Source organism: Juglans microcarpa x Juglans regia, chromosome 5S (assembly GCF_004785595.1).
Source record: "Juglans microcarpa x Juglans regia isolate MS1-56 chromosome 5S, Jm3101_v1.0, whole genome shotgun sequence".
Classification (NCBI taxonomy): Eukaryota; Viridiplantae; Streptophyta; class Magnoliopsida; order Fagales; family Juglandaceae; genus Juglans; species Juglans microcarpa x Juglans regia.
Genome location: NC_054603.1, coordinates 15,555,938 through 15,628,026, shown reverse-complemented (window position 1 = coordinate 15,628,026; position 72,089 = coordinate 15,555,938). Strand labels below are relative to the sequence as shown.

The 72,089-nt window shown below is 39.9% G+C and overlaps 2 protein-coding genes, 1 non-coding gene and 1 pseudogene across 3 annotated transcripts; all 4 read left to right on the top strand.

The window, feature by feature from the left end:
• The first annotated feature begins 20,142 nt into the window (after positions 1-20,142).
• LOC121266916 (putative germin-like protein 2-1) lies at positions 20,143-21,240 on the top strand. Its single transcript, XM_041170765.1, has 2 exons — positions 20,143-20,340; positions 20,544-21,240. Exons 1-2 carry the CDS (start codon positions 20,223-20,225, stop codon positions 21,077-21,079), a joined length of 654 nt encoding a protein of 217 aa, XP_041026699.1. The 5' UTR covers positions 20,143-20,222; the 3' UTR covers positions 21,080-21,240.
• Positions 21,241-34,930: 13,690 nt separating this feature from the next.
• Positions 34,931-35,792, top strand: LOC121266915 (putative germin-like protein 2-1). Its single transcript, XM_041170764.1, has 2 exons — positions 34,931-35,042; positions 35,257-35,792. Exons 1-2 carry the CDS (start codon positions 34,931-34,933, stop codon positions 35,790-35,792), a joined length of 648 nt encoding a protein of 215 aa, XP_041026698.1.
• A 384-nt stretch (positions 35,793-36,176) lies between these two features.
• Positions 36,177-66,617, top strand: LOC121267134 (annotated as a pseudogene).
• Positions 61,076-61,182, top strand: LOC121268733. The gene has a single exon (XR_005941244.1). It is a non-coding gene; the product is annotated as a small nucleolar RNA R71 (small nucleolar RNA).
• Positions 66,618-72,089: the final 5,472 nt, after the last annotated feature.

Here is a 72,089-nt window from a genome sequence, read left to right as displayed (position 1 = left end):
CCGGGCGGTGTCGACCACCGCCGGCTCACGGCGGCGGGCTGGGGAAGAGACCAACGCACGGCGAGAGAGAGAGAGAGAGAAGAACTCGCGCGCGAGAAGGAAAACCAGGAGGAGAAAAAGAAAAGAAAAAAAAAAAAGAAAAGAAGAAAAGAAAAATAGAGGGAAAAGAAATTAGGTCCAATCCTCATAACTTGGGTCACGAAAATGATCCAACGGAAACGATTTTAAAACCACAAGTTAAATAAAATAATTTAAACGTAATGGTAAATTCAAATTGAAATAATTAAATCCCACAGTAATTAATTAAATATGAAAAACAATTTAAATGCACAACAATAAATAAATATTAAGAAAGCACATAAAAATTAATTTTCACCAATTAAAATCATAGAAATAAACTCATTAAAAATCCAACCAATTTTAAAATATGAGAATAAAATTTAAATAAATAAAAATAATCCTTTAGTAAAAATACACTAAAATGCGGGGTGTTACATCCTCCCCCCCTTAAATAAAATTTCGTCCTCGAAATTGGCAAGGTCAACATTAAGATTAAGACAGGAATAAGATTCAACTAAGAGCAGACTAAGAACATACCGCCAAAATAGTCCGGCAAGGCCACTCTATAAGCAACAAGCCCAACCTTCTCTACGATCTGAAAATGGCCAACATATCTTGGACTAAGCTTTCCTTTCTTACCAAAGCGCTTAACGCCTTTCATAGGAGAGATTTTAAGATAAACCCAATCTCCTTCTTCAAAGGATAAGTTTCTTCTTCTTGTATCTGCGTAACTTTTCTGGCGACTTTGCGCTTCAGCCATCTTCTTCCTGATAACTGAACTTGATCCTTCATTTCTTGAATTATCTCAGGCCCAAGCAATTTGTTCTCACCAACTTCATCCCAACATAAAGGCAATCTGCACTTCCTTCCATACAAAACTTCATACAGGGCCATCTGAATGGAGGAATGAAAATTGTTATTATAAGAGAACTCGATAAGCGGCAGATGATTCTCCCAACTTCCTTGAAATTCCATGACACAAGACCGCAACATATCCTCCAGAGTCTGAATAGTACGCTCTGATTGACCATCTGTTTAAGGGTGATATGTAGTACTAAACTTCAACTTAGTGCCTAAAGCTGCTTGCAAGCTCTTCCAAAATGGGAGGTGAACCGCGGGTCCTGATCTGACACGATACTCTTGGGTACTCCAGGCAAACGCACTATCTCCTTGACATATATTCGAGTCAACTTACCCAAAGAGTCAGTATTATTAACAGGCAAGAAATGGGCACTCTTGGTCAGCCGATCCGCAATCACCCAAATTGAGTTCTTCCCACTAGGAGTCCTCGGCAACCCTACCACAAAATCCATAGAAATATCATCCCACTTCCACTCTGGAATAGGGAGAGGTTGAAGTCTACCTTGATGCTCAACCTTAACTAGACGGCACGTGGTACATTTCTCAATGAACATGGCAATATCCAATATACTCGTTTTAGTCCCCCAATGACACATCACGACCAGTATTCCTAGAGTGACTGCTATTCAAAAATCTCATTTCCTTGAGAACCTTAATACAACATCCAATAAATTCCAATGATCAATGGATCCATACAATAATATGTGCCAACCTCAATCAATTCCTATGCTCCAACTTCTAAACCTTCATGGAATTCTACTATTGGAAACCTAATAGCCACTTCCAATGTTAACCATCAATAACAAATTGCACAACCAAATGATTAATCTCCAATTACAAGTATCTTCTCAAAATTCAAGTCACCATTAATTCTTCAAATCAGCACAATTTGAACTCCTGACTACAACAAAAATACCACGCTTCTGCTGCGCACTCTGATATTCGCCACATGCATAAAACTTACGTCCTCATGAAACTAACACCAAGAGTACAAGGTGGCTCCATTCCTACTAACCAAAACCCTTATCACAATTTGGTAGAAAAACACTCTCTCTCCCAAAACCACGAGTTATAACTCAAATTCTTCAATTAACTTCTGCTGCCTTGATCAAAATCAAATTCTATAAAATACAACCATGATCAAAGACAGAAACCCAATATCAAACAACCTCAGCATCCCAAATTGAAAATAAACAACCTCAACCCAAAATACACTCATCTCCTCTAAGATAAGAAACATACTTTAAAAGACTCAATTCCAACCTAGCGAATCAAAAAGAGTGCCTAGAGACTTCTACCTAACAACCTAAACCCGAAAGCTCACCATCTACATTCTAAACATCATCTAATCTAACGGTGACTAAACTCACAACGAACCACCATTGACTTCACCAAAACATTAACAAAACCTCCTTGGTAACTCGCCCACCTATTTCTACTCCAATAAGCTAGTATTAACACAACTAGTTCCTTCAATAGCACATCACTATTAAACCTCAGAGCAAACCATACTGATCAAATCTTCAATCTACCAAAAGCCATTGCAAAGCACCCAAGGATCCTAATGCTTTATTACCCCACATACTTGATCATATTATCCACTGTTGATGCCTAAGCTTCAACTTCGAAGATCTTTTCATACACCATACATGACATCTCATCAATCTCTCTTCAAGTTAAATAACAATGTCCTTCATTCAACCAACTAGATGCTCAAACTCCAAAAGAAAGTATAGCCTCAAAAATTTAAATTCCTAGGTGACCTCAAGTCACAATTAATTCCTGAAGATAATCACAATAACTATTCCCAACCATGATTCATTGAGTAACCCACTTCAATTGCACACTTCGATCAACTCCCCAAAAACTCCAAGCCAAAGTCTCTTGAATTACTACTATTGTGTCGACTCCTCTTCCACACCTACCAAAACCACTTCTTTCAAACCAAAATGAGACTAGGACCTGAACTCTTCGAAATATGCATAAATACTCACCACTACCATGCATCGATCACATGCACCCTTAGCCAAAACCAAAAATGCTCCAAATGTGCAAGTGATCATCATTACCATTTCCATCACTAAACCTATATCCTCGAAATCAATAAGAATCATTTCTTAAATCGTCACCATCTATTATCCTTAAAATTGATATAAATTAAATCCTCAACCTGACACTGTAACCTCATGCTAAAAACAATTATTAACCGAACTAGATCAATATCTTCCATCTCCAAAGAAATTCTCCCCTAAAAATTCTCATATCAGTAACTTAACTCAGATCAATCCTATTTTAATTCAGCCATTCAACTCTGCAATTCTAAAACCTTAACCCAGATATAAATCATTTCCTGAAATCCTCAAGATCGATGAACTCAAATCTAAAACATTCTCCTTATAAAACTTGTAAATTCTAAAACCCCAAATATTATCAAATTGCTTATCGAGGTTGGCAAAATCAAAAACTTCTAGTCTAAGTAATCTCTTAATTGCTTGTTGAACCTACCAGCTTAAATCCCATTAACTTATTTTCTAAAAAACTATGGGGCCACAAACCTTAGATGAACTTCTCATAAATCTAACATTGACATTCGTTGAACTTACAACCTCCTACCCCAAAGACTCATTACCTAAATTCTACGGAACCTAAATCCTCAATTATCCTAAGCAATTAAAAACTATTCCCCTCCTTAGCAGCAACTTGAGTACCTAATCCAAAGAGTTCACCCAGACCCTGATGTTCAAGCCTTGATATTAAAACAACCAATCACCAAGAGTTCAGGCCTACTATACCAATGTTTAAGCCTAACAATGGCCTTCTCAGTCGTACCATCTTCCTGTCATAACATAACCCTTAACCCGCCTTTCAATTTCGAACAAAACAAAATAAAATAAAATTCCATAAATAAAATAACATACGACAAAATGCATAAAACCAATGAAGTAGTTCACCATAAAATAAATATAACAATAAAATAATCTGCCATAAAATAAAACAATTAAATTAAAATGACATACAAATAAATAAATAAACAACAAAATTATTATACAATAAAATAAATAAACACCAAAATTATTATACATTAAAATAAATAAACAACAGAATTATTATACAATAAAATAAATAAAGCCAATAAAACCATACTCAACCAAAGGTAAACACTAATTAAAACAATAAAATCAAATAAATCAAATAACATCAATTAACATAAAATAAAATAGTAATAAACTCATAATATAAAATAAATAACTTAACTTACACCACTTAAACAAAAATTTTATTATTTTAAAATAATAAAAATAATTTTCTGGTACTATCCTAAGGGACATGTGGTTTTACCCAGAGCCGAACTGCTCTGATACAACCTGTGGCGCCCCCAATCCCCCTTATATAAATACACAGGGATCGAGATGTCAGGATGGTGACAACACGGTCACACATCCCAACGAAGTGCCAGTGTGTGTACATGCAACAGTGTACAAATAAAATAACGCAGCGGATAGTCAACTAAGTACCAGAATTTATTTACAATCAAACATCAATAAAAATTTAAATAGCAGTTATACAGTCATCCATAAAATAATTTTACAATAGTTTTGAAATAAACAAACGAGTGATCCCAGATCACTCCTCAGGCGGAGCCGTCTCCTCAGGCTCGCCCTCCTCCTCCTCATCTGCATCAAAATCTGCGTTACCACAAAATGGTATCGCAGGTAAGTATGACCTCAAATAACAACGTAATATAAAATGTATTAAATGCAACTAACATGCATGCACATGATGAAATATGCATTTTTCCACAAAACATCATTTTCTCCGAAAATGATAATTTTCCAACACACGCCAAAATCCCATTTTAGCCCAAAATATCCGTAAAACATTTTCCCAGAAAATGATTTACCCAAAAACCAACTCGCACTATTTTCCCAGAAAATAGTGCATTAATTCCAAATGCACCATGCATTATTTCCATATGCACCATGGTCTCCCCTATGGACAATCCGCACGTCCTGGCTTCGTAGCGGTGCTCAGTTCCACGCCCAGCGCATACATGGCCAAGCACCCACACTACGCAACGAGCGATGCCCAGTTCCGCGCCCAGCGCGTACGTGGCCAGACATCCTCTAGTCCCCGCCAGCAGAAGGACCACGGAGTCGGCACGAGACCATCTCGTCCGATCCCATTGTCGCCCGACGACAATCCAGGGGACGTTACTCAGCATATTCCGCTCCCGAGTAACCAGAGGAGCTCCACCGAGTTAATGCCCCATCTCGGCTTGGGGTGGTGATACACACGCACCAAAAATCCAATCTCACATGAAAACCCAGTTTTCATAAACACATGAACATGAATGCAATACACGAAAACCCAGTTTTCTTTTACAAACATGATCATGCATGAAATAATGAAATGCACATGTACCAACACAATATCCAAACCAACAATTACCAATCCAATCAAATCCAACCAAACAACTCCAATCACAAATCCATCCGACCCCCGAACTCCTCGGACTCAGTCCGGCATGCCAAAAATACAGTGAAATGGGTTAGTGCAAAAATATATTTAAATTACGAAAGTTCTTTGGAGAAATACTTACAGTGCAATATAACAATTTTCGAAGGATCACGAAGTTGAAAAAGGCGACGTTTGAGCAACACCACAGTGTAAAATACACTGTGGCCGTGGGTCACAATACCAACTTTCAAACGGAGGCAAACGAAGACCCAAGATTGATAGGGTAGGGCCTAGGGAGGTCGGTGAAGCTAGTGGTGGTGAAGGTTGGCCGTGGGTGGCGGCATGGGCGGCGGTAGAAGACCAAAAAGCCCAAAACGGATATGGAGTTGGATGTGCTTCACCGGTGACAGATCGGAGGTGGGGTTGGGTCCAATGGGTTGCTAAGAGGTTGAGGATGATGTGGTAGGAAGATGGTGGCCAATGATGGTGCGACGGCGGCGCAGCGGTGGAAAGAGTGTCGCGGCTTCCAGCCGTGCGTAGAGGCTCACGGCGGCTCGAGGGAAGCTGGAATTGATGGGGGTTGGTCGCCGGCGGTAGGGGGAGCGAAGGAGCCGGGTGGTGTCGACCACCGCCGGCGCACGGCGGCGGGCTGGGGAAGAGACCAACGCACGGCGAGAGAGAGAGAGAGAAGAACTCGCGCGTGAGAAGGAAAACCAGGAGGAGAAAAAGAAAAGAAAAGAAAAAAAAAAGAAAAGAAGAAAAGAAAAATAGAGGGAAAAGAAATGAGGTTCAATCCTCATAACTTGGGTCACGAAAATGATCCAACGGAAACGATTTTAAAACCACAAGTTAAATAAAATAATTTAAACATAATGGTAAATTCAAATTGAAATAATTAAATCCCACAGTAATTAATTAAATATGAAAAACAATTTAAATGCACAACAATAAATAAATATTAAGAAAGCACATAAAAATTAATTTTCACCAATTAAAATCATAGAAATAAACTCATTAAAAATCCAACCAATTTTAAAATACAAGAATAAAATTTAAATAAATAAAAATAATCCTTTAGTAAAAATACACTAAAATGCGGGGTGTTACATGAATGGTGTTTGAATGAGTCTAGGGTTGTTCTTAGAGTTTAGGGATTTGGAGATGGAATTTGAATATGGTAAGATAAGATTGGGATACGGCAAGATGATGTTATTCTTTGATTGACTTGAGTGATTCTAGGAATGGAGTGATTCTAGGGAAGTTCCTAGAATTAAGGGATTGGCTAGGATAAGATAAGGAAGATGAGATTTGAATATGGTAAGAGGTTGGAAGTCTTTGGTTGATTAGATGGATTGGAAGAATGGAGAGATTTTAGGGATGAAGTGATTCTAGGGAAGTTTCTAGAATTAAGGGATTGGCTAAGGTAATGGATGTATTTCGAATTTGGAGGACTTGGAAGATGGAAGATGAGCTGCTAACTTGTAGGAGATGATTTAGGGATTGGTAGGATTTTGGAAAGATAGAAATGATTGAGGGAAGATTCCTAAGTGGTAGGAATCTATCAAGGAAAGATAGGGTTTTGGTTTTGGTCAGTGAAGAAGGTCTTAGTTGACTAGAGTAATTTTAGGGGATGAGTGATTTGTGGGATTGATTGAGTGATTAGATGGATGGAGAGATTTAAGGGATAAGAGATGAAATGGAATTTCCTAGGATCAAGGGATTGGGTGATTTGAATGAATGAATGATTTTAGGGATGAGTCAACTTTCCTAAGATTAAGGAAATTGCCAAGTTGGACTCTTGAGGGATGGCTAGGGTTTATGGAGATGATGGAGGCTAGGTATGGTAAGTGACTAATATGGAAAGATAGTGGCAAGGGAATTTCGGCTAGGTCAATGGATTGGATGAAGGGTGGCTAGGGTTAGGATTCCTAGAGTTTAGGAAATCCTTATGGAAGGCTAGGGTTACCAAATAAGGCAAGATTTGTGTATGACAAGATGGAGGTTAAGTGGATTTTGGCTAGGGCTAATGGCTATGATGGATGAAGGGTAAATATGAGATATGGACAACTAGGGCAAACACTACAGTGGTCGAATTATAGTGTATGGATGGATTGAATGGGGCAATGGAAATATATGGATGAACACGCATGAACAAGATGGATGGACAATATGGGTGAACAAGATGGATGAAGAATATGGAAGAGTATGATCAAAGGATGAATAGACTCAACAAATGAATATGAAGACTCTTTTTTTGGTTTATATGGATATTTTGATATGCAAGAAAAGATATGAACATCAAGGACAAATGAAGAACACAATGAACAAGTGATAAATACTCAAGAACAAAGTGAACAAAAGATAGCCAATTTAACTATGATTCACGAATTGCACATAGATGAAATAAACCTCTTTATTGATAAACTTGAAAGTAACAAAGATAACAACAACTTGGATTCACGAATTGCACCAAGTTGCAAGAACAAGATAAGTTGAATCACACCTATTCATGAATTGTAAGGTGATGATCTTCTAATAGGGATTCACGAATTGCACCCAAGTAGACTAAGTGCTAAGCACCGAAAGATGATCTTAAGAACAAGTCTACCCACTTAAGGAATTTGCCAAAGGTTCAAAAGATGTAAACTAAATGTCTAAAGGTCCTATTTATAGAGAATACAAAGTGGAAATCCTAATAGGTCACTTGATAAATAAAAATAAATAATTAAATAAATAAATAAATAAACAAGTGACAGTGGTATGGAACCCATGCGGGCCCATGACATTGGCCCTTGGTGGCCTTGGCTGGCCCATGCATGCCTAGGACCATGTCCTAGTGCGGTTTTTTATGGGGTCTTGACAGCCCCACCCGTGGGGCCGTACCTAGTATTTGGGTCATGCACAACGGTGCACGATAGTGTGTGCCTAGATGAGCCATAGCCCCACCATGGCATAGCAAGGGGACTATGCCGGCAGTCACCATACGAACCGCTGGCACCTTCTATCTTCTCGGAGACGGTCCACGACCACTTGGCCATGGCTAGCACCTTGCTGCATGGCCATGCACATGAGAATGCATGTGGCTGATATCTCTTCAGCCCAATCGCGTCGTGGCACAATAAGGGTACCGGTGGCCACCATGTGGACCGCCGACATGTTCTGTCTACGCCTAAACGTCACCGTCGTGCCCCAAAACATGGTTGGCAATGGTAGCTTGAAGCCATAAACCCAATGCACAAAACGTGCACTGGACTTCTCGGCCAGCTCACGGCCGAGATCACCTCGCCATTGGAGGATCGCCATTCCTCGGCCATGCACCATAGCTAAAGGTTACCACTCTTTGGCCATGCACTGTGGCTAGTGGTCTCCTCGCCCACAGCCATGCACCACGGCTAGTGGTCTCCTCGCCTATGGCCACGCATCTCGATCAGAGGTCTCTCCTCGCCCACAAACATGTGACTCCATGGCCATGCGACCATAGTTTTAAATTTCGTTCTGTTCTGGCTGTACCGGTGTAGTATTCGGTACACTATACCCCTCGTTTCGTTTCGCTCCAAATTCCGGCCCTTTCTGGCCATTCTAGTCAAATTTCAACCATTCCGACCAGAATTGGCATTTTGGTCCCTATTTTGTTTTAGACTGTTTTTGTAATTTTCTTGTACTTGAATGTCATTTTTATAAATATTAAATCCAGATGGTATTTAATTAATTCTAGAATATAAAATTTATTTATATAATTTTGATTTTTTTGTAACTTAAATATTTTTTTTCATTATTTTTTAATAATTTCTCCACTATTTTATTTTTGTTTCTCAACTGAAGTTGTTTTTTTTTCAACGTATATTCATTTTATAAATCTTCAATTCGTCCATATATATACACATATACATGAGACACACTAACATATATATGTATTTATTCTATTAGTTGTTAGTTTATATATATATATATAAATATTTATATATAATATATAATTAATCTTGAAACGGTACACTGAAATATATCGGTACCAAAATATTTCATTCTAATATTTAAACAGGAATGATCACTAGAACAGAATTTAAAACATTCCATGCGACCCCTAGCCCACGGCCATGCACCATGGCCCATCACTCTTCGGCCAGCACACTCATCACCAAGGAACTCTTCGGCCACACCATCCAAGGGCATGGACTCGTCAGCTAGCACCTCCACCGCCACGAACTCATAGGCCACACCAACCATGGGCAGGAATCATAGGCCAGGGACCCTCCTCGACCACCACATACATCTTGGACAAGTTGCTTGGCGTCACTTCCTCGCCAACCTTGCTCGAGATCACCCTCCTTGGTCACTCGGCCTTCGTCAGCTGCTCGCCACATCCTGTGATATGTTGCTCGACCATCCAGTGGCTGGCACCCCTTTGCTCGGCCACCCATTAGCGCACATCTCGGCCACATGCAAAGGCACACAGGCAACCGCTCGACCTGAGCATGTAGTTGGCTTAAGCAAACGCTTGGCCGGCACACTTGCGGCTCGAGTAGAAGCTTAACCTGAGCAACTACTTGCCCTCACGCACAATTGAAGTCGCTTGGAAGCACCTTGGCCACAAGCCTCATGGACGAACAAGAACATCCTGACCCCCACTCGGCTCAACACGTTGCATGGTCCATGCCAAGTGCTTCACCAGCCCCTCCTCAAATAGAAGCTGCTCGTCCAAAGCCTCCTCGCCCAATATACTTGTGCAATAAGCTCGCCCAAGCCTGCTTGGGCATGAAGTCCCTTGCCCCAACTACTCAAGCAACAAACCACAAGCCATAAAGCCCCCGCTCTAAAAATGAAGCTAGTCGGCCACGTTTAGCACAATGAAATTCACTCAACGGTAATAAAAAAAAAAAAAAAGAAGAAGAAGAGAGAGGGGAAGGCAAAGAAATTGCAACCAGCTGCGGGGAATTTTTAGTCAAACAAAAATTGACTACAACAACTAAAACTCACTAGTTTGTCTCTCTCAAAATTTGTGTGAATTTATTTCTACTGACAAAACTGCTTCATGTGGTGTGGAACACCGGCCACAAAGTCTCGCTCGGGCATGACCCAAACATCCCAATATAACTCTGTCGGGACAAATTGTTTGGCACTAATGTGCATGCGGGCACAGTCACCTCACTTGATAGGCAACTTTCTCGATAGCTAACAACTAGTGTTTAAGCGTGTGTTATGCATGTGGAACATGCACCATGCATGAGCCATGCACGGTACACGTAATGGAGAACAAGGAACAACCTTACCTCCAGCGCATGTTGCATGACCCATGCAATGTGCTCTACCAAGTTGCATGCTCCACCAACTTGCTCACCCAACTCTACTCGACCGATTTTAGCCAAGCAATAATCAACTACCGCAACCAAAACTCTCCGAATGAATTGCCTGGCATCGCAAGCACCCAAATCTTATTCATCGTCAAAACATGACAACCAACAGGCCTCATCGGCACATCTCCAACCTTCACCGCACTCCGGCAGAGCAATTTAGCACGGACAAGCATCTCCGTCGGCCAAGCCGAGTCCCTTGACTCGCTTCGACATAATGGTCGGGCACAAGTCCCTCGACTTGTCGACCCTCGTGCCAGCAAAGCAAAGTCCCTTGACTTGTCGCGACACAACGATCGAACACAAGTCCCTTGACTAGCCATGAAATAACGGTCGGACACAAGTCCCTTGACTTTTTGACCCTTGCGCCAGCTAAGCCAAGTCCCTTCACAACCAGTCGAACACAAGTCCCTTGACTTATCGACTCTCTTGCCACCTCGCCATGATGCATTGGTAGGGTTAGAGTGCTAGGGCTCGCCCACACGACTAGTCAGACACAAGTTATTTGACTTGCCGACCTCCATGTTGCCAAGTCGAGTTCCTAGACTCGCCGCAAAGTTTAGGCAGAGCACTAGTCCTAAGACTTGCCCAGACGGCCACTGGGACACAAGTCCCTTGACTTGCCGACCTTTACGCTACAAGCTGAGTCCCTTGATTCACCATGAAGTCGAGCAGGGCACCAGTCCCAAGACTTGCCCAGACAGCCCCTCAGACACAAGTCCTTTGACTTGCTGACCTTCTTGCCACCAAGCTGAGTTCTTAGAATCACTGCAAAGTTTAGGCCGGGCACTAGTCCTAAGACTTGCCCAGACAGACACCTAAACACAAGACCCTTGACTTGTTGACCTTCGAGTTACAAGCTGAGTCCTTTGATTCGCAACGAAGTTAGGCCAGGCACCAGTCCCAGGACTTGCCCAGATGGCCCCTCAGACACAAGTCCCTTGACTTGCCGACCTTCGTGCTATAAGCCGATCCCCTTGATTCGTCGTGAAGTTTAGGCCGGGCACTAGTTCTAGGACTTGCCCAGACGGCCATTAGAACACAAGTTTCTTGACATGCTGACCTTCGCGCTGATACGAGTCCCTAGACTCATGCCGAGTGTCACACTCGAGCCATAACCGTTGCCAGCAGGTTACATCAGAGAATGAGCATTCGGAATTAACAAGCCTCCGAACTCCACAACCGCCTTGCCCGGGTTACCTTTGGGAATGAGCCTTCAAAGTTAACTGGAGCTCCACAACTGCCTTGCACGGGTTGCCTTGAGAACCAGTCGATGGGCTCGGCAACTGCCTAAGGTGGACCCAAGGGGTTGACGGGCCCTCTGACCACTTTGCGTTGGTTACTTCACACAAACTCTAACACTAACAGTAAATTGAAAACAAAAATGTCAGACGAACATGCACTTTTCAATAACGACAGACATACATGTAGACACTCCTTTGGACTACGCATCATAAGCGGTCAAGTAAGTTGATAAGTGTTATTTTTGTGTGATTTTTATCACTCTTTTATTTATGAAAGATATCATTTTCCCTTCAATACTATTGATTTTATTTTATTTTTACATATTTTTATTTATTTTCTTGAATTTGAAGGAATGAGAAGATTTAGTACAAAAGGAAAGCATTTTGGTACAAAAGAAGAGACTACGGATCCAGACCGATGAGAGGTAGTGATATCTAAAGAGAGCTGATGAGATTTGGATGAGGAGCCTTGTCCTGTGGGCAGCAAAGAGACATTTCTCGCCCAAAGGCGAGAAGACTTACCTCTCGGTAGGCGAGGAGACTCACAACCAGAAGGCGCGACCATAAGGCACGAAGATTTGGCGACAAGACTCTAGGCTATTAGATTGGGCGACTAGTCTAAACGACCAACTTAAAAGATAAATCTAAATGACATCATGGGCAACAACTAGAAAAGGTGAGAGTCTTTCATCTCGGTCAGAAGTCTTTCCACTTGGTAGGCGAGGAGAGGGCCGTGTGGTCTTTGAGTTTGTGACCTTCATGCCTGCTAGTTATATTCAACGCACACGACATATACCTGGTGGAATCCTTCCGAGTTCTGCAATCAATCTATTGACGATCAAATCCTCCCGAACTCCACAATTCAAGCCGCATATCACTAATTTTCCATTTTAAATAATTTCGATATTCTTGGGATAATTTCCTTTTATGTTAACATCTATCTTTAGAAACTATTTTCCATATTTTTAGGCTAGATTGTAGCTGTATTTATTTTATTTTCGAATTTGAGTTTTGACATTTATTTAATCTCGTTTTGTGGGATGAATAGGGAGTTTAGGTTCTTAATCTTAATTTTAGTTTGAGTCTGGGTTCTTAATCTTAGTTTTAGTTTGAGTCTTGGTTCTTAATCTTAGTTTTAGTTTTGAGTTTTAGGGAGTCTGAGTTTAGGTTTTGATAGTTCAGAATTTATGCTTGAAGTGTTCTTTCAAGGAGGCAGATCTGGGGGAGTAAAGGCAAGGGCCGCATGCTTCATCAACTAACTCCAACGAAGAACACCAGTTTTATTCTTTTTCGTTTTAATTTTATTATCAACTAATTTTATTTTCTAGAGTTTTGATGTAGCCTAACATTGAACACATAACTTATATTTGAAGTTATTTTATTTTCAATATTTTCATGATTGAGTGTTTATTCCTTATTCTTAATGCTTATGATTTTCTAGCTAACTACTGTTCAATCTTTTAGATTGTAATGAGACCGAGAGGTGATTTGTGATTAAAGCTCTAGGATTGAATACCATTAGTTGAGTGAAAGTAGAGATGCTTTACTGTGACTAGTAAGATTTTCAAGAAAAATCTAAAAAACTTAATGAGTCTCTAATTAGTTAAATTCACATAGAGATATGGAGTTATTAGTTAGAGATATTTTTTATATTGTTCGAGAGAAAATATTGAATAGGTAAGAGATTTTTATTATCAACTTGGGATAATTGAGATTCTATAACAATGAAGAATAAATTGTGTGAGATTTGCTAGGTGAAGTCAAATGCTCTAAATCTATTCTTATTAATTTAAAAATCTTAATTCTAATGTTCTTTCCTTCAATTTAATTTAGATAATCCACTCTTCAAAATTCAGTTTTCCAAATAGTAATTAATTTAGTCAATTTCAATGCTCAATAGCATAATTATTCCATGTGGGTTCCATAACCGTTTTCTTTAAAACACTTTACTACTTGTCATGATTCTGTGTACTTGTAGATATATTTTTATTCAAACATAAGCCTCCCGCCACATCTGAGCTCCTCGCTCGCATCAAACTGAGCTTGCAATTCAGCTTGCACATGGAAACTTGGACAGCAACTCAGCTTGTGGAAACTTGTTCACAGCTTCATAAGTCCAATCTTGGATCCCCCACCTTCAAGGGTGGTCGACCCCTCTTGCACAATTGTCCAACTTCGGATCCCCCACCTTCAAGGGTGGTCGATCCCTTCATGTAACACTACTCCGTCCTCTACCTCAACCCTTGAACTTCGTTTCATAAACAATAAACAAAATAACAATGGAATCCAGGAAGGATTCCCCAACCAATTCACAAAGTTCAAGTTAAAGCGTCATTTACTTCGAGGAGAAGTGAGAACTTCTCAAAAATACCAAGCAAGAAAGCTCTCAATGAAAGCACCAATTAATGTTAGGGACCTCAGTCTAGTCCCTAAACACTATGTTGCCCTCGCCTTGGTTCTCCTTGTGATGACCGGAATGACTAACCTTCTTACTTGACCTTGAGCAAAACGTGGCAATGATGGGACCCTAGGTTAATGGAGGTTTAATGTTTAGTCGTGGAATGATGTATGATGATGATGAAAAGGGTGATCTAGAGATCCTTGGAGTTGGCGCCACTTGGAGTGCAATTAGGGTTTGGATGTTGAGTGAGGCTAGGGTTTGGATGGAAGAAGGGTTTCCAAAATTGTAGGAGGTAATTTGAGAGTGATGTATTTCAGTTATGGCAAGAGGGAATGAATTGATATGAAGAATGAGTGATTCTAGGAGGACTCCTAGAATCAAGGGATCAAATATGGTAAGAATGACTAGTTGGCCAAATATGGATATATTCAGTTATGGAAGGGAATTAAGATTCCTAATGTTTAGGACACCTTATATGGCAAGTAGGACTTTCTGTTAGGGTAAATTAAGGATGGAAGAAGATAGGATTTCTAAAGTTTAGGAATCCCAATAGGGTAAGTAGGGTTTCGTCTAGGTCAATAGATGATGGAATAAGAGTAAATATGGGATGTGGCCGAATATGGTAAGTAGGGTTGGCAATATGGTGGTCGAATGATGTATTTGGGGAGATGGAATGGATGCAAGAAAATATATGAACACAATGGAAAATGTATGAACACTCAAGAACTTTGAATGAACACAAAGATAAACAAATCAACTTCGATTCACGAATTGCACAAAGTTGAAAAGAAACCTTATATATTGATAAAATGAATCACACCTATTCATGAATTATAAGGTGTGATTCTCTCTTTAGGGATTCACGAATTGCACCCAAAAGAGCCTAAGTGCAAATGCATCGAAAATGTGATCTCAAGAACAATAGCCGTCATTTAGGAAAATTGTCAAAAGATGTAAATGAAATGACTAAGGGTCCTATTTATAGAGATTACAAAGTGAAAACTTTCAAAAGGTCCATTGGAAAATAATTAAATAAAAATAAATGAAAGCAATAAAATAGTCTTGCAAGGGCCATGGTGGCCCGTGGCATGGAATGGCCCATGGATGGGCTAGTGTGGTTCATGGCCCACAGCTAGGTTGGTCTGGCTCATGGTCGTTGGGGCATGGCATGATGCCGTGCATGACCTGCTGATGGGCATGGCATGGTGCCATGCATGGGCCTGCTGGTTGGCACAGCATGGTGTCGTGCGTTGATGCTACATAACCCAGGTAGGTGGTTTGGGCATTGGCTTCGCATGGCCCAGGCAGGTGGCATGGGCCTTGATGCTGCAAGGCTGGTGCTGTGCGTTGGATGGCATGCCTGCGGAGGCATGCCACTAACCTCGCTGAGCTACTGTTGGCATGCCGTGCACATGGGACGTGCACTGGAGTGCGCGCAGGAGCGCCCACGTATGGGCATGCACATGGGTGTGAGCATGTTGGGCCATGCGTGACCAATAGCTTCACTGGGCACCTCATGTGTGTCAAGGCATGGGCCATGGCACGCATGTAGGCTGGCTGTGGGGCTGTCTTGGCATGTCAAGAGCATTGTCGAGGCGTGGCCTGGGGCCACTTTCCTAGGGGTTCTGAAATGGTTGTCAGACACATAAAGTGAAGCATGCCTCACCATTACAGGGGCACGCGGAAAGAGGTATCAAACAAAGGGGGACAACCAGACAACTGGAGGAGGGTTCAACTTTGACTTCTTTTCCAGCTTCTTCAACCTGTTGAAGGGGAGTTCCAATGAGGGGGTTTTCTCCAGCAAATGTATTCAAAATCTCCATTGTACAGTGAGAAATGAGAGGCTATGAGAGATTGTAAACAAATCAAATTATAGTGAATTTCTCCTCCCCAAATGCCCGTGTACGTACGCATTATGTCAGACTATGCAAATCTCTATATCTCAATCTTTTTACTTTCCTTACATTTGTTTTCTATACATCGCCATAGATGTATGTACTGACACCGTACGGCAGTACTGGACCACTATTGGGGGCAGTAGACCACACCAATCGAGGCTCGAATCTCTTTTCCCCCCTTCCGGCTTGTTGTGCGATTTTTTAAGCATCAACATACTTTACAATAAAAGTAACATTGGAATCTGACGTACCACATCAAACCGCATCAACTTGTGAGTTTACTTTTTTGTAATTTCTTTGTATCTAATGTATTTCCCTATATTTAAGGAGAAACGATACTTGCAGTCGTGAGTGTGCAAGCACTGTACAGTTATTTTGAAAAAAATTAAATAAATACAGGATTCACATGAAAAGAAATTAATTTTTAATAGTAAACCTCACTCTTTTTCAAAGCGACTGCATGACAATTGTGCACTCTACGAATGTATATAACATTACTCATATTTAAGTGTCATGTGGGGGTAATGGGGATTTAGTACTCATTCAAGCAGGGTATGAGACGCGTTGCGTTAAATAAATCAACTAGCTTGGTTTGCTTTACTAAATGTGGCGCCCACGACCCCATGTAAGGAGACACGAGAATCGAGACGCCGGGATGATGACAACAGGGTCACACATCCCAACGTTAGTGCCAATTGTGTGTACATGCAACAGTGTACAAAAACAACACAGCGGATAATTAATATAACTAAGTACCAGAATTGTTAATACAATTTAAACAGTCTAGTAAAAATGTTTAAATATTATACAATCATCCAAAATAAATATTTTACAAGTCTCAAACCAAAATGCGAGTGATCCAATCACTCCTCGGGCGGAGCCGACTCCTCAGGCTCATACTCATCCTCCTCTGCATCAAAATCTGCGTTACCATAAGACGGTACCGCAGGTAAGTATAATCCAAATAACCACGAGATAAAAATACATTAATGCGACTAACATGCATGCATATGATGAAATATGCATTAAATCCAAAAATACTATTTTTTCCGAAAATAGATATTTTCCAACACATGCCAAAATCTCATTTTGGCCCAAAAAGAATACTACGTCATTTTTCCAGAAAATGACCCAAATCAATAAAATCTCATTTTCCCAGAAAATGAATCACATAAAATCATTTTAATCAACACACGCTATTTTCCCAGAAAACAGCTCATTATTCCATTAACCAATGCACCATGATCTCCCATAGGGATCATCTGCACGTCCTGGTTTCGTAGCGATGCTCAGTTCCGCGCCCAGCGTGTTCGTGGCCAAGCACCCACTACGCAACGAGCGATACCCAGTTCCGCGCGCAGCGCGTACGTGGCCAAGCATCCTCTAGCCCCCACCAGCAGAGGGGCCACGAAGTCGGCACGAGACCATCTCGTTCGATCCCGTTGTCGCCCAGCGACAACCCAGGGGATGTCACTCAGTATATTCCGCTCCCGAGTGACCAGAGGAGCTCCATCGAGATAATACCCCATCTCGGCCTGGGGTCGTGATACACACGCACCAAAAAATCCTTTAACACATGAAAACCCAGTTTTCATGAAACGCATGAACATGAATGCATGTACACGAAAACTCAGTTTCCTTTACAAACATGATCATGCGTGCAATATGCCATGTACATGAACAATACCATACTAACAACCAATATTTCACAATACCAACCAAATACACAACTTCGTCCACAATCCATCCGACCCCTGAACTCCTCGGACTCAGTCCGGCATGTCCAACCAAATCACAATAATATGGGTTAGTGTAAAAATATATTTAAATCACAATAGTTCTTTGGAAAAATACTTATAGAACTATAATATGATTTTCGAAGGATCCCGGAGGTGCAAGAAGTGGTGACTCAGCAACGTAACAGTGTAAAATACACTGTTGCCGTGGGTCTCAAAAATCCACTTTTCAACGGAGACAAACTAAGACCTGAAATTGATAGGGTAAGGCCTAGAGAGGTCGGTGAAGCCAATGGTAGTGGTGGTTTGCCGTGGGTGGCGGTGCAAATGGTGGTTTTAAGGCCAAAAAGTCTGAAACGAAGATGGAGTTGAATGTGCTTCACCGGTGGCGGATTGGAGCTGGGGTTGGGTCCATTGGGTTGCTCGGAGATCGAGGATGAAGTGGTGAAGAGATGGTGGCCGGAAGTGGCGCGATGGCGGCGCTGGAGTGAAGAGAGCGCCGCGGCTGGGTGTGGTGCGTAGGGGCTATCGGCGGCGATGGAGGAGCTGGAAATGGAGGGAGGTGGTCGCCGGCCGATGGGGAAGCTGATGGGAGGGGCGGTGTTGCGCACGGCGGCGCAACGACGGTGGGTTGGGTGAGGCAACACGGACGCACGGTGAAGGGAGGGGAAGGCTGTCGCGCGGGGGTGGGGGGGAGGGGAAACTGAGGAAAGAAAAAGAAAAAAAAAGAAAGGAAAGAAAAGAAAAAGGGAAAAAGAAAAATGAAGAGAAAGAAATGAGGTCCAATCCTCAAATCTTGGGTCATAGAAAATGATCCAACGAAAATGATTTTAAAACAACAAATCTATTAAAATAAATTAAACGTAATGATACAATGAAAATAAAATAATTAAATCTCACAATCAATTAATTTAAAAGAAGAACAATTTAAATGTACAAAAATAAATAAATATTAAGAAAACATAACAATTTAATTTTCACAATTTAAAGATCATAAAATAACCTATTTAAAATATCCGATAATCATAAAATAAGAGAATAAATTTTTGAATTATTAAAATAATCATTCAATAAAAATATACTAAAATACGGGATGTTACACTAAAACCCAAAACTTTGAAAATTTTGAAAATCTTCCATCTTATCATTACAACTTTCCTAAATTCCTACACAAAATAAAATAAATAATTCAACTTTTTCAAATCTCAAAATAAAAATAATATTAAAAAGTATATTTTAACAATATTTTATTCATCTTTTTAATTTTAATTCTAACTCATCTCATCTCATCTTATAAAATAAACGAAGTCTTATAATCTTGTGTTCTTCATCTATTTTCAGACGATGATAAATTGTTTGCATACGCAGCTCCATTTCAAGGTGATTGATGAGGAGCTCTGGTATAGTAAAAAAAGGAAAGCTATGAGCCGCAACGAGCGAATTTACGTTTGTATTTTCATTTATTTTAATCCTAATGTAGGTCCTTTTTCAGAAGAAACCGATAGTATGATTATTAAATATATCTACTCTGTTCATATATTTTTATTTTATTTTTTTAATAATTAAAGAAGTGATTATTAATAAATTTATATCTTTTTTATATTTTTTCTTAATAGTTAACAATTTTTAAAAAATAATTAAAAAAAAAAAAACTCATTTGTACTGATTAGTGTGCACGTTTAGTATGCATATTTGATAGTCACCTAGGATTGTCATTTTACGTAAATTCAAATAATTTATTTTCTTATCCAAATTATTTTTACCCAAAAGATTTATTAAAATTATTATCCAGTCTTTCCACTGTTTTGATTTTTATTTTTTGACCGCCCTTCCACTTGGACTTGTTGAATTTGGTCAAGGATTACATACGTAGATAACGTGTAACTCTTTCCTTGTCCGGCATATCTATCTGACACCCGGCCGGCCTAATATTTTGAACACTAGCCTGCAACCCAAGATCAGACACTACGCGTATCTGCTAGCTAGCTCCCTGTTTTCAATCACTGTGCATTTAATACGACCATTTTTCCCAGGGAACAGGTCTTTCTGGATGACTCTTTCTTAATTTGCTTGTACCATATTTTATATTATTGTCTCTCACCCTCTTCCTATATGGAAGCTGCGAACACAACAAGCCTTTCACAGCTAAAAACTCAAGCACTTTCATCTCTTTATAGAACCCATCTTCCATAGCTTCTTGCTCATACAATTTTCCAATGGCCTTCCGCTTTATTCTCCTGTCTGCTGGACTTCTCGCTTTGGCTTTCACTGCTGCATTGGCATCTGATAGTAGTCCTCTCCAAGATTTCTGCGTCGCAGATGCAAGCAGTCAAGGTATTAAATGAACCTAACAATATGTCTGCTTTATTGTAATTAATTTGCAAATTTCAACTAGCTAGGCATTTCACCTTTGATCTAGATCGAGAAGTTGAAGTTTCATGAATCTTTGTTTCTCTACCACGAATTAAGTTCCTATATATCTTACTCATTTTCAATCTAATTTCCTGATTATCTATGTTATGCTTCATTGCATGCAGTGGTCGTCAATGGTTTGGCATGTAAGGATCCTAAGACGGTTCAAGCCAATGATTTTTCCGCCAGTGGACTTCATATGGCTGGCAATACATCAAATCCAGTCGGTTCAAAGGTTACCCCATTGACAGCTGCTCAAATACCAGGACTCAACACTCTTGGCATTTCACTTGCTCGTATTGACTATGCACCATGGGGCATCAACCCTCCTCACACCCATCCTCGTGCCTCTGAGATCTTGTTGGTCTTGGAAGGTAGTCTGGAAGTTGGGTTCGTCACCTCTAATCCAGAAAACCGCCAGATCACAAAAGTGCTACAAAAGGGTGATGTGTTTGTATTCCCAGTTGGCCTCATCCATTACCAAAGAAATGTTGGCAATGGAAATGCCATCGCCATTGCCGCTCTCAGCAGTCAAAACCCTGGTGTTATCACTATTGCTAATGCTGTGTTTGGGTCGAAACCGGATATTGCGAGCGACATTTTAGTGAAGGCTTTCCAGGTGCATAAGAATGTCATCGCCAATGTCCAGTCCAAGTTCTAGACAAGCCGTGCTCGATCATTGCTGCATTTGCCGATTGTATTAGCTAGTGCATGTATGCATATATTTGTGTGTTTCATGGCGTCATAGGCAGTTTGTGTGAAATGTTATTTTGCCATTCAATTAATTGTACGTTTCTCGTTAAATCAACAATAATTCTTTAAGGGAGTCATCGTGTACGTATTTGTTGCATTTATAAATATTATATTGTGATAATTCTTTTTCTCTTTTGGTTTTTGTTCTTTTTCTTTCCATTTATAATATCATTTTTTTTTCAGAATTTAATTACAATTTATAAACAACATGATACACTCATACCATACGTATGCACCATAAATTAACTTTGTCTAGTGGTGGAGCAATGTCATTTGACAAAAATAGAATTAATTAAATTAAAAACAAACAAGTTTTACGTGGTAATTATTTAGTCGTGATCTATGTGGATGATTGTTTCTCTCTATAAATATTTTCTTTTTCATTTTTGTGGTGTTGGGATACAACACGATATTGTGTGTATGTATGAAAGGTATTATATTTTTTTTCCAAAAACAATGGTCGACGTATGGTGCGACAAACTTTATTGAAACCCTTACTTTCAATTAAAGAATAACACATTACAAAAAATAAAGTCTGAATATTGCGGCGAAACAAAAATGTCAGGAAAAATAACTATTTGTTACGATCTCACATCGACTAAGCATGGGATTGGTTGGTGGTTTATAAGCCCTTAGGCACCATTTTCTTGAAAGCCGATTTTCAAGGATAAGTTCTACCTAGTGGGTTCATAACAAATGATATCGGATCCACCCCACGTATGTAGTCCATGTTGGCATGGTTGTAATCGTGCGGCACGGAGGTGATGCTAGCATGGCAGTGTTCATCCGGGATTAGGAAAGACCTAGCGCACAGCCAGCCCGTGTGAGTGCCAGGACCTCCGTGGACGTCGGCTGCGGAGAATGGTAGTTGTTACGATCCCACATTGACTAAGTATGAGATTGGTTAGCGGTTTATAAGCCCTAGACACCCTTTCCTTGTAAGTCAGTTTTCAAGGGTGAGTTCTACCTAGTGGGTTCATAACACTATTTGCGTCAATTTTGTATATTCGCTGGAAAAAAAACATAAGTGAACAAACAAATGCAACGGATGTGCAGCGATGTATAAATCGTTGGGAATACTGATATGCGGTGATTTTAGGCACCTATTGCAGCGAAATCAATCGCTGAAAAAGCCTGATTTTCTTGTAATTAAAGCAAAAAAAAGGAGAACAAGCTCACTGTAATAAGAATGGCATTTAGGCCTGGTTTGGACGTTGAAAGCCTCTAATCTCATCTCATCACATCTTATCTTAATATTCAAACACCACAAACACAAACATTTTTCAATTTTAAATATTCAACTTTTTCATCTAATTATTACCTAATCATATTTATAATGTTCTCGATTGTTTGAGAAATTTTGATAAATTTCATCAGTTTCGTTATAGATAATCACTATTACTTAAACAACGAATACTTGAATAAAGTACATAAAATGATCATCTTGAATTGAGCTCTCACACACATAGCAGAATATTGCATCTGACATGAAATGGTGAGAAATTAAACTAATAAGTAAGAATGTACTTGTTTATGTCAATTTCGTCATGCCTACTGCCCTATTCAGTACCTGCACACAGACTGATCTCTAATCACTCAAGGGAGCCTCCGATGATTAAGTCAGTCTCTCTTGCTTCCAATATCAAGGATATACAAAGAGATAGGTAGATGTTCTTACCCTTTTGGCTTCCATTCTGCTTGGTATATATTATCCAATGTGTAGCAACTGCCTTCTGTTTCCTAGGCGATCTAACGTTTGCCCATGCTCTGACTAGGACCTTATCACGCTTACTGCGATGTCCCTTCTGACTTTCATTCGAGGCGTGGCACAAGCAGGCCCTTGAGGGGCCGCCTCATCGCATTTAATGCTTTAACCCTCCCTAGCCAGCGCTAGGGATGGATATTATCGCATTTAATGCGGTAACCCATATCTTGTGCCATGCCAGTGAAGGGCCCGTGATCTCGATTTGCCTAGTGCTAGCTAGACCCGTAGTTGTTCCTGTCGGCTGGAGCCCTAGTGCAGCGGGCTGGGCTATCCTTGCTTGGTGTTGCCCACTTTTCCCCTATCAGTGACCCTGCAAAATCTTGCTGCATACGTGTTGGCATGAATTTAAATCGTTCAAATTTTGTTGCCTTGGTGACTCATCGTACTCCGTGCGTGACATCAGCAAGTGCCACGCTTGCTCTATCCGACACGACCATTTCACCTTACTTACTCCTCCATCACGTCATTTCATGTCAACGCGATGAACTCCAGTATATCTTACGCTGGTGGCAAATGGTGCCTCTTCCTTTTCCCTATGTCGACTGTAGTTTGTCATCTCCCTTTTTGATAACCGTGGTATTTCCCGATTCCATGTGCCTCCTTCTGACTTAATCTTTCCAGTTCCTTCCTTTGCCTGCTTTATGCTTTCACTTCTAGTGTGTACTTTCTCTTGCATTCTCGATCCCATGGCTCCTAAGCGATCAACCAAACCCCTTCAGGTGGGTGGTTCCCTTCCCGAAGCCTACAACGAGGGCTCTTCATTGCCGAAGATTTTCAAAGGCATTAGATGCTTGACCTCCACCACTCAGGCGGATCTTGACTTTGTTAGGGACTGCTTTGGGATCCCAAACTCTATGGAGCTGATCCTACCTGGGCCCTCTGATTGGATTATGAATCGGCAAGGGGTCGTCGAACGAGTCAGGCTGCACCTAGGTATGTTCCTTATGAGGCTCCATCAACCGTTTCTTCGATCGGTCTATGCCATTCTAGACTTCCTCGTGGTGGTTTTGGCCTAGGTTCTCCCTAATGCTTGGAGGATCGTTGTCTAGTTGTGTTGTTTGGCGGCGAGTCCTGGAGACTGTAGGGGAGGAGGATCTAGACCTCACTCCTCAAGAATTCCTCTATACTAATGTTGCCTGACGTCATGGAGGAAAGCAGCATAGATTTTGCTCCCAACTAGGTATGTTCCTTATGAGGCTCCATCAACCGTTTCTTCGATCGATCCATGCCATTCTAGACTTCCTCGTGGTGGTTTTGGCCTAGGTTCTCCCTAACGCTTGGAGGATCGTTGTCCAGTTGTGTTGTTTGGCGGCAAGTCCTGGAGACCGTAGGGGAGGAGGATCTAGACCTCACTCCTCAAGAATTCCTCTATACTAATGTTGCCTGACGTCATGGAGGAAAGCAGCATAGATTTCGCTCCCAACTAGGTTTCATAGTCACACGGCTAGAATTGTGTTTCTCTCATGTGAAGGATTGGAACCAGAAGTTTTTCTTCATCTCCGGAATTGCCTGGAAGTTTCCTGATGGAGAGGTTAATGGTGGAGAGTTTCCTGTGATGGCTTTGTGGAGGATTGTTCACAATGGTTGTGTCTTCTTAGTAACCGCTACCCCAAAGGAGCAAGCTAGTGTCAACGCTATCTATGCGTGAGTCGGGGAAAACCATGGGGGTGTTGGAGTCAAAGTAGATCGTCACCAAGGAGAACATTGATTAGTTCTTGGTGTCGCTGAGTCGGTCGGACGCGACAGGTGGGGCGACCCTTAGCCTGGAAAGTTTGAAATGCATGTGGATGGAAGAGGCCGACGTTCACTACGTTGGGGCCCAAAGGAAAGACTCTGCTAGTGGAGAATACTAGTCTTCAGGGTTTCCAAATGGCTTGGGAGAGTGGATAGGATGATAATGGTCTCTTCAGCTTGAGGGGTTCTGCATGTGACCTGTCAAGTTCCAACTCTTTGCACCGGACTCAGACATCTCCTTACTATGCGTATCTGGGGCACCTGGCTGATATCTTTAACTAGGTGGGGAGGAGATGAACCTGGTTCTTGATATCACCCTCTTTGATAGCACCCCAGTCCTAACCTTTCCTTCATTGGTGGTTCATTTGTCTGGGACCATTGATACCCTGGCTACGACTGGCGCTCCTTTGGGGGCTACTGTGCCTTTCGCCTCAAATGAGGATCAGCCGCTTGCTCTATCTAGGGACATACTTACACAGGGGGTTGTCTCAATCAAGGTCCTGAGTCCTTTCTTGTTGGGGAACAGTCGACTTGGTCCCATTAGGAGGCACTGGGTCTAGATTCATCATTGGGAGGGGACCAAACAAGTTGTGGTTGTTGTGAAGACGATTTTTTTGGTGCCATTGATGGGCGGTTGGGCCTCCTCGATTCTTTGGGGGATCCCATCGCCAGCATTATAGAATATCGCTCTCTAGGTTTTGAGCCGCTTCTTGCTGTGCCAACCTGGTTCCCCATTCAACAGCCACCAAGATTCTTGGAATCCTTTCTGGAGTCTTTGTGCGTTTTTGAACTGGGGTGTGGCCCAGAAAGCCGCAACGGGCGAGTGTCAGCAATGAGCACTAGACCGGCTTCCCTCGGGAGCTTTCTTCCACCAAGGGCATGGCCTAGAAGACCATAATTTCCACTAGGGGCATGGCCCAGAAGACCATAATTGCGAGTACTAGCAATAAGCACTCGCCCCACTTATTCTGTAGATTTCTCCCACAGTGCCATGGCCCAAAAGACCGCAACGAGCTAGTAGCTAGTGTCAGTAACGAGCATTCGGCTAGCTTCCCTGGGAGCATTCTCCCACTGGGGGTGTGGGTTAGCTGTGTTGAAAGCTATAAGTAGAGTTTGTGAGTTTCATGGCGAAAGACATATTTCTCATTACTTGCCTTGTGAAACTTTTACATGAAGTACTTTTTCAGGTGCTCGACGTTCAACAATATGTGGAGTTTCTTTTCGAACATGTCTTCTAGATGATAAGAGCCTACTCTTTCACAAGCGACCACCCAGTATGGTCCTTCCCAGTTTGGACCGAGCTTATTCAGCTTATTCCGCTCTTGCCTCTTGGACATAGGCCCCACCTCCCTCATCACAAGCTCGCCTATTTTGAACGACATGTGCCAAACCTTATTGTTGAAAAACCGCTTCTTCCTATCCTTGTAAGCCACCACTCTCGCATCTGCTTCCTCCCTCCTTCCCTCTATTAGGTTGAGGCTTCTTTCTAGGCTTCTACTATTAGTGCCCTAGTTGTAGTGCCGTGCACAATAGCTGGGTATGCTAACTTCCACTTGTATCACAACCTTGCAACCTCTGGTTAGGGCCCATGCAGTGGTTTTATATGCCCATAGAGCCCCAGGTAATTCTTTTGGTCACGCTCCTCTTTAGCTCCAACCTTTTTTTCACCATGTGAAATACTGTCTTATTAGCAACCTTTACCTCCCCATTGGCTTGGGGGTGCCCAGGCGAAGCGTATCTTACTTAGATGCTAAGCTTAGCGCACCAATCCCTGTAATGATTGTAGTGAACTGCCACCATTATCAGAGATTATGGCCCTAGGTATGCTGAAACAACATAAGATTGATTTCTATAAGAACCTAATTGTATTCTCGGCCGTGATTGCCGCCAAGGCTTTGACTTCCACCAACTTTGTGAAATAATCGATGGTGACTATTGCGGACTTTACTCCACCCTTGACCATCGACAACAGGCCTACTATATTGACCCCTACAGAGAAAAGGGCCATGGAGTTGTAACTATCGTCAGCTCTTTCGGTGGGCAGCGAGGTATGTTGCCTTATTGCTAGCATTGCTTGCACCTTTGGATGAACTTGTTGGCGTCTTTTAATGCCTGTGGCGAATGGCACCCTGCCCTCAGGACCTTATGCGCCAATGCTTTGCAGCCCATGTGGCTCCCACATATCTCTTCATGTATCTTTGTCATGACGTATTGAGCTTCCTCCGAGGAAACACACCCTAGGAGGGGTGTAGAAAAGCCCCTCTTGTACCATACTCTTTTGACCAATGTGAACCTAAATGCCTTCTTATTCACCTCCTTGGCCTCAACCTTCTAGTCTAGTAGTTCTCGTGTCTAGGTACCTCACTATGTTGTGGGCCCATTCGTGGATCTCAGACTCGACAACGACCACCATCATTGCTTTTTTCCTCGATCAAAGGGGTCTACCCTGTTTGGTTCATAATTTTCCAAGGTTGGGTTGAGCTATCCATGCCAGCTTGTCCGCCCACCCATTTCTATCTCAGGAAATCTGTTGGATATTAAAGTATTGGAACTAATCATGCCATTCTCATGCTCGTCACAAGTACGCATTCAGCTTTTACCCTTTTACTTGGTACATCCTAGCCACCTCTACCTGTTTTGCCCCATTCGTTCTGCCGCATCTAGCCCAGTTAGCAGTGCTTTGTACTCAGTTTCATTGTTGGTGACCTTAAACATTAGCTCCACTGTGGATTAGATCTCTTATTTCTTAGAAGTGACATGTAGATGCCTACCATCCTGCCATTGTGGCAAGCAGATCCATCTTTGTGCACCTACAAAGGTGGGCCCCTTGGGGTCTCTTGCAAAGTTTTAGGAAAGTTGGTTAATTTTGCAATGAAGCCTGCCATGACTTGATCGTTTGTCATGCTTTTGGGGACGTAGTCAATGTCGAACTTGGTGAGTTTTATTGAGTTTGTTAATTAGGTTAAATTCAGCTAATATTTTATGGATCAAGCATGATTTTTTTTTTAATTTGGTTTTCGGCCCGACAAGTTATGTAATTATTTTAGGATGAGTCGAGGTCCAAAAGTTAGAGAAAAAGCCCATCCATTAATCCCATACAAGAGATCCAAGGCATGGGCCAGATTACTTTAGGCTAAAGAGCCCAAGCTCGTGGAAACAATATTCCTAGACTCCACACATGCACAGTTTCACGTCTGCTTTTCCAACTTCATGCACGTCTCTCTTTCCTTATTTTTTTTCTCTAGGGTTTTATTGTTTCCTATATATTTACACGTTCATCATCCTCAACCAAAAGCTAGAATACCTACTTCATTATTGTCTCCCACTGCCGCAACACCACCTTAAGGTATCCATTGCCCAGCCACGCGAAATTGTAGCCAGCCATCTCCGACGTCACACCCTCGCAGTTTTTCCACAGCCACGGCCTCCTCCTGTTGTAGCATCGCAAACCCCAACCCATACTCAGACTATATCACTGCATAACCATCACCACCACGTCGTAGTCTCCGCCCTTTCAGTCACCATGCAAGGTAAATAGCCTCCACAACACCGCCCTACACCACTATTGCCTATACGTTGGGAAAAAAAATAGAAACCACCCACGAAACACTTTGTTTTAGTGCACCGAAATAGAGTAAGTAGTCTCCCCCACCGTGAGCCACCAACCTGCCACCCCACGCCGCTAGCCTGCTCCACGTCATCCCCACTGCACAGAGAGCATCACTGGGCACTCACCCAAGTCTGTTGCTCCCCTCTCGGCAAGCCAGCCTTGAACTCACCCACTGTCCTCTCCGTCCCTCTCTCTCTCTCTCTCTCTCTCATTAGTGGGTCTCTCTCACTCATCACTCTCTTTTAGTGCACCACTGTCGCAACAACCACCATCCACTGTGACCCAGTTTCGCCATGACCTCCTTCCCCACGATGCCGCTATCCCTTAGTTTTCCTGGGGTAAGTTGCTGCTGCCACAATATCACTGTTTTTGTTCTCTTGTAGTTTACTTAAAAGGAGATATATACATATTTATATATATATATATATTTATATGCATCCGTTAGTTTAGTAGATGAAGAATTTTTACCGTTATGCTCTCTGATCATGGAAGCTTTAATCGACTTTTGGTTTTGGAGGGGTTTCTTGTGGGCCTTCAGTTATTATTTATTATTTATTTTTTTTGGACTTAGACACTTGTGATCTTTTTTATGGTTAAGTTGGTATTTTTTTTAAGAGACAGATTTTTTTAACGGATTATTTATTAAGTAAATACTGAGGGTATTTTAGAATTAAGTGATATTTTAGGGTTATGAGAATTTAGGTCTTGAATAATTAAAATAGGTTATTTTATCATCTTAGGCTTAAATACTGAAATACGTATTTAATTGGAAATTTACGAGATTTACGTGATTATTTTATAGGTAACGATTAATATTTGTTCGACATTGTTGAGGAATTTTTTGAAAGGTTAAAAAGTTCAGGTAAGCGGGGTTCCTATGCTAGACTTTGCATAAAAAAAAGAAAATGAACTGAGGTTAATTTATGAAAATGTGCATTATATGTTTTGAAAAAAAATGTGAAAATAACCTCAGTTATTTGTTCGTCATTACTCATTGGACTCTGATGAAAGAGAAAGCATTTTTGTCATGACTAGTGTAGACATGAGCTTATTTTTGACATTCTATTTCTGACCTATGCAAAAAGAGCGAATATGAAAATTTGTGCATGATTATGTAAATATGCTTTGGATCTACTTTGATTATGAAGATGGTATGATTTTGTTCAGTGCTCTGTTTGGATAAGATGTGATTTCTGAAAACCTTTGGCATGACTCTCTGATTCTGAATTTGATTATGTTTCCGCACTGTTCAGTTACGGCTCTGCCACGGGTGATAATAATGGCATACGGCCCAACCACGGGTAATAATAGTGAATATGGCTAACCACGGGTTAAAATAATCGATACGGCCCAACCAAGGGTAATAATAGTGGATACGGCCCAACCATGGGTTATAATAGTGGCTACGGCCCTACCATGGGTTATAGTAGTGGTCTCTGTTTTGAGTACACACCTTGGTGACATAGTGATTTATGTTCTGTTGGTTATTCACAGATGCACAACCCTATCACAGGGGTTACACATGGCCTCTGTTCTGATATGATATTTCTGATGATGATGATGATCATTTATGCTATACCAAATGATTTTTTGAATGAAATTATTACTAAATTTTCGCTCTGATATTTTGATAACGTGTTTTGCTTCTGCACTCTGAAAATGGAAATGTTTTGTTTTATATTATGATCTCTGTAAATGCTCATGTTTACACACTAATATATGTTCCCTGCTTACTGAGTTGTTGATAATTCACCCCTTATCTCCACAACAATTTTCAGATGATGTTGATATTCCAGTTGGAAGTCAATAATAGGAAGTGTTAGCAAGGCTAGTGATCGTAGATGAATAAGTGCCAAATAGCACAATTCTTTATTGACGAGTCTTAGTTAGTAGAATTATTATTTTATGTTATTTTGGAGTTTTGAGTTATGGATATGTCCGAGTCTGTGGAGATTTTAGTTTCTTTTATTGAGGTTTTTCTACGGTGTTTTGGTGGATGAACATATATTTTTTGTTTGAATAAATGAGTTTATGTTTTATTTGGAAATGGAAGTATTTATAATTGTGATATGAGAGATGATTTTAGGTTACAGGAGCTAACTCTTCGGACCTCTAGGAACGGGCGTTACATATTCTCCTAATCCTATGGTCTCATTCGAATCTAATTGTACTCTAAGTAAGCGTCCATAAAGCTGAGCATATAGTGGCTGACAATCCATGCTGAAGCTCCTGCAGTTCTACCTTATCTTCTTGGCCTTTGGGTCCACATTAAGGCAATGCTCCACAATCTCTAGATTGATACCTGGCATATCCTTGTGGCTCCATGCTAGTATGCCCCTATGATCCCCACAAGCCCAGTACGAAAATTCTAACCAATGAGCTCGGTGGGCTTCATTTTTAGGTTGGCTAGGATTTTCGGCTAGGTCAAATATGGAAGGAATTTTTTGGTTTGTATGAGCCTAAGGTTGGTTCCTAGAATTTAGGAATTCAAGAATAGAAGATAGGGTTCGGATCCTAAATTATAGGACTTGCTTATGGAAGATAGAGTTTGAGTCCTAAATTATAGGACTTGCTTATGGAAGATAGGGTTTTCGACTATGGCAATTGGGATGAGTGATGGTGAGTTACTTTAGGAAATATGATAATGTGAGGAATCAAAATATGAAGGATGAGGTTAGGATATGTTTGATATGCGAGAAAGTGCAAGAAAATATATGGACAATGATAGATAATTAGATGGAAAATGGAGAAAAACTCATAAGATAATCATAAAATCACCACCTATTTACGAATTGCAAGGTGATGTCCCTCTCATTGGGATTCATGAATTTCACCCATAAATCTCAAATGCAAAAGCACCAAAAAATGTCAAGAACAACTCAAATCGTCCACAAGGAAAATTAGCCAAAAGATCACAATAAACTGTCAAAAAGACTTTTCTAAAGCAATAACATAGGAGGGAAAACCCTTAAAGGTCCACTTTCAAATGTCTTGGGTGGGCCCCATGGTGGGCTCGTAGCATGGGTTGGCCCGTGGTTGGCCTTGGCTAGCCCATGACATTGGCCATAGGCATGGTCAGCTACTGGTCATGGCCTACTACGGGTGTGCGCCTAGCCCAGGCCATGTGGCTTGGGTGTTGTGTTGCTGTCATGCGCAGGGGGTGTCATGGCCAGGCGTGGGCCTGGGTGTGGGGCTGTTGCACTCAAGCAAGGCCTTGGGCATGCATTGGCTGCTGCTGTGTGCTGGATTGCTACGTGTGCTACTGTGGTGCGCGCTGGGGCACGTCATGGCACGACCATGGTGTTGTTATGGCCAGGCTGTGGCTAACCTCGCTAGGTGCCTATAGGGTTGTAATGGAATAGACCATGGGGCTGTCAAGGCTTATCAGCGGCAGTGTCAATGCATGGCATGTGGGCTGTAAAGGCATGTCAGCAGTAGTGTCAAGGCATGGGTCGTGGGGCTGTTAAGGCTTGTCAACGACAGTCTCAATGCATGGGTCGTGGGGCTATCAAGGCTTCTCAGGGCATGGTTGACAGCTTGGGTATGGGCCACTTTCCTTGGGGTCTTGATAGTAGGACACCCTATGTGGTCCTCCTCGGTGAAGGATATGAGGGATTCCCCCTCGGTCTTTGGTTCGCTTCATTGGATGATTGGCCGCCAACCCTTTTTTATATCACGCCCTCCAAGCATGGGCCTTTCTGGAAAACTCTGCCACTCCTCCTCTAGTGACCCCCTGGCTATGGTCACGATCTCCCCAAGTGGGGACTCAACCTAATAGGGTTTCCTCGAGGGAAGCTGGGAGCCTTGATCCGTGGATTTCTTGTTTGGGCTTTCGCTCCAGCAACTCCTTGGTCACCTTTGAGTAGGCCTGTTGGTCTGCTGCTAGATTTGGGGTCAACCTCGTGGGCCGTGTGTTCCCTCCTCCTATTTCACTATGATGGCTCAATGTGGCATTGGTAGTGGTGGCCAGACCCAATTGAACCCTCTGCTTTGCTGTGATATCTGCATCATAGGTCAACACTTTGGTCCTCTGACCTTCAGCATGTCCTTCGCATTGATGAACTTGACTGCCTTGTCCATGAATTCTCAGCATTGCTGGTGTCGTTCTGGCCAGCTCAGCCATGAACTGGGCTCCTAGGCCATACCCGTCCTAAGAGTGTTGCCAACATTATCTCCTTGTCTTAATCAGTTGTCATCAGGTATTCCCTGTTGAAGCTTGCTAGGTACGCCTTTAGGCTTTCATCTCCCTGTTGCTTTACCGTGAGAAGGAATACTGCACGCTACCTCCATTACCGGCTAGCCATGAGCTAGGTTAGTATATGCCTACCTAGCTCCTCGAAGTTGGTGATGGGCTTTAAAGGTTTCTAGGTGCTCGATGGGGTCTTTTGACCTGTTGTATGGCTCGATGTGTGGCACCTTGAACTTGGGAGGGAGCGGAACCACCATGACTTATGCGCTATATGGCAGGTTAGTGCTTTTTAGTAGATTGTCTATGGATGACGATGTTCCTATACGTTTTGCCATCTCCTCATATTTGTCCATGAGGTCGTGCAAACATTTACTCATTCTTTTCCTCTCTTCCTCATGGCTTGGGGCAGCCTCAGCCTCCCCTTGCTACTCCTTGTTGGTGTGTCTTAGCTAGTCTTAGTCCATTTCTCTTCCGAATTTCTTGCTTCTCTATCTCAGGGCCTTGTTCTCCTTTGGTAAATCCTCCATTTCTGCAACCATCTTTCCCAAATTCTCATCCATTTCCTTGAGCCTTCTTTCCACCTCGTTGCTGGGTGACTCCTCCTCTGCCATGGCTCCTCAATTGAGGACCGTCTGGGTGTACATGGCAATAGATATAGTGTGTCAAACTATTTCAAAGATCTCACAGATGTCACCATTGTTACCATCTATTTCAGCATGCCTACTACCCTACTTGGTACATACACATAGACTGGCCCTTGATCACTCAAGGGGAGCCTCCGTGGCTCAACTTAGTCTCTTTTCCTCCCAATCAAGGATATACAAAGAGATAGGTAGATGTTCTTACCCTTTTGGCTTCCCTTCAGCTCGTTATATAGTACCAGAGTGTAGCGATTGCCTTCCCTTTCTTGGGCAATATGTTGTTTGCCCATGTTCTGACAGGGACCTTATCACACTTACTAATATGTCCCTTTTGACATCTCCCGATGTTCGAGGCCTGGCAAAAGCAGGCTCCTTGAGGGGGTGCCTCACAGCATTTAATGCAGTAACGCTCCCTACACAGTGCCAGGGAGGGGTGTTACCGCATTTAATGGAAAGAAAATAACCTTTGCCTGTAATCACTCAGCAAATCTAGTCCAATGGACACACTACTTGAAAGCTCCGACCATTACAAGAAAATAACCCTTGATCATGATTTCCAAGCGAGATTAGTCTGACCGACATACTGCTTGGTTACGCCAAATCTTTAATCGAAAATATGTGCTTTGCACGTAGAATCTTTACAGACATATATAGGGTCCTACTAGTTGGCCACCCAGCACTTACTTCTTGGTGTGACCGCTAGTTAATTCTCTTTTTTCTTTTTAAAAAAATATTTTTTAAACGCTTTTCAAACATTTTAAAAAAATAAAATGCAATAGTGATCAAATCTAGGGAACAAACCTAGGGGCCAAACTAGCATTTTCCATATATATATATATATATATATATATATATATATAGATAGATAGGTAGATATATCCATCCTTATCACTTCGGACGGTAAATTGTTTATCAATACCTTGTGTTGTTAGGATGTTGGATATACAAGATATCTTTAAGAGAGAACGCGATAATAGTTCAAGATAGTTCAGTTATCAATTCTTAATTAAATTCTTAATTAAATAATTTAAACCAGTGATCAGAGCCTTCGATAAAGTTATAATACTTTCTTATTTAATTTTTACAATTGTATCATATGGCGCCGTTATTCAAGAGATCCCTAAGAACCGAAAAACAATGCAAATTAATTCCCTGGGGTCAATCATGCAACATATATCACCAGCAAGATAAAAACAAATTCTTGCTAGGTATTGCATGCAAAAGCGGAATTTGAACTATTTATTTGTCCATCGACGTTCTAGATCATCCTTTTTCCAGCTTTTTTCTTTTATTCCAGCTAGAAAGTATATATATATATCTAGGATCAATGAAAAGGTCATCGTCTTTAACAGATCATAGATTAATTAATGTTATAAATAATGCAGGCTTTAATCTAAGCAGAATCTACCGTCCTTCCGGTACTCGATCGGACTTGCATGGATGTATTTGGTCAAAGATTAAACGCGTACGTCGATAAGATATAATTCTTTCCCTTTCCAGCATATTTCTTAGCCGGCCACAAAATCATAGCTAGTGAAACCTTAGCTAGCCTGCATATATCGTAAAGGAGATTTCCTGGAAATTGCCTGTTTTGATCTCGATCACTTGTATGCATGCAGCGCCGGTGTTGGAGACTCTTTCTCTGCTTCTTAATGACATCTTCGCTTTATTCTTCCATTCTCTTCCTATATATAGGAAGCTGCGTACACAATTCTTTCACAGCTCTCAAATCTCAGTTACTCTCTTCTAGACTCTTTATACAACATCCTCTTCCATATATATATATAGCAACTTCTTAGTACTCATACAGTACTTTGGCAATGGCGTCTCGCTTTCTCCTGCTAGGACTTCTGGCTTTGTCTTTCACTGCCGCATTGGCCTCTGATCATAGCCCTCTCCAAGACTTCTGTGTCTCGGATACAAACAGTAAAGGTACAAAATGAACCTAACATATATCATGTCTGGTTTTGTTGTAATATGCAAATTTCAACTAGCTAGGCATGTCAGTTTTGATATGGGGAGGTAGAAGCTTCTTGAATAAGCTTTTTCTTTTTTCCTTTTTTTTTCCCTACTACAAAGTTTATATCTTACTCACTTTCAATTTGTTCAGTACTTTATTATTTATTTTATTCTTCATTGCATGCAGTGGTCGTCAATGGTTTGGCATGCAAGGATCCTAAGACGGTTCAAGCCAATGACTTTTCCGCCAGTGGACTTCATATGGCTGGCAATACATCAAATCCAGTCGGTTCAAAGGTTACCCCATTGACAGCTGCTCAAATACCAGGACTCAACACTCTTGGCATTTCACTTGCTCGTATTGACTATGCACCATGGGGCATCAACCCTCCTCACACTCATCCTCGTGCCTCTGAGATCTTGTTGGTCTTGGAAGGTAGTCTGGAAGTTGGGTTCGTCACCTCTAATCCAGAGAACCGACATATCACAAAAGTGCTACAAAAGGGTGATGTGATTGTATTCCCGGTTGGCCTCATCCATTACCAAAGAAATGTAGGCAATGGAAATGCCATCGCCATTGCCGCTCTCAGCAGTCAAAACCCTGGTGTCATCACTATTGCTAATGCTGTGTTTGGGTCGAAACCGGATATTGCAAGTGACATTCTAGTTAAGGCTTTCCAGCTGGATAAAAATGTCGTCACCAATATCCAATCCAAGTTCTAGACAGGCCGCCAATTTGTGTTTGACAATGGTCTTGGGACAGTTTATGTGCAAAGTTATTTTTCTATTAAGTCGTTTCTTCATGTCGAGTCAACAATAATTCTTTGAAGGAATTAATAGTGTATTTGTTGGATTCATAGATTTCTTATATGTTGTTGTATTGTTTCTTTTGAATTTTCTCTCAAACAATATGGTTATTGTGGACACATCGTTATCCATTTGTTCTCTTTCTTTCCATCTGTAATCTCATCTTTGTTTTTATAGAATGGGTCGATTCCATTTTCCAGGCAACATGGCATGATAATTTCACAACCTACATGCACTAGCTAGATAAATTTGTAAAAGTGAATTTCCTAATCAAATATAATAAAATCTGCTCAAAAGAAAATGCAGGGGTAAAAATCTAATTAAGGCAAAATAGACATTAAGAAAAATATGAAAAACAAAACAAGAGTCATCGATCATCTAAATATAAGCATTAAAGGACAGTTAATTTTGTCCATCAAACAAAAAATATTTTAGGACTTCTTGCTTTGGCTTTCACTGCCGCATTGGCCTCGGATCATAGCCCTCTCCAAGACTTCTGTGTCTCGGATACAAACAGTAAAGGTACAAAATGAACCTAACATAGATCATGTCTGGTTTTGTTGTAATTTGCAAATTTCAACTAGCTAGGGATGTCAGTTTTGATTTGGGGAGGTACGTAGAAGCTTCTTGAATTTTTTCTTTTTTCCTTTTTTTCCATACGACAAAGTTTATATCTTACTAACTTTCAATTTCTTCAGTACTTTATTATTTATTTTATGCTTCATTGCATGCAGTGGTCGTCAATGGTTTGGTATGTAAGGATCCTAAGACGGTTCAAGCCAATGACTTTTCCACCAGTGGACTTCATATGGCTGGCAATACACCAAATCCAGTCGGTTCAAAGGTTAACCCATTGACAGCTGCTCAAATACCAGACTCAACACACTTGGCATTTCTATTGAAGTTGGTTTAATGTGATATTTTTTCCAGAAAACTCTTCATATTATGTCTAAGTTTACTAAGTTTAGTCTTTACTATTATTAGCTAATCTTGGAAGTTATCTTTTTGATTTAAAGATGTTGTGAGTCTCAATGTAAGCATATATATCATATTAATGAGAAATGAAGGTGTAGAACATTTAGAATCAATCTTCACATTGTAGATTGAAGTTTCTCTCAAAACCTACTCTGTTTTCCTTCCATTTTTATCAACAATTGGCATTAGAGCAAACCAAGTTGATCTGAACGGTCATCAATGGCTGCCTTTGGAGCAACTACATCAGTTCTCATCTTCAGTGGTGAGAACTACGACTATTGGAGCATAAAGATGAAGACTTTTTTCTTATCTCAGGATCTCTAGGATGTAGTAGAAAAAGGAGTTGCAATTCCTTCAGAAGGAGTCTCGGACTCTGCACAACACAAACAAGAAAGCACCAAGGATGCAAGGGCTTTGTTTATTCTGCAACAAGCAGTGACTGAATCAATCTTTCCAAGATTGATGAGGGCCAATACTTCAAAGGGTGAGTGGGAAATCCTGCAGTCAAAATTCCTGGAAATGCAAAGGTAAAAATAATCAAACTTCAAGAACTGAGAATGGAGTTTGAAATTTTAAAAATGAAGGAATCTGAAGAGGTGAATGAGTATTGCTCTATATTAATTAAAATTGTTAATTAAATGTGTGCTCATGGCGAAGAGGTTGTTGATCAAAGGATCATTCAAAAAATTATGATTAATCTTCCAGAAAAATATGATCACATTGTTGCAGTAATTGAGGAATCGAAGGATCTACAAACTTTATCTGTTACTGAACTGATGGGATCACTTCAAGCTCATGAACAGAGAATAGCAAGAAGGAGTGATGGTTCCTTGAAGCATGCCTTTCAATCTAAAGTAACACTAAAAAATAAGAAAGTGAAAGATTATAAGAAGAAGCCATATAAAGATCAAAAGCACACAAATTACATTCAAAAAGAAGGAAAGATAAAAGGGAAAGAAAAGCAAAGTGAGTTTCCACCTTGTGGTATTTGTAAGAAAAAACAAATCATCTTGAGAAGAACTGCTATCATCTCGAGAAGCCTCAATGTTGGAATTGCAAGAAATTTGGACATATGGAAAAAGATTGTAGATGAAAAAACAATCATTAAGCTCATTATTTTGAAGAAAAGGAAGAAGGTGAACATCTATTTTTCGCTTGCCAAGCTATTATAAAAGAAGAAAAACTTTAGTTCATTGACAGTGGGTGTAGCAACAACATGGCCTTAGATGAATGCATATTCACTAATTTGGATTCCTCTGTTAAAACCAAAGTTAAGATGGGTAATGGAGATCTTGTTGAATCCAGGGGCAAAGGCACAGTGGCCATCTCGACAAAGAAAGGTACAAAGTTTATTAAAGATGTATTACTTGTTCCTAGTCTTGATGAAAATCTGTTGAGTGTTGGTCAAATGATGGAATATGGTTATTCTTTATGCTTTGAGAATAATTTGTGCAAAATATATGATGAAAAAAAAAAGTTGAACTTGCTGAGGTAAAAATGGGAAGAAGTAGGAATTTTCCTACTCAATGGAGCTTTCCTAAAGCTATGGTGGCAACTGTGGAAGATACTATGTTATGGCACTATAGATTTGGACACTACAACCTCAACTCCTTGAGATTGCTGCACCAAAAGGAGATGATAAGGGACTTACCTCTCTTAGAAAAAGAAGCACAAGTTTGTGAGGGATGCATTCTTGGGAAACAGCACAGGCTACCCTTTCTTTCGGAAAGCACATGAAGAGCTAAAGAAAAATTGGAACTGGTTCACATTGATGTGTGTGGTCCAATGAGAACTTCAACTCACAATCAAAGTAGATATTTCATTCTCTTCATAGATAATTTTACTAGAATGATGTGGGTATATTTTCTTCATGAAAAATCTAAAGTTTTTGGAACTTTTAGGAAGTTTAAGCTACTGGTTAAAAATCAGTCTGGTCATAAAATTAAATCATTGAGGAGTGATCTAGGCACTGAGTATAACTCCAAAGAGTTTGAGAAATTCTATGAAACAGAAGGGATTGAACATCAATTAATAGTAGCATATTCTCCCCAACAGAATGGAGTATTTGAGAGAAATAATAGAACAGTGATGGAGATGGCAAGGTGCATGTTATCTGAGAAAAAAATTGCCTAAAGAATTTTAGGGTGAAGCAGTGAATACTGTTGTGTTTTTACTTAATATAGTACCAACAAGGGTAGTAGAAAATCAGACACCTTATGAGGCATGGAGTGGAATAAAACCCATTGCAAGTTTTCCACGGGTGTTTGGTTCCATATGTTACATCCAAGTTCTATCTCAGAAAGGAAGTAAATTGGAAGAGAAAGCTGAGAATTGTATTTTTGTGTGATATAGCACCATTTCAAAAGGCTTTCAAATTTTTAACTTGGAAACTAGAAAGCTTGTTGTTAGCCGTGATGTGAGGTTTAATGAGAATGCCTCTTGGGATTGGGAAGCTGAGAAGGTAGTTCAACAAAGTGTAGCTGTAACATCCAAGCCCAGTCAGGCTGCTTTATAAAATTTTGGGTCATAGTTATGAAAAATCGTTTGGGATTACGAGTAAAATTTTTAAAAGAGCGTTTGGGCTTAAGATATTTTTGGCGGTATAAAATTTTTAATAGATTTGATAATTAGGTTGTAAAGTCTTTAATGGATCAAGTGTATGTTTATCAGAAAATTTATGGGATAAGTGTATTTATTTTAGGTTGAGTAGAGACCCAAAACTTTAGATAAAAGCCATGCAATAATCTCTTACATGATCCAAAACGTGGGCAAAGTATATTTTTTCTTTTTAGGCTTAAGAGCCCAGAATCGTGGAAGCAATTTCACTCCGTTGCACGGTTTACGTCTCTTTTCCTTTTTCATGCAGTCCCTCCATTTTTGTTCTCTAGGTTTTTATCTCTTTACTATATATATCGTATATATATGCTAAGCATCATCAACCCTAGTATTGTGCCGCTCGTCCTCCTTTTCTTAGAATATCAAACTGAGACCTCCACTCCAGCCGCCAAACCAACCCAAAGTGCCGAGATCCTCCACAAAGCTGCCCTTCACCACCGCACCCGAGAAACTACTCAACTGCAAGCCTCCACGTTCAACCACCGTGGGAGAACAGCAGCAGCAGTCGTTTGCCATCAGGAACATCCTTTCCGCGCGAAGTCCAGTAGCGCAACACCCCCAGCTCGGCCACGGGACACCCAGTCGCACCACCTTGTCACTCTGGTTCCTCCATCCCACGTAAATCTCTGCCCAGACCCCACCGCCATAGCCAGCTATGAACCCACGTCGAAAAACACCAACCTCAAACGCACCGAAGGACCTCTGGTTTTGCATCTCAAAACGAACTTCATCTTGTTCGGTGCCACCAGCCACGACAAGGGGAAGCCCAGCGATGCTGACACCCCAACCACTCCGTGATCTACCGCTGCCCAATCACCTTGTCGCCGCCGCATCGCTACCCTCGGTGAGTATCCCGTGTGGTTTCCCTCCCTCTCTGTTTTCTGTCTCGCGCAACGCTCACTCTTCGTTCTCTCTTTCTTGCTCATAACTCTCTCTCTTCCAGTGCATTGTCGTAGTAACCACCCCCGCCAGCGCATCCTTCGCATCCGCCCAACTCCGTCGCAAGTCCACATCTCTCGATGAGCCTCTATCTCGCAAACTGCCGTTTTGTTTTTACGTAACATGTTTTTCGATTTTCAACTAGCAAATCTTTACTGAAGCTTGGGTAATGTATTGTTTAATTAAATGAAATTACGTTGTTACCCTGTGAGCTACAAGTTGCGTTAAGGCGTTTTAAACTCTTAATATGAGTTAGTAATCTCTATTATATTTATGTTTACAGTGATGTTTCAAGTAATTTAAATTGGTATTACGTAAGATTTTCTTTCAAAAAGTAAACAATAATGTTTTATTTTTAGTATGATCTAGTTTGTTATATAATTTAAAATATTTTGGTATAATTATTCTATTTAGTATTAAATTTGATAGTTGATTTTTTTCAATAGTAAATAAGTTAGAATTTAATATTTTAGTCTAAGATCAAGTTGGATACTGAAGAATTTGGGAAGTGATGATATTTAAGGGATTGATAATTTAGGTTTCTGAGAAATTAAAATATTTTATTTTAGCATTTTAGAATTAAATATTGAAGTACGTGATCGAATGAAAATTCACGAAAATTACGTGATTTTTTTATAGGTGGCGATTAATTTTTTTTTTTGTTCGGCATTTTTGAGGAAATTTTTGAAAAGCCAAGCAGTCCAGGTAAGCGGGGTTCCTATGCTAGACTTTGCATAAAAATAAATAAAATGGGCTGAGGTTGATTTTTTTGGAAAAATATGCATGTTTTGTTATGAAAAGAAATCTGAAATGACCTCAGTTATTTGTTCTACATGACTCATGAAATTCTGTTTAAGAATAAAGTACTTTCTGTCATGACTGGTGTAGACATGAACTTATTTTGACATTTTGTTTCCGAACTGTGCAAAAGAGAGCGAATATGAAATTTTGTGCATAAATTATATTTTGTGAACTGATTATGTTATATTGTTCTGAAAATATTCTGTACTCTGATATGATAAGATGTGATTTCTGAAACCTCTGGCATGACATTCTGTTTCTATTTTGACCTTACTACGGGTGTAAAACTGTGGCCTCTGTTTGGGTTGGTACCAACTTTTCTGTTTCTGGTACACCCATTTTGGAAACAAAATGGTTTTCTGTGTGGTCTTTCCTATGTGCACACTCGGGCTCCGAGAATGATAAGGGGAAGATTCACATTCTGTTTCTGCTAGGTTGGCCGCTGGGGTTTGCACAACCCTATCACGGGGGTTAAACATGGAATTCTGTTCTAATATGATGTTTCAGTTATGCTGTGCCAATGGAATTTTGAATAAGAATATTGTGAACTTTTGCTCTGATATTTTTGATAACATGTTCTGACTCTGCATTCTAAAAATAAAAAAGTGTTTTATTCTGCATTCTGAAACCTGTAAATGCTCATGTTTACATACTAGTATATGTTCTCTGCTTACTAAGTTGTTGATAACTCACCTCTATCTCCATAATATGTTTCAGATAATTTTTGATGCAACAACTGAAAATCAAGAATAGGGAGTACTTGCAAGTTTGTTGATCACAGAAGACTAAGTGCCTTAGGGTACAATGACTGTGGAGAGTATTTTGGTAGTGTTAATATTATGTGGCTTTGGTATTTTGAGTAATGGACATTCCTAGTCTTTGTGGGAAAGTTTATGTTTATCCATGATACATCATTGATGTGCCCTTATGTAGGAACATGGATATTTGTATTGAACAAATAGGTTAATATGTTATGGAGACTCTGGTTTATGTTAAATGTATTATCTGGAAATGACTTTTAAGTGAAATGAGTTAACTCTCCAGACCCTCAAGGTTGGGGCGTTACAGTAGCGATACCACTTGTACCATCATCTGAGATAGAAGAAGAAATAGAGGATGAAGTAAGTATTCCTCTAAAAAATGAAGCCAAAAGCCCCACAGCAACCCAACAGATTTCCTCCAATAGTGATGAAGAATCAACACCAGAATCTCCCATAAGAAGATCAAGATTACTGAGTGATGTTTATGAACATTGCAATTACACTTCTCTTGAACTAGAGAGTTTTGCAGCTGCATCAAAAGAAAGAGTGTGGCTAAAAGCTATGGAAAAGGAGATAAAAATGATTGAGAAAAATGAAACTTGGGAATTAGTGGCTCAACCTGCAAACAAGGAAATCATTGGAGTTAAATGGATTTATAAGACCATGTTGAATTCCGATGGTTCAATACTGAAGCATAAAGCAAGACTTGTGGTCAAAGGCTATGTACAACAACTAGGAATTGATTACAATGAAACTTTTGCACCTGCAAGAATGGACACTATAAGAGCACTTGTTGCACTTGCTGCTCAAAAGGGATGGAAAATCTAGCATAAGAGCACTTGTTGCTCAAAAGGGATGGAAAATCTAGCAACTAAATATGAAGTCAGCATTCTTAAATGGTGTTCTAGAAGAAGAGGTTTATGTCAATCAACCTGAGGGATTCATAAAGGAAGAAGGACAAGTTTACAGATTAAAAAGGACATTGTATGGATTGAAACAGGCACCACGTGCCTGGTATGGAAGAATTGATAGTTACTTTACTGATCAAGGATACATGAGGAGTAAAAGTGAACCAACCTTGCATGTGAAGTCACAAAACAGTGCTGAAATGATCGTTGTATCCTTGTATGTTGATGATCTTGTATTTACAGGAAATAATGCAGAGATGATTGAAAAATTTAAAAGGGAAATGATGGCCAGTTTTGAGATGACTGACTTGGGAAAGATGCACTATTTTCTCGGAATGGAAGTAAGCCAAGAAGAAGATGAAATCTTTTGTTCCCAAAAGAAATACACATAAGATTTGTTGAAAAGGTTTAATATGACAGGTTGCAAGTCAATTGCAACACCATTGATTCCTAATGAAAAGCTGAGAAAGGAAGATGGTGTCAAGAAAGTGGATGGATCAACCTATAGAAGCTTAGTGGGAAGTCTGCTTTATTTGTGCAATACCAGACTTGATATTCTGTTTGCTACCAGTTTGCTTTCAAGGTTTATGCAATGTCCAAGTCAGATTCACTTTGGAACTACTAAGAGAATTCTAAGGTACTTGCAGGGAACAATTGGTTTGGGCATGTGGTACAATAAATCTTCAGGAACAAATCTGGTTGGCTTCACCGATAGTGACTAGGTAGGTTCTACAGATGACATGCAAAGTACTTCTGTTACTGTTTTGGTCTTGGATCTAGTATGTTTTCATGGAGTTCAAAGAAACAAGGAAATGTAGCTCAATCCACAGCCGAGGCAGAGCATGATACTGCTGCTGGATCAGCAAACCAGGCCATATGGTTAAGAAGAATTCTAGAAAATATGGAGGAAAAACAAAAGGTTTTACTGAGTTTTTTTGTGACAATAAATCAGCAATTGCCATTGCCAAGAATCCTGTTCAGCATTGTTGAACCAAGCATATAACAATAAAATACCAATTTTTGTGTGAAGTGGAAGCAAGTGGAGAAATTGAATTAAAGTTTTGCCACTCAGAAGAACTAATAGCTGACATTTTTACAAAAGCTCTTCCTAGAGACAAATTTTAGTTTATCAGATCAATGCTTGGAATATCTGAAAAAATACATCAAGGAGGAGTATTGAAGTTGGTTTAATGTGCTGTTATTTTCCATAAAACTCTTCGTATTATGTCTAAGTTTACTAAGTTTAGTCTTTACTATTATTAGCTAATTGACTGGTCTCAAATGTGTTTCTAAGTGTAGAAGTGTCAAGTTGTATCAAGGATAAGTCCAGAATTGTATTCCACAGGGATAAAGGATTATCAAAGCATTTGTAAAATTTAATTGAAAAGTATGATGATGTATGAGAAATGTGAAGAAGTAAAATGAGGTATAAACTCTTTCTTTTTGTATTTTTTATGTATGTATAAATAATGAGCAAAAATTATTTTAATATATTTATTTGAAAATGATTTAAGAAGATAAAAAAAGTATGAATTTAATTCCCGTAAAAATTAAATCAAAACTGAAATTAAAGTTTCTAATCAAAGAGGCAAATTAACAAACACTTGAGTTGGGTATGAAACTCTCCTTGTTTCGGTTTCTAGAATATTTTCTCGATTAACAATCCAGTCAAGGCATTGATAAAAGGAAGATAAAAAGTTATGCTCAAGTTTTTGCAATATTTCCCTAAGGGATTCACAACTTTACTAACCAAACACACGTTAACAATCAACTGAGAGAAGCCTTGATAATTTTCAAGCATTTGTTGTGCCTTACGTCAACAATAAATCAAGAGCAAGAGCTGCACTCTATTTTCAATTCAAATCTAACTAGCAACAAGTGAAATCAATATTCATCAACAAAATATTACATTAAACTAGAATCCAAAACAAGTAAAGTCTCATTCCACAACCCAAGCTTCAGAAATTAGCTACACATGGTATTTCTAACAGTAAAAATTAATCTAAATAAAGTCATCATAAAATCTGAGAGCAAAATAAACCCAAATGAATTAAACCCTAGAATACATAAATTAGCTTCTCCAAGAAAACGCTTGGCCAAAATGACCAAGAAAAACATAGATCCAAACTGTGAAAACCCACTGTCCAAAAAGAACCAAAAATAAAAACAACTGAAAATCAATACTAATATGTTGAAGAAGAGACCAGAAAAATAAAAGTAAACTCAACCAATGCTATCCAAAAGAAAAGGAAAAAGGGAGAAGAACAAAAAAAAAAAAAAAAACCCCCAAACGTAAAACCAGCAAAATAAAATAATGAGAAGAAGCTTTTCCGATTTTTTCCTTTTTCCTTTTATATCTCTCCTTCATCATTTGTGCATTCCACTCTCAAATCCCCACTGTTGCAGGTTGGCGTGCTCATTTTATTCGCTCCACCTCATTCGCACACGTCCCACTTCATCAGCGCAACAACTCCATTTCACTCCAGTTGCAGAATGTGTTCCTATCCTACCGCACGTTCACTCCCAAAAAGCAGCCATTAGACCACGTGGTCTTCCCTTAGGCCTTAGTTTAATCTTCACTCTTCAAGTCTAGAGTCCCTCACGTACTTCACTCTCCAAACTCTCCAATGGGCCAAGATTGTACGTGGGCCTCCTTGAGACCATTTATCATAAGCTAAAACGTCGCTTGAACAATTGCAACATGCAAAAGAGTACTATCTTATTAAAATATTAAAATAATCATTTCACACGCCAAAACCGAATTAACTCATATTATCTTATTAGTACTCTTATTTTAATAACTAAAACTCATTTAACCCAAGATATTTAAAGTATCAATAAAGCATAATTGACAATTTATCACACCCTCCAACTGACATTTTGCTAGTCTCTAGCAAAGAAAGTGAATGAATTCATACAAAGGGGAGGTTACCAACTACAATTCCAGAAAATCTGAAAATCACATGCCATAAAGTAAATTTGCTGAGTTTAAGAACATTAGAAATAGCTTAATCTGGAATTTAGTATCAACTGAGAGATTTATACACAATTTAGTAAATCAACCAAGGGAATTAAATGTAACAAAGTTTGCTTTCCTTTAAGTGCATGGGAATAAGGTTAGAATTCTAAGATCGATACCAAGAAGCATTAACAGTTTCAATCACAGCAGCTAATATGAGATAACTACATGGTCTTACTCTAATTCAAAACCATTGTAGTGGCGGCTTTCATGCTATTACATTTTAAAAAGCACCTATTCTTTTATGTAGTAAGGACCTCGGTAATAGGCAGCCTTTTCCAAAATACAAATGTAAACCATGTATGAAAATCTTCTTATTTCACTTCTTTTCTTTTTCTTTCTTTCTTTATTTTCTTTTATTTTTTTTAGTTATAGGATCCCTGGCTTGTCCCTTTTCTCATTTAATACACTTCAAATTTCTTCCTAAGCCATTAGGATATGATTCATTAGAGTCCCAAATAATAGAAGTGTAAATCAACAAATAATGACCCAATGTAGTCTTTCTAAGCATTCTGGGCATGTGTTGTGTGTTTTAGCAAAACTTTTGATATATTTCCCTTGGTTTAACAACTAAATAAAATGGATAAGTCCCTCTTTTGACCTATACTCAGATTTGCACTACATGCCACATGTTCGATGGCCTCAACAGATCATTTTTTAGTTCACTTTCCAGCATGTAAAATTCAGAAATAGGGATTTTAATCTGCTTTGAACTCATTACTAGCACTCCCCCAAGGTGGACCAACATATGTCTGAGGCATGCAAACAGAAAAATAAATTCTCTTCCACACCCCCAACTAGATTATAGCATTGTCCTCAATGATGCAAGAGAAATGAAAGAATTTACACAAAGAAAGCAGTTAAAGGGCAAAACAACTAACAGAAGAACAAGTAGTTGAAGAAAAATTGAAGGAAAGAGGAAAATGAAGTACCTGGGTAGCTTTGAAAGGAATGCAACCAAAATAAAAATAAAGACTGAATAAAAGAAAATAGAGAAAAGAGATGGACAGATTAAGAAACCATTAATTAGGATCAAGCAAATGTAGAATAGATTCCTCAAGTGCAAAGTTAGAAATAAAAGGTTTGAGCCTTTGACCATTAACGTTAAAAATGTTATCGTTGAGAGGATTCATTATCTTTATAGCAGCATGAGGAAAACCAATTTGTACCACATAAGGCCCACTCCACCTAGACCTTAACTTACCAGGGAACAAGTGCAACCGAGAATTGTACAATAACACTTGTTGATCAGGCTTAGAAGTCTTACGTTGGATGTGTTTGTCATGGAAGTTCTTCATTCTTTCTTTGGACAATTTAGAGTTGTTGTAGGCATCCATCCTCAACTCATCCACCTCAGATAGCAGCAATTTCCTCACACAACTAGCTTTATCAATGTTAAAATTACATTGCTTAATGGCCCAATACGCTCTATGTTCTAGCTTTATAGGCAAATGACAAGCCTTACCATACACTAGTCTATATGGAGACATGCCCAAAATGGTTTTAAAGGCTGTTCTATAAGCCCACAGGGCATCAGACAATCTCAAACACCAATCCTCCATGTTTGGGCTAACTGTTTTTTCAAGGATGTTTTTAATTTTCCTATTTGCTAGTTCAGCCTGTCCATTGGTTTGAGGATGGTAGGGAGTAGAGATTTTAGGATGAATACCATACTTCTTCATTAAGGCCGAGAAATGCTTGTTACAAAAATGAGTACCAGTATCACTGATTATGACTTTAAGCATGCCAAACCTTGCAAAAATATTTTCTTTCAAAAATTTTAAAACAACTTGATGATCATTAGATTTGCAAGGGACTGTCTCGACCCACTTAGAAACATAGTCAACAGCAATCAAAATGTATAAATAGCCATAAGAAGCAGGAAATGGTCCCATAAATCTATTCCCCAATAATAAAAAATTTCAATCACCAGTATGGGTTGCATGGGCATCATATTTCTCCTAGTGATTCCTCCTAATTTTTGACAAGGTTCACAAGCTTTACAAAAACTAAAAGCATCCTTGAACATAGTTGGCCAATAAAATCCATTTTGAAGAATTTTAGCCACTGTTTTGTGGGCGGAAAAATGCCCACCTCAAGCTTCCGTATGGCAAAAAGTTAAAACACCAGAAATTTCATTATTAGGCACACACTTCCTAATTATTTGATCTGAACAGTACTTAAAGAGGTATGGATCATCATAGAAAAAATACTTAGCTTCAGATTTCAACCTCTTGATGTCCTGAGCAGTCCATTGAGGAGGAGTTTTTCCTGTGACCAAAAAATTTACAAGGTCAGCATACCATGGTACAGTCTCAACTGAAAATAATTGTTTATAAGGAAAATAATCAGAAATTAAAGGAAACTGCTCAGAAACTTCGGGTGTAAGGTGAGAAAGATGATCCGCCACCACATTTTCTACTCCCTTTTTGTCTTTTATTGTGAGATCAAATTCTTGCAATAGGAGTATCCATCTTACTAGCCTCGGCTTGGTGTCTTTTTTTGACAATAAAAATTTCAAAGCTGCATGATCAGTGAATATTAAGACAGATGAACCAAGAAGATATGATCTAAACTTATCCAATGCAAATACTATAGCTAGTAATTCTTTTTCCGTGCTGGAATAATTCTTTTGGGCAGCATTCAAAGAATTACTAGCATAGTATATGAAATGTGGCAGCTTATCTTTTCGCTGTCCAAGTGCAGCCCCCACAACAAAGTCACTTACATCACACATTAATTCAAAAGGAAGTGACCAATCTGAGGGCTGAATGATAGGTGCAGTGGTGAGAAATGTTTTCAGTTAATCAAAGCAATTTTGACACTCTTTGGTCCATTCAAACTTGACATCATGCATTAAAAGTTGACAAAGAGGCTTAGAGATAAAACTAAAATTCCTTATGAACCTTCTATAACCTTCTATAAAAACCGGCATGCCCTAAAAAAGATCTAACACCTTTCACATTTTTAGGCGCAGACAAATTTGAAATTAAATCTATTTTAACTTTATCTACCTCTATGCCCGAGGAGATACAATATGCCCCAAAACTATCCATTGTCTTACCATGAAATGGCATTTTTCCCAATTTAATATCAATTGTTTTTCTTCACACATTTTCAAAACAGTTTGTAAATTAGACAAACACGCATCAAATGTTTTCCCAAAAACTAAAAAATCATCCATGAAAACCTCAACAATGTCCTCAATCAAGTCGCTGAAAATGCTTAACATACATCTTTGAAAAGTGGCCGAGGCATTGCATAGCCCAAATGGCATTCTCTTGAAGGCAAAAGTCCCAAAAGGACAAGTGAAGGTGGTCTTCTCTTGATCCTTAGGGGCTATTTCTATTTGACAATAGCCACAGAAGCCATCTAAGAAACAATAATATTCATGTCCCGCCACTTTTTCTAAAATCTAGTCAAGGAAAAGCAAGGGAAAATGGTCCTTTCTAGATGCTGTGTTTAGTTTCCTATAGTCTACACACATTCTCCAATCTGTGGTCTCTCTAGTAGGCACCAATTCTCCCTTATTATTTTCTACCACAGTTACACCAGATTTTTTTGGAACAACTTGGATTGGGCTAACCCATTTGCTATCAGCAACAGGATAGATGATGCCTATGTCTAACAATTTCAAGACTTCATTTTTTACCACATCTTTCATTGTGGGGTTTAGTCTTCTTTGCATCTCTCTAGAGGGTTTTGAATCCTCTTCTAAATATATTCTATGTGTGCAAATAAACGGACTTATACCTTTGATGTCAGCAATGGACCAGCCAATGGCTGATTTGTGTTGTACCAAAGTTTCTAGCAACTTACTCTCTTGGTCAGGGGTTAAGAGTGCAGAAATCACCACTGTGAATGAATTTTTTGGCCCAAGGTAGACGTATTTCAGCTCCGAGGGCAGTGGCTTTCATTCCAACACTGGGGTCTTTTCATTGGAGGGTTGTGCCGAGGCTTGTAATGCTGGTTGTTGCTCAAATTTGAGCTTCCACTACATCTCATTTGAATTTTCTGCAGCACAAAGAGAAGAAAATTGATTAGTGGATTTCATTAAATCAAAGGAGTCTTCTAAATCCTCCCAATGTTCATCACAATTGTAATTAAATAAAAAATTTTCAGAAAGTAAGGACTCCAATGCATTAACTTCTTCAACGTCTTCAAGTTCTTGAAGTTGCCTCCACAAGTTAAAAATATTCAGTTCTAAAGTCATATTTTCAAAACTCAACTTTAAAACACCACTTCTACAATTAACTATTGCATTAGAAGTTGCTAGGAATGGTCTTCCTAAAATCACAGGTGGTGAAGTGTTTGAGTGGGAGGACAACTTCATATCCAATAACACAAAACCCACAGGGTAATAGAATTTATCTACTTGGACCAAGACGTCCTCAACAATACCCTTAGGAATTTTTATGGATCTATCGGCAAGTTGCAAAATGATGGAAGTGGCTTTTAATTCCCTTAATCCCAATTGTTCATACATAATATATGGTAGCAAATTAACCCCCGCACTTAAGTCTAGCAAGGCCTGACCAATCTTGGAATTTCCAATGACACATGAAATAGTAGGTGATCCAGGATCCTTGTACTTAGGTGGTGTGTGATTTTGAATAATGGCACTAACTTGCTCAGTGAGAAAAGCCTTTTTCTGCACATTTAGTTTGCGTTTCACAGTATATAAATCCTTTAGAAACTTGGCATAAGCATGAATTTTTTTTAATAGCATCAAGAAGTGGAATGTTAATCTTAACTTGCTTAAAAATTTCTAGGATTTTAGCATACTGTTTTTCTTTATGCAAAGAAAGCAAACGATGTGGAAAAGGTGCAGGTATGAGACATGCATCATTATTTGGATCTAAAGTGCTTGACTCACCACTAACTAAGGGAGGGTTAGCTTTTTTACCTGAATTTCATGCACTATGGGCAGGGATATCCACAACCTTACCATTTCTCAAAATTGTAATGGCTTTCACTGATTTCACATTGGCCCTTTCACCATTATTCTGAGATGGTTGACCTTGCCCTTGTGGATTGGGTTGGGGTTGAGCTGGCAATTTGCCCTTCTCTTGGTTACTTAGAGTAGTGGTTACTCTAGTGAGGGTCCCTTTGATCTCATTTATCGTAGCGCCCCCAATCCCCTTATATAAATACACAGGGATCGAGACGCCAGGATGGTGACAACACGGTCACACATCCCAACGAAGTGCCAGTGTGTGTACATGCAACAGTGTACAAATAAAATAACGCAACGGATAGTCAACTAAGTACCAGAATTTATTTACAATCAAACATCAGTAAAGATTTAAATAACAGTTATACAGTAATCTATAGAATAATTTACAATAGTTTTGAAATAAACAAACGAGTGATCCCAGATCACTCCTCAGGTGGAGCCGTCTCCTCAGGCTCGCCCTCCTCCTCCTCATCAGCATCAAAATCTGCGTTACCACAAAATGGTATCGCAGGTAAGTATAACCCAAAACAACAACGTAATATAAAATGCATTAAATGCTACTAACATGCATGCACATGAAAAATATGCATTTTCCACAAACATCATTTTCCCCGAAAATGATAATTTTCCAACACACACCAAAATCCCATTTTAAAATATCCGTAAAAAATTTTCCCAAAAAATTATTTACCCAAAATTCAACTTACACTATTTTCCCAGAAAGTAGTGCATCAATTCCAAATGCACCATGCATTATTTCCATATGCACCATGGCCTCCCCTATGGACCATCCGCACGTCCTGGCTTCGTAGCGGTGCTCAGTTCCGCGCCCAGCGCGTACATGGCCAAGCACCCACACTACGCAACGAGCGATGCCCAGTTCCGCGCCCAGTGCGTACGTGGCCAGACATCCTCTAGTCCCTGCCAGCAGAAGGACCACAGAGTCGGCACGAGACCATCTCGTCCGATCCCATTGTCGCCCGGCGACAATCCAGGAGACGTTACTCAGTATATTCCACTCCCGAGTAACCAGAGGAGCTCCACCGAGTTAATGCCCCATCTCGGCTTGGGGTCGTGATACACACGCACTAAAAATATTATCACATAAAATCATAGCTTTTCAAAGCACATGAACATGAATGCAATACACGAAAACCCAGTTTTCTTTTACAAACATGATCATGCATGAAATGATGAAATGCACATGTACCAACACAATATCCAAACCAACAATTACCAATCCAATCAAATCCAACCAAACAACCCCAATCACAAATCCATCCGACCCCCGAACTCCTCGGACTCAGTCCGGCATGCCAAAAATACAGTGAAATGGGTTAGTGCAAAAATACATTTAAATTACGAAAGTTCTTTGGAGAAATACTTACAGTGCAATATAATAATTTTTCGAGGATCACGAAGTTGAAAAATGTGACGTTTGAGCAACACCATAGTGTAAAATACACTGTGGCCGTGGGTCACAAATACCAACTTTTCAACGAGGACAAACGAAGACCCAAGATTGATAGGGTAGGGCCTAGGGAGGTCGGTGAAGCTAGTGGTGGTGGTGGTTTGCCGTGGGTGGCGGCGCAAGGGGTGGTTTTAGGCCAAAAATGCACAAATCGGAAATGGACTTGGTGGGGCTTCACCGGTGACGGATCGGAGCTGGGGTTGGGTCCAATGGGTTGCCAAGAGGTCGGGGATGAAGTGGTAGGAAGATGGTGGCCAATGGCGGTGCGACGGTGGCGCAACGGCGGAAAGTGTGCCGCGGCTTCGTGGGTTTCGTGGGCTTCGTGGGGGCTAACGGCGGCACGAACAGAGGTGATATTGGTGGGGTAGGACGGCCGGCGGCAGGGGAACGCAAAGGACCGGGCGGTGTCGACCACCGCTGACGGACGGCGGCGCTGGGAGGGGAAGTTGGAAACGGGCGGAGGAGAGGAGAGAGAGAGATCGCGCAGGAGAGGAGAAAACCGAAGGAAAATAAGGAGAAAAAGAAAAAAAGGAGGAAAAGAAAAGGAGAGGAAAGAAAAAGAGGGAAAAAGAAATGAGGTCCAATCCTCATAACTTGGGTCACAAAAATGATCCAACGGAAAAGATTTTAAAACCACAAGTTAAATAAAATAATTTAAACGTAATGGTAAAGTCAAATTGAAATAATTAAAATCCCACGGTAATTAATTTAAATATTAAAAGCAATTTAAATACATAACAATAAATAAATATTAAGAAAGCACATAAAAATAATTTTCACCAAATTAAAATCATAGAAATAAACTCACTAAAAATCCAACCAATTTTAAAATAAGAGAATAAATTTTGATCACATAAAAATAATTCTTTCAGTAAAAATACACTAAAATACGGGGTGTTACATCCTCCCCCCTTAAAAAAAATTTCGTCCACGAAATTGGCAAGGTCAAATATTAAACCAGGACAAGATCAAGATTCAACCAAGAGAATACTTAGAACATACCGTCAAAATCAATCAAACAAGTATGGATATTGCTCCCTCATGTCGGCCTCTCTCTCCCAAGAGAAATCTTGAGCCAACGGATCACCCCATGCCACTTTCATCATAGGTATTACCTTGGACCTTAACTCTTGCTCTTTCCAATCCACGATCTGGGTTGGAGCAACTTCATAAGTAAGGTTGGGCCGCAGTTGAATGTGTTCGGGATCCACAAAACGTGGCTCTTGCTGTCCAAAACTCTTCTTCAATGAGGACACATGAAACACATCATGAACATCTCCAAAATAATCTGGCAAGGCAACTCTATAAGCAACAAGCCCAACCTTCTCTACGATCTGAAAAGGGCCAATATATCTTGGACTAAGCTTTCCTTTCTTACCAAAACGCTTAACGCCTTTCATAGGAGAGACTTTAAGATAAACCCAATCTCCTTCTTCAAAGGATAAGTCTCTTCTTCTTGTATCTGCGTAACTTTTCTGGCGACTTTGCGCTTCAGCCATCTTCTTCCTGATAAACTGAACTTGATCCTTCATTTCTTGAATTAACTCAGGCCCAAGCAATTTGTTCTCGCCAACTTCATCCCAACATAAAGGCGATCTGCACTTCCGTCCATATAAAGCTTCATACGGGGCCATCTGAATGGAGGAATGAAAACTGTTATTATAAGAGAACTCAATAAGCGGTAAGTGATTCTCCCAACTTCCCTGGAATTCCATGACACAAGACCGCAACATATCCTCCAGAGTCTGAATAGTACGCTCTGATTGGCCGTCCGTTTGGGGGTGATACGCCGAACTAAACTTCAATTTAGTGCCTAATGCTGCCTGCAAACTCTTCCAGAAATGGGACGTGAATCGCGAGTCCCGATCTGACACAATACTCTTGGGTATTCCATGCAAACGCACTATCTCCTTGACATATAACCGAGTCAACTTACCCAACGAGTCAGTATTATTAACAGGCAAGAAATGGGCACTCTTGGTCAACCGATCCACAATCACCCAAATGGAGTTCTTCCCACTAGGAGTTCTCGGCAACCCTACCACAAAATCCATAGAAATATCATCCCACTTCCATTCCGGAATAGGGAGAGGTTGGAGTCTACCAGCCGGTCTCTGATGTTCAGCCTTCACCTGTCGGCATGTGTCACATTTCTCAATAAACAAAGTGATGTCCGACTTCATTCCTTCCCACCAGAAATTCTTCTTTAAATCCCTATACATCTTCGTGCTTCCTGGATGAACCGAATAAGGAGCTGCATGAGCTTCTGCTAAAATTCGCTCTTTAAATTCAGAATCTCGGGGAATCACTCTAAGATCCCGAAACCGAAGAATGCCATCCTTATCCAAGCTGTAATGCAAGGGTCCTCTAGACTTTCTGACTCTTTTCCTGATAGCCAACAGATTAGGGTCCTTTCTTTGAAGAGTCTTTAATTCTTCAAAATCCACTACTCGGACATCCAAGACTGAAGATAATAATTCTTCTTGCTATGAACTCTCGATAAGAAGTCTCCTCATTCCACAAAGGAGAGAGTCCACATATGATGATTCCGCTTCATCCACTTGTTGTGACTTCCTACTCAAGGCATCAGCGACTAAATTTGCCTTTCCTGGATGATACTTGATTTCACACTGATAGTCGCTAATTAGCTCTAATGACCGTCTCTGCCTCATGTTTAGATTCTTCTGTGTAAACAGATGCTTCAAGCTCTTGTGATCAGTATAAACTTCACAGGCTTCGCCATACAGATAATGCCGCTAGATCTTAAGCGCAAAAACTATTGCCGCCAACTCCAAATCATGCGTGGGATAATTCCTTTCATGAATCTTCAGCTGACGAGATGCATAAGCAACAACCCGTCCCTCTTGCATAAGAACGCATCCCATCCCGAATTTGGATGCATCACTGAAAATCACAAATGGCTTGTGTGGCTCCGGAAGTGCCAAAATAGGTGCCGTTGTCAATCTTCTCTTCAACTCTTGAAAACTTCTCTCACATTTGTCAGACCATACAAACTCAGTATTCTTCCTAGTCAAGGCAGTGAGAGGTCCTGATAGTCGAGAAAAACCTTCCACAAATCTTCGATAGTAACCGGCAAGTCCCAAGAAACTTCGTATCTCACGAACTGTCGAAGGGCGAGGCCACGACAAAACAGCTTCTACTTTACTAGGATCTACAGCCACCCCTTCTTGAGAAATCACATCTCCAAGAAACTTAACTTCTTCTAACCAGAATTCACACTTGCTCAACTTAGCGTACAATTGATGTTCTCTTAATTTCCCAAGTGCCAGACGAAGGTGACAAGCATGCTCTTCCAAATCTCGAGAATAAATCAAAATGTCGTCGAGAAACACCACCACAAAAGAATCCAAGAAAGGCCGAAACACCCTATTCATTAAATCCATAAAAGCAACAGGGGCATTAGCTAACACAAAAGACATCACCTTAAATTCATAATGCCCATACCTCGTCCTGAAAGCAGTCTTGGGCACGTCCTTATCTCTTATTCTCAACTGATAGTACCCTGACCTCAAGTCAATCTTCGAAAAGATAGCCGCTCCCTGAAGTTGGTCAAACAAATCATCAATTCTTGGTAGAGGATACTTGTTCTTAATAGTCACTTTGTTAAGCTCCCGATAATCTATACACATTCTGAGAGTACCATCTTTCTTCTTGACAAACAACACGGGCGCTCCCCACGGTGAAGTACTAGGCTGAATAAATCCCTTGTCGACCAGTTCTTGCAATTAAGTCTTCAACTCTTTTAATTCAGCCGGTGCCATGCGATAAGGCGCTTTATGCACAGGAGCCGCACCAGGTTCCAAATCAATAACAAATTCCATTTCGCGAACGGGAGGCAATCCGGGCAAATCATCTACAAACACATCAGGAAACTCGCCCACAACTGGAATATCTACTACCGACTTCTTCTCAGATGGCGTAGACTCAACTTGGACCAAAAAAGCATCTGCTCCACGAGCTATATCTCTCCTAGCTTGAATTGCTGATATAATTGTTGGTTTTGCCTTCAACTTACTTCCCGCGAATTCCACATAATCATCATCCGAGAGTTGAAAACCAATTACCCGACTTCTACAATCAATATTTGCTGAATATCGATATAGCCAGTCCATTCCCAAAATTATATCAAATCCCAGCAACTTGAATACAATCAAATCTGCATCCAGTGCCCTCCCTCCAAAATCCAAAGGACAGCCTAAAGCAACTTTAGAGCACCACACCATCTCACCATTTGGAAGTGCCACTACTAGAGATTGCGATAAAGGCTCCGTGACCAGATTACACATCCGTGCAAAAGTGGCAGACACAAAAGATCGAGACGCCCCAGAATCAAACAAAGTACATGCATAGAAATCATATAGGCGAACTCTACCTGAAGCAAACACATCCACCAGACAATCCGAAATAATCCAACCATAACAAATATTAAATCAAATTAAAATAATTAAATGCATACCAGTAATAACCCCAGCATCGTGGGTCTCTGGAGCTCCATAATCCACATCACCAGGGGTCACTGCATAAACCCGAGCTTGTACCAACTGTCTCTGGTTGCCCCTTCCACCTCGTCGACCTCCTCTCGCTCCTCGCGCTCCTTGCCCTCCTTGAACTTGACCAGGACACTCCCGAGCAAAGTGACCCGGCTGGCCACAAAACACTGAATTCCTCTCTGGCCGCACTCACCCTCATGGGCTCTATTGCACCTGTTACAAACTGGAGCTCGACCTCCAGCACGAACACCGGTGGTCGTCTGCGGACGGGCACTAGTCCTTTGCACGAACTTATGAGGCGACCCAGAACTACTCCATTCGCCAACGTAACTCCGCCTTTTCTGACCCGGAGGGAACCTGCTCCAAAACTGTTTTCCCGTTCTGCAATGTTGGCTAAATCCACTAACTCTTGAAAGTCCTTAATCCGAAGGCAGGCCACTTGTTTACGTACCTCAGGGCGCAAACCCTCCAGGAAGCGCTCGACCTGCAACTCCTCCGTAGTAATGAGGTGAGGAGCGAACCGTCCAAGCTCCATAAATTTTCTTGCATATTGCTCAACAGTCATGCCACCTTGGACCAAATTATTGAACTCCCGAGCCTTTTGCCTTCTCACTGAAGCAGGAAAGAACCGGTCATCAAACTCTTTCTTGAAACGTTGCCAAGACACAGCAGCCAAGGAACCCAACTCCATTTCTAATAATGTCCGCTTGGTCTCCCACCAATTTGCCGCTTCACCTTGCAGCATATAACTTCCATATAATACCATCTGAGCCTCCGTGCATCCACAAACTTCAAATGTTCTTTCCAAATCTTGAATCCACCTCCTAGCTCGGATAGGGTCCTCCTCCCCAGTGAAGGCAGGGGTCCTATGCGTTAGGAAGCGCTCATAGGGACACCCCACTCGGGCTCCTCTACTTGAATCTCCCTGCGGCGGTCGGAAATTCTGTTGAAGAAATTCTGTCATTCTATTTAATGCTCTTGCCATAGCATAATTTCCATCACCTCTAGGTAACTCATCTTCAGGCACCTCAGCTTGCCTTCTTGGTCTCACCATAATCCTGTCATAGAACATTCTCCAACCTCGCTTAAATCTAGATAATTATACTCAACCAAAAATAAACAATAATTAAAGCGATAAATAAAATAATTTAAATAACATCAATTAACATAAAATGACATAGCAACAAACTCATAATATAAAATAAATAACTTAACTTACATCTCAAAAAAAAAATTTTATTATTTTAAAATAAAAATAAAAATAATTTTCTGGTACTATCCTCAGGGACATGTGGCTTTACCCAGAGCCGAACTGCTCTGATACCACCTGTGGCGCCCCCAATCCCCCTTATATAAATACACAGGGATCGAGACGCCAGGATGGTGACAACACGGTCACACATCCCAACGAAGTGCCAGTGTGTGTACATGCAACAGTGTACAAATAAAATAACGCAGCGGATAGTCAACTAAGTACCAGAATTTATTTACAATCAAACATCAGTAAAGATTTAAATAACAGTTATACAGTAATCCATAGAATAATTTACAATAGTTTTGAAATAAACAAACGAGTGATCCCAGATCACTCCTCAGGCGGAGCCGTCTCCTCAGGCTCGCCCTCCTCCTCCTCATCAGCATCAAAATCTGCGTTACCACAAAATGGTATCGCAGGTAAGTATAACCCAAAACAACAACGTAATATAAAATGCATTAAATGCAACTAACATGCATGCACATGAAAAATATGCATTTTCCACAAACATCGTTTTCCCCGAAAAGGATAATTTTCCAACACACACCAAAATCCCATTTTGGCCCAAAATATCCGTAAAACATTTTCCCAGAAAATGATTTACCCAAAATTCAACTCGCACTATTTTCCTAGAAAATAGTGCATCAATTCCAAATGCACCATGCATTATTTCCATATGCACCATGGCCTCCCCTATGGACCATCCGCACGTCCTGGCTTCGTAGCCGTGCTCAGTTCCGCGCCCAGCGCGTACATGGCCAAGCACCCACACTACGCAACGAGCGATGCCCAGTTCCGCGCCCAGCGCGTACGTGGCCAGACATCCTCTAGTCCCCGCCAGCAGAAGGACCACGGAGTCGGCACGAGACCATCTCGTCCGATCCCATTGTCGCCCGGCAACAATCCAGGAGACGTTACTCAGTATATTCCGCTCCCGAGTAACTAGAGGAGCTCCACCGAGTTAATGCCCCATCTCGGCTTGGGGTCGTGATACACACGCACCAAAAATATTATCACATAAAATCATAGCTTTCAAAAGCACATGAACATGAATGCAATACACGAAAACCCAGTTTTCTTTTACAAACATGATCATGCATGAAATGATGAAATGCACATGTACCAACACAATATCCAATCCAACAATTACCAATCCAATCAAATCCAACCAAACAACCCCAATCACAAATCCATCCGACCCCCGAACTCCTCGGACTCAGTCCGGCATGCCAAAAATACAGTGAAATGGGTTTGTGTAAAAATACATTTAAATTACGAAAGTTCTTTGGAGAAATACTTACAGTGCAATATAATAATTTTTTCGAGGATCACGAAGTTGAAAAATGCGACGTTTGAGCAACACCACAGTGTAAAATACACTGTGGCCGTGGGTCACAAATACCAACTTTTCAACGAGGACAAACGAAGACCCAAGATTGATAGGGTAGGGCCTAGGGAGGTCGGTGAAGCTAGTGGTGGTGGTGGTTTGCCGTGGGTGGCGGCGCAAGGGGTGGTTTTAGGCCAAAAATGCACAAATCGGAAATGGACTTGGTGGGGCTTCACCGGTGACGGATCGGAGCTGGGGTTGGGTCCAATGGGTTGCCAAGAGGTCGGGGATGAAGTAGTAGGAAGATGGTGGCCAATGGCGGTGCGACGGTAGCGCAACGACGGAAAGTGTGCCGCGGCTTCGTGGGTTTCGTGGGCTTCGTGGGGGCAAACGGCGGCACGAACGGAGGTGATATTGGTGGGGTAGGACGGCCGGCGGCAGGGGAACGCAAAGGACTGGGCGGTGTCGACCACCGTCGACGGATGGCGGCGCTGGGAGGGGACGTTGGAAACGGGCGGAGGAGAGGAGAGAGAGAGATCGCGCGGGAGAGGAGAAAACCGAAGGAAAATAAGGAGAAAAAGAAAAAAGGGAGGAAAAGAAAAGGAGAGGAAAGAAAAAGAGGGAAAAAGAAATGAGGTCCAATCCTCATAACTTGGGTCACAAAAATGATCCAACGGAAAAGATTTTAAAACCACTAGTTAAATAAAATAATTTAAACGTAATGGTAAAGTCAAATTGAAATAATTAAAATCACACGGTAATTAATTTAAATATTAAAAGCAATTTAAATGCATAACAATAAATAAATATTAAGAAAGCACATAAAAATAATTTTCACCAAATTAAAATCATAGAAATAAACTCACTAAAAATCCAACCAATTTTAAAATAAGAGAATAAATTTTGATCACATAAAAATAATTCCTTCAGTAAAAATACACTAAAATACGCGGTGTTACATTTATGGCCTGGCCATTTTGGTTGTTGATCGTAGTCTGACTTTGCATAAACTGTTGTAGGCTAACAGTTAGTTGCTGAATGGAGTCTTCCACTCCCTTTTTCTGCATTGGAGGGGGCTGATTTGCAAAATAAGAGGGTCCCGAGCCTTGGCCAACTGCTGCATAAGGGGTGTATTGACTTTGTCCTTGTGTAGATGGCCCAGGAGTTGAAATTTGGATGATTTCTCCAACCTGCATTGTAAGTATTAGAATAAGGTTCAGAAAAATTCTTAGAAATCATATACACAGGGTTTGATTGATCAAGCAAAACTTCCTTAAAAGCAGGAATTGTTGGGCATGCATTAGTCACATGTCCTGGATCCTCACATATGTTGCATTTTTCAAAAATTGATGCATTTCATTGACTTTCTTAAGCTCTAAATACTCTAACTTTTTAGACATTAATGCAAGCTTAGCATGTAAATCATCAGATTCTTTCAAGTGGTATTTACCACCCCCACTAACACATTTTTTATTTTCAGATCTATCATACAAGTCAGAAACATCCCAAAATTGGGCATTTTCAGCCAAATAATCAAAATATTCAAAGGCTTCCTCGGGCCCTTTGTTGAAGAATTCAGCATTGCACATGGTTTTTACAAATTGCCTCATTTTTTGTTGTAAACCCTTATAGAAAAAGCTTATGATCCTTCAATTCTCATATCCATGATGAGGGGATGCATTTAAAAGGTCTTTGAATCGGTCCCAACAATGATAAAATATTTCCACATTGTTTTGGCAAAAATTCATGATTTGTTTTTCAAGGCATTGGTTCTATGCGTGGGAAAAAAATTCTTTAAAAATTTAGTTTGCATTTCTTGCCAAGTCCCAATGGATCTTGGTCTTAAGGAATTCAACCATGTCTTAGCCTTGTATTTTAAGGAAAATGGAAACAATTTTAATCTTATGACCTCTTCAGTGCATGTTCTATTCATAAATGTGAAACAAACTTCTTCAAACTCTTTAATATGCAAGTAGGGATTTTCGGATTCCATGCCATGCAAATGTGGTAGCAATGGAATCATCCCGGGTTTAAAATTAAAAGCATTTGCATTAAGAGGCAAAATGATGCAAGAAGGGGTGCTAGTCCTAACAGGCTGCAGATACTCTCTAAGTGTCCTGTTTTGATTTACCATTTTCCTATCATGATGTTCATCTTCAGCCATGATGCTATCAGTGTCAGATGATGTTTCAAGAGACAATGATGCGGAGTTAAAAGAAACCAATGATTCTGTCCTAACCAATCGAGATGTTTGGTCTCTAGTCCAATCAGTCATACACACAAGTGCAGAAAATCAAAGACAATGAAAAATAAATAGAGAAAAGGGAAAAAGATCAGATATCACCCAAGCTGTGAGGTTCTCCACAAACGCCCTTTTAGCAGTAGAGGAATGCTCTGATAAGCACCAATTGTCCCCGACAACGGCGCCAAAAACTTGACTCGGTCTCAAATGTGCTTCCAAGTGTAGAAGTGTCAAGTTGTATCAAGGATAAGTCCATGATCGTATTCCACAGGGACAAAGGATTATCAAAGCATTTGTGAAATTTAATTGGAAAGTATGATGATGTATGACAAGTGTGAAGAAGTAAAATGAGGTATAAAACTCTTTCTTTTTGTATTTTTTATGTATGTATAAACAATGAGCAAAAAGGATTTTAATATATTTCTTTGAAAATGATTTAAGAAGATAAAAAAAGCATGAATTTAATTCCTGTAAAAATTAAATCAAAACTGAAATTAAAGTTTCTAGTTAAAGAGGCAAATTAACAAACACTTGAGTTGGGTATGGAACTCTCCTTGTTTCGGTTCCTAGAATATTTTCTCGATTAACAATCCAGTCAAGGCATTGATAAAAGGAAGATAAAAAGTTATGCTCAAGTTTTTGCAATATTTCCCTAAGGGATTCACAACTTTACTAACCAAACACACATTAACAATCAACTGAGAGAAGCCTTGATAATTTTCAAGTATTTGTTGTGCCTTACGTCAACAATAAATCAAGAGCAAGAGCCGCACTCTATTTTCAATTCAAATCTAACTAGCAACAAGTGAAATCAATATTCATCAACAAAATATTGCAATAAACTAGAATCCAAAACAAGTCAAGTCTCATTCCACAACCCAAGCTTCAAAAATTAGCTACACATGATATTTCTAACAGTAAAAATTAATCTAAATAAAGTCATCATAAAATCTGAGAGCAAAATAAGCCCAAATGAATCAAATCCTATAATGCATAAATTAGCTTCTCCAAGAAAACGCTTGGCCAAAATGACCAAGAAAAACAGAGATCCAAACCGTGAAAACCCACTGTCCGAAAAGAACCAAAGGTAAAAACAACTGAAAATCAATACTAATGTGTTGAAGAAGAGACCAGAAAAATAAAAGTAAACTCAACCAATGCTATCCAAAAAAAATAAAAAGGAAAAAGGGAGAAGAACAAAAAAAAAAAAAAATAACCTGCCAAAAAAAAAAAAAAAAACACCCCAAACGTAAAACCAGAAAAATAAAATACTGAGAAGAAGCTGTTCCAATTTTTTTCTTTTTCCTTTTATATCTCTCCTTCATCATTTGTGCATTCCACTCCCAAATCTCCATTGTTGTTGGTCAGCGTGCTCATTTTATTTGCTCCACTTCACTCTTGCACGTCCCACTTCATCAACGTAGTAGCTCCATTTCACTCCAGCTGCAGAATGGGTTCCTCTCCTACCGCACTTTCACTCCCATAAAGCAGCCATCAGACCACGTGGTCTTCCGTTAGGCCTTAGTTTAATCTTCACTCTTCAAGTCTAGAGTCCCCCACGGATTTCACTCTCCAAACTCTCCAATGGGCCAAGATTGTACGTGGGCCTCCTTGAGACCATTTATCATAAGCTAAAAAGCCACCTGAATAATTGCAACATGCAAAAGTGTATTATCTATTAAAATATTAAAATAATCATTTCACATGCCAAAAACCAATTAACTTTTATTATCTCATTAATACTCTTATTTTAATAACTACAACTCATTTAACCCAAGATATTAAGAGTATCAGTAAAGCATAATTGACCATTTATCACTAATCTTGGAAGTTGTCTTTCTGATTTAAAGATGTTGGAGTCTCAATGTAAGCATATATATAAGATTAATGAGAAATGAAGGTGTAGAACATTTATAATCATTCTTCATGTTGTAGGTTGAAGTTTTTCTCAAAACCTACTCTGTTTTCCTTCTGCTTTTATCAACAATTTCACTTGCTCGTATTGACTATGCACCATGGGGCATCAACCCTCCTCACTCTCATCCTCATGCCTCTGAGATCTTGTTGGTCTTGGAAGGTAGTCTGGAAGTTGGGTTCGTCACCTCTAATCCAGAGAACCGCCAGATCACAAAAGTGCTATAAAAGGGTGATGTGTTTGTATTCCCAGTTGGCCTCATCCATTACCAAAGAAATGTAGCAATGGAAATGCCATCGCCATCGCCGCTCTCAGTAGTCAAAACCCTGGTGTTATCTCTATTGCTAATGCTCTGTTTGCGTCGAAACCGGATATTGCAAATGTAACGCCCCGTCTCCGAAGGTCCGGAGAGTTAACTCATATTACCTGATAATCAACTTCAACATTGCTAATACACTTCCAAAAGCTCCAAATCAAATGTAAACACTTCAAATTTAATTAACCACACAAACTCATATGTCAAATCCTCAATACAGTAACCATAAAAAAATATCAACTTCTCTACATGTCACTTAAACTCACATTTCAATAATGTAATTAACAAAAATCACCAATACTCATTAAAAACTTTCTATTCTTAATCCATCATTCTTAAGTCGTCTCACCCAATACTTCATAGTCTTGATCCTCAGTTGAAAAATCTAAAATCATCTGAAAATATTGTGAAGATAAAGGGGGTGAGTTATCAATAACTCAGTAAGCAGAGAACATACAACATATACTAGTATGCAAACATGAGCATTTATAGATTTCAGAATGCAGAACAAAACACTTTTTATTTTCAGAATGCATAATCAGAACATGTTATCAAGAATATCAGAGCGAAGGTTTCAGAAAATATTCTTATTCAAAGTCTTTTGGCATAGCATAACTGACCACCATCATACCAGAACATCACATCACATCAGAGGCCATGTTTAACCCCCGTGGTAGGGTTGTGCAAATCCCGGTAACTAACCGAGCAGAAACAGAATGTGAATCTTCTCCTTATTTATTCTCGGAGCCCCGAGTGTGCACACAGGAAAGACCACCAGAAAAACCACTTTGTTTCCAAAGTGGGTGCACCAGAAACAGAATAGTTGGTACCAACCCAAACATAAGCCACTATTTGCACCCGTGGTAGGTCAAATAGATCACCATCCACAAACCACATCCCGATTCAAAATGTCATGCCAAAAGTTTTTAGAAATCACATCATATTAGAGTACAGAACATCTTCAGAACAGAACAAAATCAGATCACAAAACATAATTTTATGCACAAACTTTCATATTCGCTCTCTTTTGCACAGTTCAAAAGCAAAATGCAAAATAGCTCATGTTTACACCAGTCATGCTAGAAAATACTTTATTCTTAAACAGAATCTCATGAGTAATGCAGAACAAATAATTGAGATAGTTTAAATCTCTTTTCAACAAAACATGCATATTTTCAAAAATCAACCTCAACCCATTTTATGTTTATGCAAATCTAACATAGGAACCCCGCTTACCTGGACGACTTAACTTTTCAAAATTTTTCTCAAAAATGTCAAGTCAACTATAAATCGTCACCTATAAAAATAATCACATAATTTCCGTAAGTTTTCAATCAATCACGTATTTTAATATTTAAGCCTAAGCTTCTAAAATTGCCTATTTTAATTTCTCAAAACTTAAAACCCTCATAATCTCAAAATATATCATCACTTTCTAAAATCATCAATATTCACCTTAACCAACGTCAAACTCAAAACACTCATATTTAAACCCAAAACAGCCAACAAATCTCATAGCATAAACCAATCACACCAACAACTCCATCATCCCATCCAACCGACCCCCTTACTCCTCAGATTCAGTCCGGCACAACCAACCAGATCATAATAAAAATGAGTTAGTGAAAAAAAATACATTTAAATCACGAAAGTTCTTTAGAAAAATACTTACAACGCTATAATATAATTTTTAAAATATCACAGAGGTGCTAGAAGTGGAGGCACAACAACGTAACAGTGCAAAATGCACTATGGCCGTGGGTCTCAAAAACTCAAATTTTGAACGGGGACAAACGAAGACTTGAGATTACTATGGAAGGGCTTAGGGATGTCGGTGAAGCTAGTGGTGGCAGTGGCTAGCTGTGGGTGGCGGCGTGGGAGATATTTGGAGGCCAAAATGCACAAATCAGAAAATGAGATGAATGTGCTTCATCGGTGGCAGATCGGGGTTGAGGATGGGTGCATTAGGTTGGTAGGAGCTCGAGAAGGATGTGGTGAAAACCTAGTGGCTAGAGGTGGCGTGACGGCGGCGCTGGAGCGAAGAGAAGGCTGCGGCTTCAAGCCGTGCGTGGGGACAGACGGCGGCGCGGGAGAGGCTGGAAATGGAGGGGTGAGGTCGTCGGTCGGTGGGGAAGGGAAGGAGAGGGGCAGTGTTGGTCAAGGCGGCGCACTGTGGTGCAGGTTGGAGGAAGAAGAAAAACGCATGGGGAGAGAGAGGAGGCTGGTTGCACGGCTAGGAGGCAGGGGAAAAAGGAAGAAAAAGAAGGAAGAAAAAGAGAAAAGAGAAAAAGAGAAAGGAAAGGAAAGAAATGAGGTTCAATCCTCACAACTTGGGTCACAAAATTGGTCAAACGAAAATTATTTCAAAATAACAGTTTAAATAAAATTAATTTAAACACAGTGACTAAGTAAAATAAAATAATTAAATCCAACAACACAATAATTTTAAAACCTACAAACAACTAATTCAAATTAAGAGAAATTTAAGTGCAAAACAATAATTAATATTAATAAAGCATAACAAAAATTTTCACAACTTAAAAAATCATAAAATAAACCAATGAGAAATCTAATAAATTTTAAAACAAGAAAACTAATATTTAAATTAATTAAAATAATCATTCAATTAAAATACGTTAAAATATGGGATATTACAACAAATGACATTCTAGTTAAGGTTTTCCAGCTGGATAAGAATGTCGTCACCGATATCCAATCCAAGTTCTAGACAGGCCGCCAATATTAGCTAGTGACATTTGCTGATATTTGTATTAGCTAGTGCATGTGTGCATATATTTGTGTGTTCCATGGCGTCATAGGCAGTTTGTGTGAAATGTTATTTTGCTACTCAATTAATTGTACGTTTCTCGTTAAATCAACAATAATTCTTTAAGGGAGTGGTGTACGTATTTGTTGCATTATAATTATATTGTGATTCTTTTGTCTCTTTTGGTTTTTGTTCTTTTTCTTTCCATTTATAATATCATTTTTTTTAAAATTTAATTACAACTTTGTCTAGTGGTGGAGCAATGTCATTTGACAAAAATAGAATTAATTAAATTAAAAATAAACAATTTTTTCATGGTAATTATATAGTCATCATGATCTATGCGGATGACTGTTTCTCTCTATAAATATTTTCTTTTTCATTTTCGAGGTGCTAGGGATACAACACGATATTGTGTGTATAAATGGAAGGTATTATATTTTTTTCCCAAAAACAATGATGCATGGCACGACAAATTTTATTGAAACCCTTACTTTCAATTAAAGAATAACACATTACAAAAAATGAAGTCTGAATATTGTTGCAAAAATACTAAAACCAAGACTGTAAAATAAATTTTTTTAAAAAAAAAAAGCAAAAAAAGAGAACAAGCTCACTGTAATAAGAATGGCATTTAGGCCTGGGGGGTGGTGGCTAGGGTTGGTGAGGTTGTCGGAGGGTGGTGGAGCTGGTGGGCTGGGCAGTGAGGTCCGGTGGTGGCGCATGGCGGCGTTGGGTGGAGAGAACCGAAACACACGGTGAGAAATAGGGGAGGGGTGGGGGGCTCACGCGGGCTGGGAGGCAGGGAAAGAAGAAGGAAAAGAAAAAAAGAGAATGAAAGGGAAAGGGGGTGCGGCGCTAGAAAAAAAAAAAAAAACATAAGAGATAGGGTTTAAAATAAATAGTAATAATACTACTAAATAAATTAAAACACCCAAAATTTTTGTGTCTCACAGGTCTATTGCCAGATTTAGGGTCAACCTCATGGGCCATGTGTTCCCTCCTCCCGTTCCACCGCGATGGCTCAATGTGGCGTTGGTAGCGGTGGCCAGACGCAATTGAACCTTGCATCGCCGCGATAGGTGCATCGCAAGTCAGCACTTCGGTCCTCAGCATGTCCTCCTCATTAATGAAGTTGACTGCCTTGTCCATGAATTCTCAGCATCCCTAGTGTCTTTCTAGCTAGCTCGGCCATGAACGAGCTCCTAGGCCATACCTGTCCTAAGAGTGTTGCAAACATTATCTTCTTGTCTTAATCAGTCGCCGTCAGACATTCCCTGTTGAAGCGTGCTATGTATGCCTTTAGGCTTTCATCTCCTCCTTGCTTGCCTCGTTTGAATAGTAGTGAAAAAGTAATACCTCACTACTGTTCATTATTTTATTATTAATTTTCACATATTTTTCACTGTTATTCAATATTCTATCATTACTTTTTCAATACTATTCACAGAATACCTAAGAATACCTCACTACCCAAATGCAACCTTAATGTGAGCAGGAATATTGCACGCTACCTCCATCATTGGCTAGCCATGAATTGGGTCAATATATGCCTACCTAGTTCCTCGAAGTTGGTGATGGGTTTTAAAGGTTTCCAGGTGCTTGACGGGGTCTTTTGACCCATCGTATGGTTCAATGTGCGGTACCTTGAACTTGGGAGGGAGCAGAAGCACCATGACTTCTGTGCGATATGGTAGGTTAGTGCTTTTGAGTAGGTTGTCTATGGATGATGATGTCCCTATGCATTTTGCTATCTCCTCATATTTGTCCATGAGGTGGCGCAAACCTTTGTTCATTCTTTTCATCTCTTCCTTGTGGCTTGGGGCAGCCTTAACCTCCCCTTGCGACTCCTCGTTGGTGTTCCTTAACTAGTCTTAGTCCATTTCTCTTCTAATTTTTTTTGCTTCTCCGTCTTAGGGCCTTGTTCTCCTATTATAAATCCTCCATTTCTGCAACCATCTTTCCCAAATTCTCGTCCATTTCCTTGAGCCTTCTCTCCATCTCGTTGCTGGGTGAGTCCTCATCTGCCATGGCTCCTCTATTGAGGACCACCTAGGAGTGCATGGCAATAGGCATAGCGCGTCAAACTATTTCGAAGATCTCATAGACGTCACCAACTGTTGCAGTCAATTTCGACATGCCTACTATCCTACTTGGTATCTACACACAGATTGGACCTTGATCACTCAGGGGGAGCCTCCGATGCTTAACTTAGTCTATTTTCCTCTCAATCAAGGATATACAAAAGGATAGCTAGGTAGATGTTCTTACCCTTTTGGCTTCCCTTTTGCTTGCTATATAGTACCAGAGTGTAGTGACTGCCTTCCCTTTCTTGGGCAATATGATATTTGCCCATGTTCTGACGGGGACCTTATCACGCTTACTACAATGTCCCTTCTGACATCTCACGATGTTCGAGGCCTGGCACAAGCAGGCCCCTTAAAGGGGTGCCTCATCACATTTAATGTGGTAACCCTCCCTACCCACCGCTAGGGAGGGGTGTTACTGCATTTAATGGCAAGAAAATAACCTTTGCTTGGAATCACTAAGCAAATCCAATCCAATGGACACACTGCTTGAAAACTCCGGCCATTACAAGAAAATAACCCTTGATCGGGATTGCCAAGGAAGATTAATCTGACTGACATACTGCTTGGTTATGCCAGATCTTCAACCGGAAATATGTGCTTTGCACGTAGAATCTTTACAAACATATATATAGGATCCTACTAGTTGGCCACCTAGCTTTTACCGTTGGGCGTGACTGCTCGTTCATTCTCTTTTTCATTTTTAAAAAAATATTTTTTAAACACTTTTTAAACATTTAAAAAAAATACACAAATTCACTAATACTAAAATTTTTTAACATTTAAAAAATTAAAATGCGGTGATCAAATCTAGGGAACAAACCTCAGGGCCAAATGTAACACTCAAGCCCAACATGAAACTCGCGTTCGAATTTTTTATTTATTTATTTTATATATGGATGAAAAGTTCACTTGGGTTTTGTTGAGTAAATATAGGTTTTGGCTATGGGCCCAATTTATTTATGAGGATTCGGCCTATGTGTTGTTTTTAAAATGTTTGTTATCAATTTCAAACCGATTAAAGTTACAACTCTGGAGTTTCTTTTCTCATTCAAATTCTTAAGTCCACGTCTTTTATATTATTATTATTATTATTATTATTATTATTATTATTATTATTATAGAATATTCAACCTCGTGCATTATGGTGGAGCTTTTTTATTTTCAAATCCAAGTTAATTTCTAGTTGCTCTTTACCCCACATGCACGTTATTTTCTTTCCCTCCCCATGTTCAGTAACATGGCTAACGCCCAACAAGCGGCAATAGCAGCAATCACTACCCTCCATGCACCTAAGTTTTGCAGCAAGCATACACCCAGGCTAATCTTCTCTGTATCGTTCCAATTTTATCGGATGTGCCCGAAAATGGTATCAGAGCCAGGTTTAAAATTCTGCAGACTATAAACATTTGAGGTGTGGATATATGTGGGTTTAGAAAGAAATTTCATATTTGAGGTGCAGAATTTTAAAGAATAAGAGATGATTATGTGGATAGTTAAGGTTTTAGATTTTGCAGACTTTATGATTGAGTTTTGAGATTTTGAGGTTTAGGGATTTTAGATCCGACAAACTTAATTTGTGGAATATTGAAGATAATCTTTATAAAGATTGATTTAAGGTTTAGATTTTTGAGGTTTAGATTCTAAGACGTAAGGCAGTTTAGAGCGATGTCGGGTTTACAATTATAGAGGGTAGGAAAGACTATATGAGTTGGTTAAAGAAATGGCTAAGAATGGGTAAAACAAGTTCAAGTTTGTATTGATTCATTTATTTATTTTTAACTTGTTTTAAATATTTTAACTGGTATTTATATTTTGTTTTCTTTCCTTAGAACGTTTAACCGAGTTTAAGATCTCAGGATGGCCGCTCGTCGTCGAGTTTGAAACCTTGGAGATTTGAATGAAAACAACAATGAGAGGGGCTACTCGTTCGAGCAATTTAATCGCACTCATCCGCCCACCATTGATGGAAGAGGCGATTCCAACGTAGCTAAGGCTTGGATTCAGGACATCGAATAGATATTCAGTGTTTTGGAGTGCACCGATCAACAGAAAGTTCATTTTGCAGCTTTTAAATTGATTGGAGAAGCGAAGAGATGGTGGAACTCTGAGAAAGCCATCAGAGAAGCTGGTGGAACTGGAGAAGTGAGCTGGCCTCACTTTAAGCAAAACTTCTTCGACTGCTTCTTTCCAAAAGCAGATCGGGAAGCTAGAGCCCGAGAGTTTACTAACTTGGTGTAAGGGACCATGATGGTACCCCAGTATGCTGCAAAGTTTGCAGAGTTGTCACGCTTCGCCTCATATTTGATTGCCGAAGAAAAGAAGAAAACCCGAAGGTTTGAAGAGGGTTTAAATCACGGGATCTACAAACGGGTTATGGTTCTACAAATTCAAAACTTTTCAGACTTGGTACATAAAGCGATGCTAGTGGAGCAGAATCTTAAGAGAAGCGCCGAGTTGTAGGAACAGAGAAAGAGAGCTACTCCACATGGATCCTCTAGTATGGATCAAAGGCCATGGAAGAAGAGAAATGATGGGAGCTGCTCGAGGCAAAATCAAATGCATGGAAATCAATCGAATAGCCTCTGTAAGTTTTGTAATCGTGCACATACTGGAGAGTGCAGAAGGGAAGTGGGGGCGTGTTTTCGATGCGGTAAGACCAGACATCTTATCCTAGAATACCCTTTGCTGCTAACAGACAACAAGAAGCCTAACCCACATCCAGGTTCCCAACAAACGAATCAGGGAAATAATCAACGTAGAATGGGACTGGCCCGAGTGTTTGCACTGACATCTAAAGATGCTAAGGACGACAACAATGAGATCACAGGTACCTCACTCTACTTCTCCTTGAAATCTTTTCATTTGAGTCGAGGTTAATCATGCTTGCATGGAACTGTTCTAATAGTATAGCTTAGAATATTGAAGTTTGGTTGAAAGTAGATTTTCTGAGGATTCAAAATTTGTCAATCGAGGTTATTCGTGACTGAAGCTTGGAACTTTTGATTATACTATATTATTTTGGGAGTTCTCTATTAGTTATTTGTGACTTTTAGTTAAAAAAAAATGTTCGGACCTGGTTAAATGTGGAGGTTAGTTCTTTTTCGATGTATGTGATTGTGATACAATGTTCTTAGGACTATATGTTGTTAGAGTGAGCAGCGGAAGTGTGGCTTTGGTGCGTGATAATTTAAGAGTATTTTTCGCTATTCGTATAAGGTTCAAGGATTATGTGGAGAGTTCAAAATTGTTTTAGGTTTTTAATTATATTGTGGAGGTTTATAGTTTAAATATGATCTTTCAAAGTACAATATGTGGTGCACAAATAAGTGTGAATGATTAAATA

Coding starts and splice junctions, on each gene's coding strand:
- LOC121266916 (XM_041170765.1), top strand. CDS start 20,223: ATGGCCTTCCGCTTTATTCTCCTGTCTGCTGGACTTCTCGCTTTGGCT. Junction 20,341..20,543: donor CGCAGATGCAAGCAGTCAAG/GTATTAAATGAA, acceptor CATTGCATGCAG/TGGTCGTCAATGGTTTGGCA.
- LOC121266915 (XM_041170764.1), top strand. CDS start 34,931: ATGGCGTCTCGCTTTCTCCTGCTAGGACTTCTGGCTTTGTCTTTCACT. Junction 35,043..35,256: donor CTCGGATACAAACAGTAAAG/GTACAAAATGAA, acceptor CATTGCATGCAG/TGGTCGTCAATGGTTTGGCA.